The 72,089-nt window shown below is 34.9% G+C and overlaps 1 long non-coding RNA gene across 1 annotated transcript; it reads left to right on the top strand.

Annotated features, from left to right (window-relative positions):
- Positions 1-4,510: 4,510 nt before the first annotated feature.
- On the top strand, positions 4,511-27,250 carry LOC125752863 (uncharacterized). Its single transcript, XR_007403350.1, has 3 exons — positions 4,511-4,570; positions 12,277-12,374; positions 26,743-27,250. It is a non-coding gene; the product is annotated as an uncharacterized LOC125752863 (long non-coding RNA).
- The last annotated feature ends 44,839 nt before the right edge of the window (positions 27,251-72,089 follow it).

Consider the following 72,089-nt stretch of genomic DNA (forward strand, 5'->3'; position numbering starts at 1 on the left):
CAAGTTCAGTATTCACCTTTGACTCTTCAGTGTATAATATAAAGCCTAACCAAAGGAAACAATTAATAAGTCATCATTGAATGAATTAAGGAACAAAACATTTTTCAGAGCCCACGCTAGAGTTTGCACAGTGTTCATCTGAGTCCGGAATATAGGCAAATAGGAATCAGAATTTAGATAATAGTCTTTGTTGTAGCTGAGTCACAGACTACAGTACCCATATGCACTATTGTGAAATGTGAAATGTGTTTAAGATTCAGTGGAAAAATGAAGATGTTTTTAATATTCTCCAGTAGTGCTTTGTCCAAAGCAGAGACAGTTCAACCATTAGTAGAGCTTATTATTGGCCATGGGGATAGAAAAATAAGTAACTTGTGGATAATTCAGCTCAGTTGCTGAGCAATAATTGCAAGATACAAATAAGTAAACAGTTACACATCTTAATAATAGGCAAGTAGAAATTAGTACCTGGACTAGAATAATAATTTAGAAAGTTCCTTACATTAAACAGCATTTGTTTTACCATTTCCAAGGATTTGTAAGTTTTCTAATTTTTATTTTTCATTTAAAAAGTTTCTATCAATATTTTATTTCACAGGAAAATGTTAACTTGTTTTCTTATTGGAATAAGGCTCTTTATAAGTAGCATGGGACAGACCTGATCAGGGAAACTATAGTAAGTAAACTACTTCAGGAAACCAGAATGTACTATTACTTATTAAAGATTATACCTTATAAAATGAAAATATGTAGGCTGTAACTCCTGTCTGAGTATTGGGAAGTCTGTCAATCACTTATTGTGGCTGTGAGAGATTCTTCCAGATGGCAGAATAAATTCTCCAGGGACAAAACAAAGACCAAAATGCCTTAATTATTTAATGTTTTTGGTGATAAATGCCTGTTTTTTTTTTTTAATGATCTGCTTTCCACTCAGTCAAGGAAGAAAAATGGAGTCACCTCTTGACCATCTCTCTCACTTCCCGTATTCATTCAATCTAAAATAAAAACCACAAGACTCTCCAACCTCTTGCTTCCTTAAGATGATTTCTCCTTTATTCTCAGGTAAGGGCAGAAATCTCATTAACATTACCAGGCCAACATTTCAATACCTTCACTACCTCCTCTCTACGGGAAAAAGAGGTGGCTTACTCAATTGGTGAGGTGAGCAGAATCCTAGGCTATAGTATTCTATTGGATGGGTTAATATGTTGAAAAACACTGCTTACACATGGTCCTACCTCATAATGCTTGCTCTTTCTTTCACTTTTCTTGACCTCTTGGGTCTAACTGCACCCAGCTGTGATACTCATTCTCTTCAAGCTTTTCTCTTCAAGAAAAGCCTAGTTCTAGAAGATCTGGTTAAGATTTTTATCTCTTAGTTCTAGCTTCCCTAAATCTGGTTAAATAAGCCATGACAATTCTTATCTATGTCACTGAATGCTTTTATTTAGAGTGAAAAAAAATCAATAATTATCATTTCAACCTCTGATCCTTGTCTAGTCCTCTTATTTTACTTCTTATTGAGTCTTATATTTCATGTAGTAAATCAGATATCTCATTTTGAGCTTCCTATGTTTCTTCATGATTGCCCTTTCTTAGTTAAGAATCAAGGAGGAGGAGGAAGTGGGGGTTATTAGACTATATCAAGCCTCCAAAAATATTTGTCCTACTAACTCTGTGTTTTTAAACATTATCTATCCTTTATTTATTGCCTCCCTTTGAATAATCAGCGTCCCTAGTTTGAAAAAGTATAATAATATTCTCATCAGTCTCCAGCCTTTTCTATCATCCTTCCCTATAGGCATCATATTCTTTATAATATATACCTTCATAGGTCAGCTTCATTAGTCAACATGCCCTGCACTTAAAAAGGCCCTTCACTTGGTTTAAAAATGTTACTGGTCTCTTGAAATTCTTAATTTTATCTCTAAATTTGTATTTTGTAAATGAAGCTTAGGTACAGAAAAAAAATGCATACTTACTGCAAATATGCAGAACTATAGAGTCCAACCAAATATTATAAAATATACTACATAAGACTAATATGGTTTAATTTATTGTATTTGAATATAATTTTTATAGGAAATTCTTGGTATCTTTTTCATGTGTTTCTGCATCTAATAGTTATTAAGCTCATTATAAGTGGTTGGCTAACACAAGGAAGAAAATGCTACTGAAAAAAGATATGATAAAACTCCTTGGTCATTTGTGTTTCGTAGAACTCCATTAATGACCTTCAGTATGTACTCTAAGCTAAGTATGTATTCAATTCTAACTTGTGGTTCAAAAGAAAGCCTGTTCTCTTGGGGCCTTCACTTACTCACTTACTCAGTTATAGAATTAATATACTTACTTTAAACTCACTTTGAATCTCACGGAATTCCTATGCATCATGGATCTGCTGGTAATTTGTATTCATGAGCATCAGTGACAAGGAATATAAATAAAGCAGCAAGGGACAGAGGGCACATATATTGCATGTGTCTTTTCTGCTTCCATGGATGATCTAAGGATTTAGCTTAAGTTAAGAAACTTATATAAGTTGAGGCACTTGGGTGGCTCAGTTGGTTAAGTGTCAGACACATTTTGGCTCGGGTCATGATCTCATGGGTTGTGAGATCAAGTTCTTCACTCAGCTCCCTGCTCAGCTGAGTATCCACTTGAGATTCTCTCCATCTTCCTCTGCCCCTCCCCCTACTTGCAGTCTTTCTCCCCAAAGTAAATAAATACATCTTTAAAAGAAAAAAGAAACTCATAGAAGTCATGTTTAAACTAAAGACATGAACCAATAGGAGACATGTATTTTATATATAAGAGATTTATTGCAAGAGATTGGTGTACACACTCATGGTGGTAGGATAGATAAGCCTGAAATCCATAGGGCAGAACAGCAGGAACCATGTTATGTAGGTACTCTTGGGCATAAATTGAAGATCCTACTCCTATCTTGAAAGAAGTCTCAGTCCTTCTCTTAATGGTTTTGAACTAATTGAATCATGCGCCCACCTGGATTGTCTAGAATAAACTTCCTCACAGAAAGAAAACTAATTATACACTTCAATCATGTTTACAAAATATATTCATAAGATCAGTGTTTGATTAACTGGGGACTGTAGACTAGGTAAACTTACACATAAAACTTTCTTCATTTTTTTTTTTCACTGTTTTACTTTTTGCTCCTCTGACTAGATAATTTCCAAAGATCTCTCTTGGAGTGTGCTCATTCTTTCTCCAGCCTGATCAAGTCTGTTTTTGAAATCCTCTAGTGAATTTTTCGATCATGTTATTGTATTGTTCAGCTCCAAAACTTCTGTTTGGTTCTTTTATGTTTTTTCTTTATTTTTGTTGATATTGTCATTTTTTTCTTTTTATGTACCATTTTCCTGAGCTATTGAGCATGTTTGTGATGATTATTTTGAATTCTTTGTCAGATGATTCATATAATTCCATTTCTATGGGGTTGGTTTCTGGAGATTAAATTTGTTCCTTTGATTAGGTCATCTTTTCTTCTCTGTTCATGTGCTTTGTCACTTTTGTGTTGGGGTCAGCAAATCTATCAGTTTTTATGAATTGGCTTCATATAGGGAAAGGCTTTCACTAATCAGTACAATTAGAAGTCCTTCAGGCCTCTTGAATTTTTCCTGTTAATGCATTTTCTCTGGACTAGTGCCTATAAATTCCCAGTTAGTAGGCTTTTCTGGGTTCTTTCCTCAGGAGCTCATAATCTCTTGCTCCCTCTTGTGTCTGTATGCAGTTCTGCAGGTTCTCTCAAGCTGCCAGAGACCACCCAGCTGTCTATTGTTCTCAATAGTATTCAGACCTCAAGATATCCTGGGTCCAATCAGTGCATCCAGTCAAGAGAGACAAAAATTCATCCCTCAAGCAGCATCCCTTGTAAATCTAGATTGTTGGTCAGATGCTCCACTTTTCTCTTTCTACCCGGAGGGGGATGCCACTTGGCTGTACCACAAGTCCTCTGGAGCACTAGCAAGCTACCCAGATTTTTTTGTTCTCAATTGCACCCTGGGCATCTAGAGTATGCAGGACCTTTCAGTGCTCCCATAAAGGTGAGAAAAAAACCAATTTTTTGGGTAGAAAATGTAGGATGCAGTCAAGAGTTTGGGATTTTCTCCCACTCATTTCTACTGCCCTGGGGAGAGGAACTACGGCAAGTAACGGTGTATTATAACCAGTCACCACCTTTGTTCTCAGTTACCTCCAACTCAGCATTTTTTTAGGGGGGTGGTGCAGTTCTTGGACTCATGGTCCATGTAGTATGGTTGGACTGGTGTCTTCATGGGAAGAAGTGGTCTGGGGCTTATTACTCTGCCATCTTGCTGTGTCACCCTCCTATCACTAATTTTTAAAGAGATTTTATTTATTTATTTGAGAGAGAGAGAGAGAGAGCACAAGCAGGGAGGGCATCAGAGGGACAGGGAGAAACAGAATGCCTGCCAAACAGGAAGCCCGACATGGAGCTCGATCTTAGAACCCTGAGATCGTGACATGATCTGAAGGCAGATACAACCAACTGAACCACCCAGGCGCCTCTCCTATTAGTAATTTTAAGGTAAATTTTTAGAACATCCTCTCTAAATCTGGAATAAGGAAGATAAGGATAAGATTTTCATGGCTTTTCATCAACATTTTATTTGATTAGAAAGAATAAGAATAATTTATTATTTGGAGATGAAAGAATTGTCTATGTAGAACCCCCCCCCCCATATATAAACACAAAATATTAGAAGTTTGGAAAAGTGGGCATATATACAATTAATACATGAGAATTATTTTTATTTCAATATATGATCAACCACTGTTAGAACACATAAACAAATATGATATTTAGGCTGCCTAACAATCCTAAAATTTAGTGGCACAAAACAACAACAATCATTTTTTTGTTGTTGTTTATAAATCTAGTTTGGGCAGAATTTTCTGGAGAGAGCTTGTATTTTCTCCAAGTGGCATCTGTTGGGACAACTTCATTGGGAGATGGAGGCTTCACTTTAAAGGTGACCAATTGGTGCTGACTGTTCAAGCTACATTATATAATGTGAATCTAATTTCCTCTAATACATGGCCCACTCTGGAAGGCCTGCTTGGAGTTCTTCATGACATGATGGCTGGCCTCTGAAGAGGGAGCATCCAAAGAACACAAGGAAGAGAAGAATTGCATTTTGTGAAAACTTCATATGTTATTTAGCATCATTTTGTCAAACTTTATGGTTTAAGGCAGCCATCTCTGTTTCAAAGACAAGGGATGTGGCATTTCTATACACTAACAATGAGACCGAAAAAAGAGAAATTAAGGAGTCAATCCCATTTACAATCTCATCCAAAAGCATAAGATACTGTAGAAACTACAGAACACTTCTGAAAGAAATTGAGGAAGATGGAAAAAATATTCAAAGAGAATAGAAAAGAGATGGAAAGATGTTCCATGCTCATGGGTTGGAAAAATTAATATTGTGAAAATATCTATGCTACCCAAGGCAATTTATACATTTAATGCAATCCCTATCGAAATACCATGGACTTTCTTCAGAGAGTTGGAACAAATCATCTTAAGATTTGTGTGGAATCAGAAAAGACCCCGAATACCCAGGGGAATATTGAAAAAGAAAGCCAGAGCCGGGGGCAGCACAATGCCAGATTTCAGGTTGTACTACAAAGCTGTGATCGTCAAGACAGTGTGGTACTGGCACAAAAACAGACACATAAATCAACGGAACATAACAGAGAATCCAGAAATGGGCCCTCAACTCTATGGTCAACTTATATTAGACAAAGCGAGAGAGACTATCCACTGGAAAAAGGACAGTCTCTTCAATGAATGGTGCTGGGAAAATTGGACATCTGCATGCAGAAGAATGAAACTGGAGCATTCTCTTATACCATACACAAAGATAAACTCAAAATGGATGAGAGATCTAAATGTAGGACAAGAATCCATCAAAATCCTAGAGGAGAACACAAGCAACACCCTTTTTGAACTTGGCCACAGCAACTTCTTGCAAGATACATCTATGAAGGCAAGAGAAACAAAAGCAAAAATGAACTATTGGGACTTCATCAAGATAAAAAGCTTCTGCACAGCAAAAGAAACAGTCAACAAAACTAAAAGACAACCTACAGAATGGGAGAAGATATTTGCAAATGACCTATCAGATAAAGGGCTAGTATCCAAGATCTATAAAGAACTTATTAAAGTCAACAGCAAAGAAACAAACAATCCAATCATGAAACGGGCAAAAGACATGAACAGAAACTTCACAGAGGAAGACATAGACATGGCCAACACACACATGAGAAAATGTTCCTCATCACTTGCCACCAGGGAAATACAAATCAAACCCACAATGAGATACCACCTCCTACCAGTGAGAATGGGGAAATTAACAAGACAGGAAACAACAAATGTTGGAGAGGATGTGGAGAGAGGGGAACCCTCTTGCACTGTTGGAGGGAATGTGAACTGGTGCAGCCACTCTGGAAAACTGTGTAGAGGTTCCTCAAAGAGTTAAAAATAGAGCAACCCTCTGACCCAGCAACTGCACTGCTGGGGATTTACCCCAAAGATACAGATGCAGTGAAACGGCAAGACACCTGCACCTCAATGTTTATAGAAGCAATGTCCATGGTGGCCAAACTGCAGAAGAAGAAGAAGAAGATGTGATATATATAGACTCCTAATTCTGGGAATCGAACAAAGGGTAGTGGAACGGGATTTGGGCAGGGGGTAGGGTGACTGGGTATGGGCACTGATGGGATGAGCACTGGGTCTTCTACTATATGTGGGCAAATTGAATTCCAATAAAAAATATACAAAAAAAAACCAATATGCATACCAAATTATGTATGTTTAAACAAACCAATTGAAGAAATTTTAAGAAAAGGAAAGTAGTTTTTAATGCAGGGAAAATGGATACTTTTATGATGTTTAATCTCCTTATTTATAAGCATGGTGTATACCTTTTCATTTTTGTTCCTATTTACAATGATATCTTTTATTAGGCAGACTTTCCTTTCCAAAAATGACCACTTCATTTTCTTACAATGTTATACTACTCCTTTGACACTCTCTCCAGCATGATATGGATTTACACCTCTTGTCTTTTTGGTTTTGTTTTTTTTTTTTTGAATTTTTTTAATTAAAAAAAAAACTTGTTCGTTTCCCAGAATTAGGGGTTTCTCATGTTCTGTCACCCTCTCTGATAATTCCCACTCATTTTCTCTCCTTTCCCCTATAATCCCTTTCATTATTTTTTATATTCCCCATATGAATGAAACCATATAATGTTTGTCTTTCTCTGATTGACTTACTTCACTCACATAATACCCTCCAGTTCTATCCATGTCAAAGCAAACGGTGGGTATTCATCGTTTCTAATGGCTGAGTAGCATTCCATTGTGTGAGTGTATGTATGTGTATACATATATATGTATGTGTGTGTGTATATATATATATATATATACACACAAATGCACATCTTCTTTATCCATTCATCTTTCGATGGACCCCAAGGCTCCTTCCACAGTTTGGCCCCAATAGACATTGCTGCTATAAACATTGAGGTGCAGGTGTCTTGCCGTTTCACTGCATCTGTATCTTTGGGGTAAATCCCCAGCAGTGCAGTTGCTGGGTCAGAGGGTTGCTCTATTTTTAACTCTTTGAGGAACCTCTACACAGTTTTCCAGAGTGGCTGCACCAGTTCACATTCCCTCCAACAGTGCAAGAGGGTTCCCCTCTCTCCACATCCTCTCCAACATTTGTTGTTTCCTGTCTTGTTAATTTCCCCATTCTCACTGGTAGGAGGTGGTATCTCATTGTGGGTTTGATTTGTATTTCCCTGGTGGCAAGTGATGAGGAACATTTTCTCATGTGTGTGTTGGCCATGTCTATGTCTTCCTCTGTGAAGTTTCTGTTCATGTCTTTTGCCCGTTTCATGATTGGATTGTTTGTTTCTTTGCTGTTGACTTTAATAAGTTCTTTATAGATCTTGGATACTAGCCCTTTATCTGATAGGTCATTTGCAAATATCTTCTCCCATTCTGTAGGTTGTCTTTTAGTTTTGTTGACTGTTTCTTTTGCTGTGCAGAAGCTTTTTATCTTGATGAAGTCCCAATAGTTCATTTTTGCTTTTGTTTCTCTTGCCTTCATAGATGTATCTTGCAAGAAGTTGCTGTGGCCAAGTTCAAAAAGGGTGTTGCTTGTGTTCTCCTCTAGGATTTTGATGGATTCTTGTCCTACATTTAGATCTCTCATCCATTTTGAGTTTATCTTTGTGTATGGTATAAGAGAATGCTCCAGTTTCATTCTTCTGCATGCAGATGTCCAATTTTCCCAGCACCATTCATTGAAGAGACTGTCCTTTTTCCAGTGGATAGTCTCTCTCGCTTTGTCTAATATAAGTTGACCATAGAGTTGAGGGCCCATTTCTGGATTCTCTGTTATGTTCCGTTGATTTATGTGTCTGTTTTTGTGCCAGTACCACACTGTCTTGACGATCACAGCTTTGTAGTACAACCTGAAATCTGGCATTGTGCTGCCCCCGGCTCTGGCTTTCTTTTTCAATATTCCCCTGGGTATTCGGGGTCTTTTCTGATTCCACACAAATCTTAAGATGATTTGTTCCAACTCTCTGAAGAAAGTCCATGGTATTTCGATAGGGATTGCATTAAATGTATAAATTGCCTTGGGTAGCATAGATATTTTCACAATATTAATTTTTCCAACCCATGAGCATGGAACATCTTTCCATCTCTTTTCTATTCTCTTTGAATATTTTTTCCATCTTCCTCAATTTCTTTCAGAAGTGTTCTGTAGTTTCTACAGTATCTTATGCTTTTGGATGAGATTGTAAATGGGATTGACTCCTTAATTTCTCTTTTTTCGGTCTCATTGTTAGTGTATAGAAATGCCACTGATTTCTGGGCAGGATACAGTGATTTTTGTATCCTGCCACACTGCCAAATTGCTGTATGAGTCCTAGCAATCTTGGGGTGGAGTCTTTTGGGTTTTCTAGGTAGAGTATCATGTCATCTGCAAAGAGGGAGAGTTTGACTTCTTCTTTCCAATTTGAATGCCTTTTGTTTCTTTGTGTTGTCTGATTGCTGAGGCTAGGCCTTCCAGTACTATGTTGAATAGCAGTGGTGAGAGTGGACATCCCTGTCTTGTTCCTGATCTTAGGGGAAAGGCTCCCAGTGCTTCCCCATTGAGAATGATATTTCCTGTGGGCTTTTCGTAGATGGCTTTTAAGATGCTGAGGAATGTTCTCTCTATTCCTATGCTTTGAAGAGTTTTGATCAGGAACGGATGCTGTATTTTGTCAAATGCTTTCTCTGCATCTATTGAGAGGATCATATGGTTCTTGTTTTTTCTCTTGTTGATATAATCTATAACGTTGTTTTATGAGTGTTGAACCAGCATGCCGGGGAAAAATCCCACTTGGTCATGGTGAATAATCTTCTTATGTACTGTTGGATCCTATTGGCTAGTATTTTGTTGAGAATTTTTGCATTTGTGTTCATCAGGGATGTTGGTCTATAATTCTCCTTTTTGGTTGGGTGTTTGGTTTTGGTATTAAGGTGATGCTGGCCTCATAAAACGAGTTTGGAAGTATTCTGTCCCTTTCTATTTTTCGGGACAGCTTTAGTAGAGTAGGTACTGTTTCTCCTTTAAACATTTGATAGAATTCCCCTGGGAAGCAATCTGGCCCTGGACCTTTGTGTCTTGGGAGGTTTTGGATGACTGCTTCAATTTCCTCTTGGTTATTGGCCTTGTTCAGGTTTTCTATTTCTTCCTGTTCCAGTTTTGGTAGTTTGTGGTTTTCCAGAAATGCATCCATTTCTTCTAAATTGCCTAATTTATTGGCATATAGCTGCTCATAATATGTTTTTAAAATAATTTGCATTTCCTTGGTATTGGTTGATCTCTCCTTTTTCATTCATGATTTTATTAATTTTAGTCTTTTCTCTTTTCTGTAATGTTATATATCTTATTAATTCTTTCAAAGAACTAACTCCTGGTTTTGTTGATCTTTTCTACAGTTTCTCTGGTCTCTATCCCATTGAATTCTGCTCAAATCTTTATTAACTCTCTTCTTCTGCTGGTTGCAGGTTTTATTTGCTGTTCTTTCTCCAGTTCTTTTGGTGTGAGGTTAGCTTGTGTATTTGACTTTTTTCCAGTTTTTAAAGGGCTGCCTTTTTTTGGGTGTATTTTCCTCTTAGGTCTGATTTTATTGTATCCCAAAGATTTTGAATGGTTGTATCTTCATTTTCATTTGTTTCCATAAATCTTTTTAATTCTTCTCTAATTTCCTGATTGACCTATTCACATTTTGTAGGATGCTCTTTAATCTCCACGTGTTTGAGTTTCTTCCAAATTTCTTCTAGTGATTCAGTTGTAGTTTTAAGCATTGTTATCTGAAAATATGCAATGGACAATCCCAATCTTTTGGTATTGGTTGATATATGATTTGTGACCCAGTATGTCATCTACTCTGGAGAAAGTTCCATGTGCACTTGAGCAGAATGTGTATTCAGTTGCATTCAGGTGAAAAGTTCTGTATATATCTGTGAAATCCATCTGATCCAGTGTATCATTTAAAGCCCTTGTTTCTTTTTTTTCTTAGAATATCTGTCATTTGCAGATAGTACCATGTTTAATTCTCCTACTATTAGTGTATTACTATCTAAGAATGTCTTTACTTTGGTTTTTAATTGATTGATATACTTGGCCACTTCCACATTAGGGACATAAATTTTCATGATTCTTAGGTCTTCTTGTTGGATAGACACTTTATGCATGATGTAATGTCCTCATCTCTTACTACAGTCTTTGGGGTAATCTTTAATTTACTTGATATGAGGATTGCTACTTCAGCTTTTTTTAGAGGCCCATTTGAATGGTAAATGATTCTCCAACATTTCATTTTCAGGCTGTAGGTGTTCTTAGGCCTAAAATGAGTCTCTTGTTGGCAACACATAGATGGGTCTTGCTTTTTGATCCAGTCTGAAACCCTGCGTCTTTTGATGGGATCGTTTAGCCCATTCTAATTCAGAGTCAGTATTGAAAGATATGAATTTAGTGTCATCGCAATACTTATTGAGTCCCTGTTTTTGTGGATTATTTTTTGGGCTTCCTCTTTCTTTTACAGGGCACCCCTTAATATTTCTTGCAGAGCTGTTTTGGTGGTCACATATTCTTTTAGTTTCTGCATATCTTGGAAGCTCTTTATCTCTCCTTTATTCTGAGTGAAAGCCTTGCTGAATAAAATATTCTTGGCTGCAGTTTCTTTTCATTCAGGACCCTGAATGTATCCTGCCAGCCCTTTCTGGCCTGCCAGGTCTCTGTGGAGAGGTCTGCTGTTAATCTAATATGTCTCCCCATAAAAGTTAAGAATCTCTTGTCTTTCACTGCTTTAAGGATTTTCTCTTTATCTTTGGAATTTGCAAGTTTCTCTATTAAATGTCGAGGTGCTGAATGGTTTTTATTGATTTAGGGGAGACACTTCTCTATATCCTGGATCTGAATCCTTTCTCCCTCCACAAATTAGGGAAGTTATCAGCTGTGATTTGTTCAAATATGCTTTCTATCCCTCTATCCCTCTTGGCACTTTCTGGAACCCCTATGATACATAGATTCTTCCTTCTGAGGCTATCATTATTTCTCTTAACCTTTCCCTGTTGTCTTTTAATTGTTTTCTCTTTTTTCCTCAGCTTCTTTCCTTGCCATCAACTTGTCTTCTATGTTGCTCACTTTTTCTTCTACCTCATTAACCCCCGTTGTTCATGAATAGAACTGGAGGGTATTATGCTGAGTGAAGTAAATCAATCAGAGAAGGACAAACATTATATGGTTTCATTCATGTATCTACATTCAATGAATGTAGAAATATGAAAGTCAAAACGGAATATAAAAAATAGTGAAAGGGGAAAGGAGAGAAATGAGTGGGAAATATCAGAGAAGGTGACAGAACAAGAGAGACTCCTAACTCTGTGAAATGAACAAGGGGTAGTGGAAGGGGTGGTGGGCGGGGGGACGGGGTGCCTGGGTCACAGGCATTGAGTGGGGCACTTGACCGGATGAGACCTGGGTGTTATACTATATGTTGGCAAATTGAACTCCAATTAAAAAAAAAAAAAACCCGCCCTCATTTTTAGGACCTCCAGTTTGTATTGTAGCTCATTTAATCTATTTTTAATTTCAGCCTGATTAGATCTAAATTCTGCAGTCATAAAGTCTTTTGAATCCTTTATGCTTTTTTCCAGAGTCACCAGTAGCTTCTGAATTGGCTTTTTGACATCGAATTATAATCTAAATTCTGTAACTCTGTGGCAGAGTACTGTTTCTGATTCTGTCTTTTGTGGTGAGTTCTTATTTCTAGTCATTTTGCTCAGTGCAGAGTAGCTGTATGAGTGGGCTGAGTCAAGAATATCAACCACGACCTAAGTAAATTTCACCCTAGATGATTCTGCCGAGATCAGAGACCAGAAATTGAAAACAAAGATCAGAACGAAATAAAACAGGACCACTAAAGTGAAAAATAAATTTTAAAACAAAGTAGTAAAAAATAAAAGGCCAAGAATCCCAAAGAAGAGAACAAAGAAAAAAGAAAAAAAAAGGAGAATAAAAAAAAGGTGGGGTACTGGGAGACGGTGGTGGTGAGGAAGTTGTAGCAGAGGGAGAATGTCGTCTACCTGAGGGGTTCTAGAGGATGATCTTCTTGGTTCTCAGTGTATTAAGTTCTATATACTGGAAGATGCTCAGTCCCAAATTTATATAAACCAGCAATACTTGTAGAAAGCCCCACCAATGACCACCAAAACATAAATGAGATAAGAGGGGGGCAGAATGGGAATGAAGAGAGAACATAATCTCAGAATGAACCAGCACGGTATACTACTTGGTTCTGGGTGCATGCTGGTCATGTTTTATAAGGTATTAACTTCCACCATTGTAACACAAGATGAGGGAGAGAAAACACAAAACACAAAACAAAAAACATATCTCGTATATGTCCCAAAATTGAATTGTATGATGAAGGGAATCTAGAAGTGGAAAATACATCTAAGACATGTAATTGTAGAAATATGAAAGTCAAAAAGGAAAAAAACTCAAAAATGAAGAGCTGTCAGAATATTGTAGTTAAGGTGGGAAAAGAGAAAAAAATATTGGAAAGTTTTAGTCTGCTATAAAAATGAGTTGTACTGAAAAACGGGGGAAAAAAGGGAGAGGTACCCTTTTTTGGTCAAGAGTAAATCCCTTGACTTCCCATGGAGCTTTCTTTTGCTGCTTGGTCAAGAACTTGCCCTTCCCCTGTTCTTCCAGCTGGTCTTCTGAGGGAGGGGGCTGCTGTGCTGATTCTCAGGTGTCTATGCCTGCGAGGAGATGCCCTGCCCCTTGCCAGGTGCCGGGCTCAGTGGGAGCCATTTATCCTGTGAAGCCTTTGTTCCCTGGCAGGAGAACAAAGATTCTTGAATTTAATAGATAGACAAATACATAATTAAATGCAGAAATAAGAGAAATCCTAGAAGACTACCTTCAGTGTGACATCATATATATATATATATATCACAAAACAATGAAAGCTCAACTGTGTGTTCTTTAGAGATAAATTGACAAACTTAGGTAAGCTCAATTTTTAAAAGTATGTGAATGATACATAAAAATGCAAAACAATAATTACTTCTGTAATGAGGTGGTATGTTGATATTGGGAAGAAGTATGCAAGTGGCTTCCCCAAATTGACAATATTTTTTAAATGATCTGTATAATTGGTTTACAAACATATTACATAGAGTATATGTATGTGTGTGTGTGTTTCTGTAACAAATAAAAATTCTAGATTTTTGGAATTCTTCCAAACATTTGAATAGATAAATAAAACTTCCTAGTTCTCCTATACTGTATGCATGACTTCATATCTGACAAGACTTATGGAAGCATGTAGCTAAGTAGAAGTGAATTACTTGGTTTACTGTGAACTTTTATGCATTTGATCATATTCACAGAGGTATAGGAGTCAAGAGACCACACAGGGCCTAATGGCCCAGAAACTGAATTTCTTAATAGCCTAGCTTTATAATAACAATCTTATCCTGTTTTATAGACAAAATGCACAGTTCCCATACATTGAACAGAGTATTTTATTCATTATTGAAAAACTTCTAATGAAATAAAAGAGCATTTGTCCAGGGCGTGATCCTGGAGTACCAGGATGGAGTCCCACGTCAGGCTCCCTGCATGGAGCCTGCTTCTCCCTCTCCCTCTCCCTCTCCCTCTCCCTCTCCCTCTGCCTGTGCAGTGTGTCTCTCTCTGTCTCTGTCTCTGTCTCTGTCTCTGTCTCTCTCTCTCTCTCTTATTCTGTCTCTCGTGAATAGATAAATAAAATCTTAAAAAAAAAAAAGCATTTGTCCTCAGATAACTTACAGTTAGTTCAAATGAAGATAAATACTCTCCCAGGTATCTACCCTATTACTGGAGCTAAGTGCAGAATCAGCAGGGGACATCTTTTTACTTCAGGATTTTCTGCAATTTTCAAAGCCAATCAACCCTTTCAGAAAAACATAGTGTGTGCCCAAGGGCAAGATTCTAGAACAATATGAAAGTTGTTAATTATTGGAGTACTTTTTGTTGTTTTTGTGCTTCTTAGGTTTCTGCATGAATATGCTGCTGGAAATTGAGTAGAGTTCACAATACAGTTCTTCACAGTAATAAAATTCTACGTTGGGATCCATAATTCTTTAAGTCTCATAAATCAGACAAGATCAAATTTACACAAATATTTGAAAATTACTCCAAAGCAATATAGTAACAGCTTAGGTAAGATACTAGTAAAAAATAAGAGTAATATTTTATCCAAAATGTAAGTAGGATCCCAGAAAAGGTTGTGACTAGTGTGGAGTAGAATTAATTTTCATATTTTTCTGCAGTGTAGTGTATACCTAATGAGAATAACTACTATTTGCAAGTTACTTAAGAAGATTCAAGGCAAATTAAACACGAATGCTGACTTCCAGAATCTTATGCCTTGGTAAATGTGATGAGGCACCAACATTATCATACAAGAAGTGCTATAGAAGACAATGCCCCACTATGACTATTTCTGTGCCCTAATACTCCAGCCCAACTCATGGGTTTTTAGTAGCCAGTCCCCATGATCTTTATTGAAGGACTTCTCTCCAGCCACTAGAGTGACTTGATCCAGAATGATGGAACTCCATGTTCTGTGGGACCAATGCCTGGGATCTCATTGTCACTTGGCATTCATTTCTCGCTACCTACTCTTCCCACCCTTGGTTCCCAATGGAAGCACTCCTTAATAAATTACTTACACAAGAATCTTCAATTCAGGATATGATCCCAGTAACTCAATCTAAATTGAATATAGGATAAATCTGTAGATCCTGAGAGGGGATCTCACTGAGAAAAAACCCTGCTGTCTAGTTTGTGTGTGTGTGTGTGTGTTTTTAAGATTTATTTATTATTTATTTATTTATTAGAGACAGAGAGAGAGAAAGAGAGAGCAGCAGAGACACAGGCAGAGGGAGAAGCAGGCTCCATGCAGGGAGCCTGACATGGGACTCCATCCTGGGTCTCCAGGATCACACCCTGGGCTGAAGGCGGCCCTAAACTGCTGAGCCACCCAGGCTGCCCCCTGCTGTCTAGTTTTTGTGTGTCATGTGGAGCAACATCATCTAGAATTTCTTGTAATGATTTCACTGTGAGATCTCAGTATTGGTTATTAGTTTACATTACAGAGAGCATATGGTCAATATACCTAATTTTAATTTTTCTAAGATTTTATTTATTTATTTGAGAGGGAGAGAGAGAGAGAGAGAGAAAGGGAGGGCAGAGGGAGAGGGACAAAAAAAAAAAAAAACAGACTCTACTCTGATCCCGGAGCCCAACACGGGGCTCAATCCAACAACCAGATCATGTCCTGAACTGAAATCAAGAGTCAGACGCTCAACTGACTGAGCCACCCAGGCACCCCTCAATGTACCTAATTTTAAACATTTTTTTCCTTTCCTTAAATGCAGTACAATCTCAAATCTATTATAGTTATTATATTCAATTACTAGAGGAATGAATCAAATGGACCAAATGTTTCACATTCACAAAAAAATTGCCATTTTTTTCTACAATGATTATTTAGCTTGTCCATGTAAAATGCAATTCAGGAGTCTTCCAACATTTTGTTACTTTAATTATGGTTTACAAAGTCAAGCTTGATTCACTAATACTAAATTCATGTAAACAACAATGTTAGGTTTGCTACGCTGACAATAAATTTCCACTTATCGAAAAAGGAAATTCATTCTGTCCATTGGAAGGAAGAGGTTTTTTTTTTTTTCTTTTTCCTTTTTCCTCTCTCAAAAAGTATCAATTGACTTAACTCTTAAACACAGTTCAAGAAATTATATCACATGTTTAAATATTTTAAAGACTACAAGAAAAAACTAGTTACCTTCACTTAGGAAATATAAAATTGTTATATTTAAAATCGATGATAGAGTGTTTTTTCTTTTTGTTTTGCTTTTTATGTTTTTGTTGTTATTGTTATTGTTTTAAATGATAAAGGAGAATTTAAGTGAGAACTGGATGAATGTACTCTGTTAGCACAAATTAGCTAGGGGATCTGAAATACGGTTAAAGAGGATAGAGTACACATATTGGGACCAGAAGATCAGTAATAAATCCTTTGAAAAGAACTGTATATCCACTATTCACAAGAATAGCTGATGGCTCCATGAGAAGCTGATTGATCTTCAACTCTGTACTGAAGCTACAACTAAAAACTAGTAATTAAATCTGGGGTGTATATGTTGATAAAGTTTCTGAGAGAGTTAGGCACGTCATTGTTGGCTGCCTACAGCCAAGCTAAATCAGATTAATCAGACGGAAATTTAAAGAATGAAATATGGTTAATCGACCTGATCCACACAAATCAGAATGAAGTCAAGTGGATTAAGTGAATTGCAGCAGATCAGGCCAACGGGGATATTTCTAGATTACATTCCCAGAACTGAAGTGTTTTATGAGGGGAAAGCTGATCCTTTTTAACTTAATAAAACCCTATTGGTAAGCCAAAGTATTGATACATTTCAAAAGGTTTTATATTTATTATCCCACACAGTAAGAAGTTTCTAGTTGCTTTGGATTTGCATTTTATTGTATAACAGAAAGCCTTCCAGTTGTCTCACCAGGGCAAAAGAAGCATGAGGAGAGACATCAGGGTACAATGGGATGATGTGACTTAATGCTGGGTGGGGGTGGGGAAAAATAAGGCTTGTCTCTTTCTTTCTTTCTTTCTTTCTTTCTTTCTTTCTTTCTTTCTTTCTTCTTTCTTTCTTTCTCTCTCTCTCTCTCTCTTTCTCTCTCTCTCCTTTATTTTCATCTTTAAAAAATAGGAAAGTGTACTGAGAAGGAACCAACCCATAAATGGCAGAAGAGGATGATATAAAGCAGTAGAAGTGAAGTGGATAGTATAGAGGAAATATAAAACTAGTAGCCAAGTGTTGGCCAAGACACTAATGGTTTCCTAACTGTGTTTAGGAAATCTCAAACTTTTAATAAATTCAGCATCAAACTTGGTCTTTGCCAGATTCCCACAAATATCACAGAAACCTTTTTAATTCAACCACTTATTTATTTATTCACTCAAAAGGCATCTATCTTCTATGTGCAAAGTTAGCTGTCAGGTGTGTGAGATGTGGGCAAGCAAGACAAAATACATATCTATATGTATTAGATATGATCCTAGTTTTCCAGATACCTATAACCATAGCACAATGCATAGAGGCAATAATTATTTCAAAAAATCAGAATGACAGACATCTATGGATTTGAGTTATCAGTAAAATCTCTACAGTAAGAACTGGCAATCAACTGGATTTCTGAAAGACAGAAATAACTTCTTAAATTAGAAAAACTGTGAATAATTCCTGAGCTCTGAAGACAATAATATTGAGCAACCCTGGTAGAAAAGTTGAGGAGGGAGAAACCAACTTGCCAGGCAATACCAGCACAATAATTCTTTTAAAAAAAATGATAGTAGAAGAATCCATTATTCATATCTGAAAGCCATCTAATTTATAGTAAGTAACCAATAGTTGCATTAGTCACCTCTAACCATTTCCCTAAGAGTGTCTCTTAATTATGTGTTAAATTGAATGCATACTTCTGATGACAGAATAGCATTATTTGGAGCTACTGGATTCATATGTCTTTACTATTGCAAAAGCTTTTGGTTATACTTTTTAATCCTGTGTTTCTGAAGCCCACTTTGTTTGAGAAGAATCCTTCTGTGGGTGGGTCTTTGGAAAGATATTTTGATAAGGTCTCCAGGTGGTTTGATGTCTTTTTCAAATTGAGAGCCATTGTTATAGAGGGAGCCTTCCAGTTCTTGCTTTAGAGTGTAAACACATTTTATCCACCCCATAAGTTTGTTCTTTTTATTTCTCCATTCAGTCTACTTGATTTTTCATCCACAAAATAGCAACAATAACCCTTAAAGTTAACGTGGCATAGCATCTTACCATCATAGGTTTCCATGAAGATGGATTTTCTCTAAGAATAACATTGGTTTCTTTTCACTTCATCATTCATTCTGCTTATAGAGAGTAGAGTGTCTTGGAGAGCCGATTTGGACATGTTTGGCAACACTTTGTTCTTCCTTCACTGGGGAAGATGTCTCCCAAAGAGACTACTTCATAGACTACGTTTTACCAGGGCAGGCTCATTATATGATATATAATAAAATCTGACATATGATACTAATAGCTCATAATATTATCACTTATATGTATTCGTTAGTACATTGTTGTTTGAATTGGCCATGTATAAACTGACCAAAGTAAGTTGCCATTTCTCTCTCATACCTCTATAAGGAGAGCCTACTATCCTATCCACAGGATGTGTGCATTTTCAATTTCTCATTGAGGTATCTAAGTTTTTTTCTCCTTAACAGTCATTATAAGAAAGGAAGAGAACTGGTCATGGGAATGATAAACAAATAAATGATTTGTCCACACTAGAGCAAGTTCACATAATTTGAATCAGTCACAAACTGTATTTAGGAAAATAAAAATTATCTATGCAGCTTTTAATAAAGAGCCTTTGGGGAGGAAAGTCATTTCTCACAGCAGAGGGGTTTTTTGTTTGTTTGTTTGTTTTTGTTTTTTCTTAATACCACATAATAAAGCAATGTTAGCAATATACATGACCAGAGCCCTCTAAAATTTATGCTGGGGCTCCAAATTAAAAATTGCTCCAGTGAAGGTACATGGTATTACCCAGTGTCCTGTTCTTCTGGGAAAAAGCAAGTTTGATAGACATATGGTGTAAAGGCTATTAGATACTGATAAATCCATTTAACAAGAGGAAGAGACATAAGAAAGCCTGATGCAGGAGGGATGCTACGGGGAAACAAATTAGATGGAACCAGTTGCTAGGAAACAGGGCAAGTAAATGCACTGGAGTGGTTAGATAGGGTAACTGAAGGACTAACAGAACTACATATCCAGGCAAAGGCTAAAGCAGGCCAGGTTTGCAGCCTTTGTCAGAGAATAACACAAGCTGTGAAGTTGGGCCTTGTAGGTATAGAGAAAATCTCAGTATAGAGAAAATCTCATTATACACACCTAAACCCAAAAAAATTAAAAAATAAAAAACCTTATTATCCCACATCTATAGTATACTACCAAAGTAGATTTGAATGTGGTCCAACTTTATTTCAAAGTAATATATTTTCTCACAAGCTCCTTATAAACAGATTAATGTGTAGGAATACCTTATACCGAGAGCATGAATAGAAGGAAACCTGAATCATGGTTTAAGGGATAGGAAGTATTTTGGGGTCATGAACTAATATACTGAATTTTCAGTTTTTATAGGAGATTGTCTAGAAAAAAAAATCTATGCCTCCTCCTTGGATTTCATCTTTAGTGTCTCTTCCTCATTAGTGCTGAGCATTCTCATGTTCTGTTAAATGCATTTTGGGCATGTAATTAAAATACGACCTTGTGGAGAGAGGCAAACCAAGAAATAGACTCTTAAACTATAGACAACAAACTGATGGTTACTAGAGGGGAAGTGGGCAAAGGGATGAGTTAAATAAGTGATGGAGATTAAGGAGTGAACACCAGTTTTAGTATGGAACTGTTGAACCACTAAATGGTACAACCTAAAACTAATATTACACTATATGTTAACTAACTGAATTCTGAACAAAAACTTTAAAAAATATAAAACAAAATAAAATATGAGCTCCTAAAGGTCAGTTTCCTCTTCATTTACTTATGTGCATGACATCCAGATTGGACCGTGGGTGACAGTAACTGCCCAATAAATATTTGTTCAATATTTGAAAGAATAACTGAATATCTATTTTATCATTCGTGCTTTCTTTCATTTCTTTATATATATGTTCTGACTTCCTGAAAATATTTGAGCCCTTTAAGTATACATAATATTATTTATCTCCTCCAATCAAAGAAATAGGTCAATATGAAAAAAATAGATATTCAAAGGGTATTTATTATATTAAGCTAAGTATCTATAGTCAGGTGATTCATTTGGAGGAAAGGTAGAGCTATGCTAGCAGGACATGAAATAGATTTTGAGAACAGTTTAAATTTGTTATAGATTATTGTGATTCAAAATAGTGACAGCTACAATAACAAAAACAAGCACAGTAATAATAAATATTCATTAACTACCTGGGCAACATTCTAAGGATGACCAGGAATATAGAAATAAACAAAACATACAAGAACCTCTGCCTTCATTGAGTTTACAAGCTAGTCAGGGGAGGTAGACAATAAATAATCAAATATATGGTGTTGGGTGATGATAATTGCTCTAGAGAAAAATAAAGCAGAAAGAGGGAATAGAGAGCATTGGGATGTTGCAATCTTCAATAGCATAATCAGGTGAGATGGTAACATTTCAGTAGAGACCTACACTAGATAAGGAAGGGAAGAATTAGGCAGAGGAACCAATGATGTCCTGAAATAGATTGTAGCTTCTGTTTGAGAAGCAGCAAGGAGGACAATATGGCTCTTACTGAGTGAACCAAAGGAGAACTAATATGAGAATTAACAAGAGACAGATGTCCTATGGAGCGTTGATTATCAAAGTAATGCTTTTGGCTTTTTCTTTCAGTGAGGTGGTGAGTAATAGAAAGGTATTGAGAACAATCATGTAATGCAGTGACTTCATTTTAATAGAATAACTCTGGCTCTTACAAAAAAAAAAAAAAAAAAAACAACAAAACAACAACAACAACAACAAAAAAAAACAAGCCCTAAAGGAAGACAAGGACAGTAGCAGCTAGACCAATAAAGGGGCTGCAGCAAGAAACTGGATCTCACTTGGATCAGAGTGTCATCATGGAACAGATGGGAAGTGGTTAGATCCTGGATATATTCTATAGGTAGAAAAACTTGATTTTTTGATGGTGTGACTGTAGGAATGATGGCATCATCTTTGACTGAGAAAGGGACTTGTTGTACATGTTTAGTGGTGGAGCTGTTGGAGCTCCTTGAGGGAAGAATTGGGATGTTGGCTGTGGATACTTAAAGACTGCAAGTTTATTAGACAAGTTAATGGACATGCTCAGTAGGCAGTTGGATATGCAGGTCTGAAGTTTTAGGAAGAGGTCTTGGCTCTAGATATAAATTTGAGAAAAAGAAAAGAATCGATGGAATTATGTCCTTGTTTATGTAAGAGGTGATGAGATCTATTAAGTAAGTGAAATTGTTTGCCTTTATTAACTGCACAGGGAATTTATGTTATTAAGTGAAGAAAAGTCAGGGTATATGGGAACAGACTTATTTAAGTGGACAGATATGGTAAGCTGATTTTGTGGAAGTTCTCTTTTATCTACTTTTATTTTCTCAATGAAATAGGAATAAAGTTAATAACTAAGAGTGATGATGAAGGATGGAGCTAGGGTTGTTAGATGTCTTCTATATACCGAACATGTCCCATATCCATGAGACATAGAGTTGTTAGATGTCCTGTATTGACTTTGTTAGGGTATCCTAAATGTCCTACAGCCAGGTTTTTTTCAATAAATAACAAAAGTTTGGCTGTTAGAGCTATTTTTCTACCATCCTAATTGGCAGTTTACAACACTTACATGACAATGCTAGCTGAAAGTCAGACCTACACAAAGAAAAATCTGGATAATGCCTATGGTCCTCCATGCAGGTTTGGCTGAGAGAAGGCCAAAAGAGACAACTGAGAATTAAAAGTACTTATTTTTCATATTCAGGAAAGGACAAGATTGTTCTTTGGACAAAGTTCCAACTTGTGAATAAGTAAACACCATTAGAGATAACTTCAGATTTTTGAAAGTCAGCGGATCAACAGCATCCCTACTCAAGTAATTATGACTTCTGAAAGTCAGCCAATCAATAATAAAACTCCAGTCTTGAAAGGCAGCCAATCAGTGACAATTCTACACTTCTAAACATTAGCCAATCAGAAAGTGCCTCAGTCACTTTCTGAGTTTCTGAAAGGCAACAGGTCAATATCAGCCTTATTACAGTGATCACACGAACACTATTGAAAGTCCTATTATCCTCTAAACATAGAGACTCTCTGAAAGTCTGCCAATCTCTGAAAACAAGGCTTCCTAAAACTGTATATAACATCATCCCTGGCTTCACTTACAGAGATAATGTCCTACAAGTACCCTCTTACTTGCAAACAAACCAAAAGTTCACTTTTTTTTTTTCTTTTTTTGCATCAGGTAGTTCAAATTACTGTTTATAAGTTTACAGCACCTTCAACAGTTTAAGACCTGTTTATGGTTACTTCTAACTTGAGACTTGTGGATGGTGAAAGCAATAAGACTGCTGTGAGATTATCAAATTCAATTTTTTCCATTTTTTGTGGTGATTTCTAGTATGTACTTTTTAAATGTAGCCTCAAAATGTCAAATCACAGATCTAATAATTGTGAAAAATTTTCTTAATAGTGAGTATTCACTAAATAAGTAAATAGTCCTTTTAGAGGTCTTTGTGTACAATGCAATTATTCATTAAATATTTGAAGTGGTGGAAAGTCAGGTATGAACAAGCATATTGACATAAGAGATGTATGATTTTCTCAACTAGTACCAAAATAATGATAAAATAACAAAATTTTTGTTTTAAGTGAAATTCATATGAAGAAAAAATAATTGTAGTAGTTATTATAATGGCCTTCCACATCAAATATCATCAGCCAGCTCAAATGTCTTTTGAATGTACAGCTACCAAAAGTATTTTATGATTTTAAAATTGTGACCAAATTTTCAAGTTCCAGAACTAAATCTACCACAAGTTTTAAAATGGCTATATCCACTATTACAAAGATTATCAAAGACCTAATTGCTTCATCATATTACATAATAACCATGGTGTAAATAATCACAATGCAGAAAAAAATTCTTTTTTAATATTTTATTTATTTATTCATGGTAGAGACAGAGAGAGAGGCAGAGACACAAGAAGAGAGAGAAGCAGACTCCATGCAAGGAGCCTGATGTGGGACTCGATCCCAGGACTTCAGGATCATGCCCCGGGCTAAAGGCAGGCGCTCAACCACTGAGCCACCCAGGCAACCCCACAGAAAATAATTTCTTTTGCTTATGTAATACTTTTCTTATAAAGATGTCTTCCTTATATGAGGCTCTGGAGAACAAAATTCATTTGAGACTTCAAAAACTATAAATTTTTGCAGAGACTCTCTTTTTGAGTTACAGCGTAATGAGAAAAAATGTACTTCTCTTGATAGAATAAAAATACAAATTTTGGTAAATGTCTTTGTAAAGTGCAAATGATATTTATTCAAAGTTGAAGCCAAGCACAAATAATTCTTTGGAAAGTGTGAACTCTTCTGCCCATGTACTACACGGTGTTGCTCAAAGAGCATGCCATATCCTTTATGATAACAATAAAGTGGTTCCATAAAATTATTCTCTAATTTCAGTATTCCCTGTCAAACTGAGTAAAGGATTTTTAAAATTTTGTTGCAATTCAGTATCCTTCAGTTCTCCTACATTCAAAAGCCCATTGACTTTCTTTAACAAATACAGTTGAGATCTCCAATTTATTTGAAGCACTGAAATTAAACTTTAATTCTATAGAAGAGGCCCCCAAAATTCTTGTTGACTTTTTAAATAACCCATTGAGTGGTTTCTACTTATTTCTTGTTCATCATTTTCAATATATCTTTAGCAATAGGATTATACAAATTGAAAGAAGAGCAAATAGGGTTATTGGACTACTTCATTACTTAAAGAAAACTGTGGAATGTGTTAAAGAGAGAACTAATGAAAAATTTATCCCTGTGTGTCAAGCTGTTTTTTAAAAGGAGAATATTACCATGAATGGAACAGGAACTCCATCTTTAAATGTATACTTATGATGGCATTTTCCATTATTACCTTTTGAAATGTACTTCATACCTTGAAGAATTTGATTCTTTTACATGAATATTACATGGGAAAAAGTGAAAACATATGCAGTGTTGAAAAATAAGAGGATGAAAATTGAAGAAATACTCTTTCTATTTAGGGTCCAGGATTTAAAAAGTCATTCATCAAGAGATACTACTTAATCCTAAAGAATGGTTAAGCAAGTCATGCCAGGAAAGATGGTACTATGTATTCCAATAAATCAAATTTGAAGGGCAATTCTGAGACTTGGTAACTTTATGCCAGTACATGATTGTATACTGGCTTATATTGCTAATGATGAATGTATTTTTTCATGAATATGCTTTCAGTGAACAAAAAGACAAAATAAGTTGGATGGGATCACTGTAGAAGCTATTTTACAATGTAATGGAATATGGACTGCAAGGGATTTTATAAACAAATTCTGTGAGCAAAGAACTGTTTAGAAGAGCCAAATCATCAGGAAAAATATTCTTTAAAAGCAGAGTTATATTTCAGATAAGCAACAAGTAATTCTCTAGTAAAACTATGACCAAGGCAGCCCGGGTGGCTCAGTGGTTTAGCACTGCCTTCCACCCAGAGTGTGATCCTGGAGACCCGGGATGGAGTCCCACGTCGGGCTCCCTGCATGGAGCCTGCTTCTCCCTCTGCCTGTGTTTCTGCCTCTCTCTCTCTCTCTTTCTCTCTCTCTCTCTCTCATGAATAAATAAATAAAATATTAAAAAAAAAACTATGACCAGTGCTTCTATTATCTCAAAGTACATTTGGATAGTGCTTAGAAATTATTCAAATTTACCTGGGCATCTTGTTCCATTTGTTAAATCAGGCAAGCTTAATAGAGATGGAGATTTTGAGGAGAGATGGAAAGACATGAATCACCTTGGGCAGTGCCTGAATGAATGAGCCAGGAAAATGTAGTGTGACAATCATGCAGCATTTTAGGATGCAAAGAAGTTTAGTCACAATTTCTAAGTAAGTAGTCAGAATGGGTATGTGTTTATTTCCAATCACCTTCAGCTGTGTAAGCATAGACAGCGAATGGATGGAGAGATGTATTTAATTAGAGTTATAATTTTATGTATAACATTATTCTAATAAAAGTATTTCCATTAAAAATCATTGCTATGTGATTCTAGTCTTTACTCTTGACCATTAGGCTAAACTTCCTCTCAGGGAGAAGTGATTACTTAAGATTAAAATCTTGTTTCCCTATAAAATCTGAAATAAAAAACAAAGAAAAGGGCAGCCTGGGTGGCTCAGCGGTTTAGCACTGCCTTCAGCCAACAGTGTGATCTTGGAGACCCGGATTCGAGTCCCATGTCGGGCTCCCTGCATGGAGTGTGTCTCTGCCTCTCTCTCTCTCTCTCTCTCTCTCTGTCTGTCTCTCATGAATAAATAAATAAAATTTAAAAAAAGAAAAGTTAAATTGTATTTAAATAAAACAATTAGTAAACCAAGTATATGTAAATTATAATCTCCAACATTGAAAGATGGCTCTCACCTCTTAGTCTGCTTCTAGCTTTGCTCTTGCTATCTTCTAAAGAATGTAAGGAAGGTCACACTTGTTAGGATATAGCAAAGAACAAGAAAACTGAATGATCTTCACAAAAGTCAGAAATGCCATATAGCTTGAAGTAAATATTTAGAAAATATAGGCGTTAATTTTGATCCATTCACCAAATCAATACCACAGACATATTTCTGTGACCTCAACTGCAACTGTGGTATCATTCTCCGAATAATATACCAATGCCAAAGAGATACATTCAATCTTACCTAACACACTTTGAACTTTTCTGAAGATGAAACAAAGCACCTACAAGTAGAAAGAATCATTGGGCCAAAAGTGTTCCCCCAGCACACTATCTAGGATTGTCCCTTTTTTAATTCTTACATTAATAAGGTTGGAAGCTTTTGCTATTCTTTATTTTTTTTCTTATATATTTGAGTTTGTATTTCCCAAAGGATTTTGACTATAAGCAATATATATTTCCCATCTAAAATGCCTCTGTTGTATTGCAGAGACAGAAAATATTCTCTATTTTTCTACTCGTCCCGTAACACAAATGCTTTTAGACATTCAATGATCTATTTCTTTAGTAAGTCTCTTTCTATTTCAGTGTTTATGCATGAGATTGATCTAATGCCCAGAAGAGAAATATCATCGTCAGCTTTTACAACATTTTCAGAAAGGCACATATGCATTTTGCTTCTGTTTTATGAAGCTCTTTTTACTGCTTTCTCTTAAGAACATATTATGAAAAATCCAATTTCCCTGCAGATATGTCGGACCGTGCTGTTTCTTGAAAGCTGGAACAAAATCTGCTTTCCAGATGACTTATGCAATTTGGAACCAAATAGGTGGGTGTTCAGCTTGAGAAATTTTCATAGAATTATCATTTGCAATATTTCCACAGTCTGGAACAGGAACTCATTGATTGTTTTTAATCTGATGTACATCCAGTAATGAGGAGCCAGGCACCACTCTGAGCATAGATTTGAATAATCTCATGAATTGTTTTGTACTAACTGGCTCAGTGAGCCAAAGAGAAATCTGAAGTAAATATGGCTCTAGAATGCAGATGTGGAAGAGGAAGGAAGAAGAGGATAGTCAAGGAGTAAAGGGAAGTTTCCAAAGAAAAAACAACTGCCATCTTTCTCCTCAACTACCATTTGTTTGTATGGTTGTATATTTACTTGTTTTTAATGTAATAGTATTTGATATGTGGAAAAGAATTAATGTAACATAACTGTGAAAACTAAAACACAATCATAAAGTGAAACTCCATGAACCCACTATCCAACTTAAGAAGTAAAGTCTTACAACACCATGCTACCTGTGTGCTCCTCCTTACCCACTCCTGCACAAAAGTGACTACAATATAAGTGTTACTTATACCCTTCTTAGTGTATCTTTACATTTTTCACTACTTATGTATTGATTCAGAAACACTATCAGCTTCCTTTCTTTCAGACCTTTGTAAACATAACATCCTACTGTAAGTAGATTTCTTAGATTGCTTATTTATGCATATTGTGACATATAGGTTTATTTCATCCATTTCCATTTGCAAAATATCTGAGTAGGTGAATAAATCATTCTATTTATCTATTTTTCTGTATATTTGAAGTCTTTCTTTCTTCCTCTTTCCCTTCATCTGTCTTTTCTTTCTTTTCTACCTCTCTCCCCCATCCTTCCATTCTTACAATCCCCTTCTCTTTACTTTCTCCTACCCTTACTTTCTTCCCCATCTCCTCCTTCCTTCCTTCCTTCTTTCCTTCTTCCTTTCATTTTCTTATTTTCTATTACATTAGTTTTGCCACAGATGTTTTAAGAATTTATTTTTTAAAGCAGTTTTGGGTTTACAGCAGAATTGAGAGGAAAGTACAGAGATTTCCCTATATACTCCCTTCCCCTACACATGCATACCTTCCCCTAGTATCAACATCTCCCACCTCAGGGTACATTTGTTACCATCAGAGAACCTACACTGACATATCATATTACCCAAAGTCCACAGTTTACATTAGGGTTCATTCTTGGTGTTATACATTCTATGAATTTGGACACATGTATAATGATACGTAACTTTCATTATGGTATTCTGCAGAGTGTTTTTACTGACTGAAAAATCCTCCATGTTCTGCCAATTCATCTCACCCCACACCCCCTCAATCACATTTCCATAGCTATCTCTTGGCACTTGACCAAAGAAAGCATCTAACATGTTTACATGGAAGTGAAATTGTTAGATCATAGCTTACGGAAATGTTCAACCTCTTAAAATAATGTTAGCGTGTGCCTTATATTTATACTTATACCAGAAATTGGTTGATTCATTTCCTCTCTAATACCCAGATTTGTCTGACTTCTTAATTGTTGTGAGAATTAATATCTATGGGAATAAAATCATGTCAATGGGTTTAAAATGGTAATTTGTATTTCCCTTATTGCTAATGAGGTTAAACATTTTTTCATGTGTTTGTTCTCTCATCATGTTTCGTCCTCTCTGAGATGCCTGTTTGTGTCTTTTACCTAATTTTCTATTGAGCTTTGTCCTTTTCTAATTGATTTGGAAGTGTTAATCCCTTGTAAATTGCATGTACTGTAAACATTTCTCAGTTTGTGTCTTGCCTTTTCACTATCTCTAGGCTGTCTTTTGTTGAAGTTTTCAGTTAACAAACAGTGGAATTTATACATTTCTTAATGTTTAGTCTGTATCTTAATTTAAGGTACCTTTCCCTAGATCAAATTTGGAACAAAAATAAATATTATTCCTTATTTTCTTCTAAGGCCTCAGAGATTCTCCTTGAATTTTTAAGTCCTCGGCTCATCTGGAATTGACTTTTGTGTATGGTGGAAAGTAAGAATTCAATTTAAGGATCCGATTTTTTTTGTGGGCAATTAATTGCTCAATCACTTTTATTGATAGTCCCTCCATCCCACAATGATCTTCAATCCCACTTTTGTAATATATCAAGTTGTAAAATACAAGTCTATTTCCCAGATCTTCATTTTGTTCCTTTAGTCAATATTTTTCAATTCCTGTGCCAGTTTCATATTGACTTTATCATTATAGCCTTATGATATGCCTTGATATCTGGCAGGGCTGGCAGGGCACATGCACATCCCTTACTCTTCTTCCTCAGAAATGTTTTAGCCTTTTTTTTTTTTTTTTTTTTTTGCCTCTTCACATATATTTTAGAATTAGTTTGTCAAGATTCATGAAAAGGCCCATTGGGATTTTGGTTGAAATTGCACTGAATTCAGATAAATTGCAGGAAAATTGATATTTATACATGATTTTGAGCTTCCTATCTGTAAGAATAATATCACTCTTCATTTATTTAAGTCTTTCAGAAAAAGTTGATTGGACTTGGAGTTTCATCTTCTCTCTCAATTTTGCAGCTTAGCAAAATGCTGGCTTAGCTGGTCTGAATTTGACGAAGTTCCAGATCAGCACTAAATTCTCCAATAGATATGTAATGCAAGCCACACGTGTAACTCAAAATTTTCTAGTAGCTGCATTAAAAAAAAAAAACAGTAAAAAGACACAGGTGAAGTTAATTTTAATATATATTTAAGATATTATCTTTTTGACATGAAAGCAATATGAAAGTTGGTAATATTTTACACTTTTTCTCCTGTCTTCAAAATCTAGTGTATATTTTATCTCCAAAACACAACTCAGTCAGGACTAACCTCATTTTAAGTGCTCAATAGCCATATGTGACTAGTGTCTACTGTACTGGACACCGTGGCTGTAGTTACCCCATTTCTTTGATCAGGAAGTGTTATTGAATACATAATTACATAGACATTTCTTGGCCCTTCTTTTAGCTACAAATACATAAAGCAGCAGTAGGAAAGAGTCTTCCACCAACACCTTTTTCCTGAAGTACTCACTCCAGTGATCTCTGTGCTTGAAAGAATGTTCATTTTCCAATTGTTGGATGTCGAGATCTACATATGTTTATTTAATCAAGCTTATTAATTACATTGTTCATAATACATATATTTATGAATATTGTATCTGCCTGATCTATTAATAATTGGGAGAAATGAGCTAAAATATTAACACTATGACAGGTAAGCTATCCTGAAAGAGTTTCAGGATTTTTGTGCTGCTATAAGCATTTTCCTACAGAACCACCCTATTTGTTCATTTTGTCTCAATTCAAAGCATTCAACATCAGTTTCAATCCTTTCTTGTTTTTATTTTTGTTTTACCTTTTTAGGAAATTTATTGGTATAGGAAATGGGGTATTCTGTGTTTGAGATTTCCCTTATTTCAGCAACCCAGTTGGTACTCTATTAAAACAATGCTTTATTCCTGCTACAAAACAAATAGCAGGAGTTTCCTTGAGTGTTAGATACCTTTCCAGGAGTAAAACCCCTTTATTGGTATTTATAAAAGCATTTTTCCTTACATTAATTTTTATACTACCTAAAAATCCTGTAGGAAATTAATGTCTGTATATTAATATAAAAATTATTTTCCACATTGTCTTTTGAATTTTTTAATTGATATTTTTCTGTGTTTTACAAAAGTTTTAAATGTTTAGGTTTTCAAAGCTACTTGCTATAACTTCGTGTTTTCTGGCTTTTTATTTTTTAAAGATTTTATTTATTTATTCATGATGGACAGAAACAGAGAGAGAGACAGAGACAAATGCAGAGGGAGAAACAGGCTCCCCACAGGGAGTCCTATGTGGGACTGGATCCCAGGACTCCAGGATCATGCCCTGAGCCAAATGCAGAGGCTCAACCCCTGAGCCACCCAGGAATCCCATGTTTTCTGACTTTGTTTCCATATTTACAAATATCTACTCCAATAAAGATTCCATAAATAATTATCAATATTCTTCTAATATGTTCATAGCTTTTTATTAATACTGCCTTTCGTTTATCTAAAGTTTATTTTAGAGAAAAGATTGTGTAGGAATCTCATCTAACTTTTACTTCACTGATTATCCAATTTTCCTGGAATCATTAATGAATATAATCCATTCTTTTTCTGATTACTTGAAATGCTACTTTTATCATAGAGTAGATTATCTTCATTTCTTGAACATTTTCCTGGTTCTGCTATTCCAATAATCTATCTAATAGGTTTAAGTGTTTTAATTTTAATTAATACTGGTTTATAGCAAAGCATAACGTGTATTATCATAAATACGTCTTTATTGCTTTATTTGTGGATTTTTTCACATATTTATTATTTTCTGTTTTAAACTTTAAACATTTAATACTTTAAACATCCTTGGATGAAAAGACTTGCTAAGATTATAATTGTTACATCCTTTTTTAAAAAGATTTTTTACTTATTTATTTGAGAGTGAGAACATGAGCATGAGGGAAAGCATTAACATGGTGGGCAGAAAGAGAAGGAGAAGCAGGCTCCCCACTGAGCAGGGAGCCCAATGCTGGGCTTCATCCCAAAACCCTAAGATCATGACTTAAGCCAAAGGCAGACTCTTAAATGACTGAGCCACCCAGGCGCCCTTATAATTGTTAAATCTTTTATATTAATTTTCAGATATTTTTTATTAACATTCTCATTCTAGCAAAGTTGTTTTTATTTCTCAATTTATTCAACTTGTTAGTGTCCATTACTGGAATTCTAAACTTCTCTTCACCTGGGTCCTATAAAAGCTTATTTCTAGGGATCCCTGGGTGGCAGAGCGGTTTGGCACCCGCCTTTGGCCCAGAGCGCGATCCTGGAGACCCGGGATTGAATCCCACGTCGGGCTCCCGGTGCATGGAGCCTGCTTCTCCTTCTGCCTGTGTCTCTCCCTCTCTCACTCTCTCTCTCTGTGACTATCATAAATAAATAAAAATTAAAAAAAATTAAAAAAGCTTATTTCTAAGACAAGTAATTTTTTTTCTAAAACTTTTTTTATTAGAAAAAACAGCAAACATAATCAAAAGTAGAGAGAATAGTAAAATGAATGCCTGTTTATTTATTACCTGGAATCAGCAGTTATCAACTAATGGCTACTTTTGTTTCATTTGTGCCCTCATCTAGGTCCAAATCACCCATTTTATTTTGAAGCAAATTCCAGAAATCATATTATTTTATATATGCCAATATTTTGGTATTAGTAAAAGGACTCATTGTTTTACATAATCACATTACTATTATCACAGCTCAAAAATTAAATATAATTCCAAATAAATAATTCCAACTAAACCTTATATGTTGCAATTTCCTCGTCTGGAAAATGGAGGAAATAGTACTATATCGTAAGTAAAAAACAAAACAAAACTAATGTTATTATTAATAATTTAAAAGATCATATTCATTTTTCTTTTGGTCTACTCTGTGACATTTATTGAGGTATTTTTTATGTTGAGTTGTCATGCATTTCTAGAATGAAGGCTCTTTGGTACTTATATATTGATATTTTAGTATATTTTTAGAATTGAGTGCTGAGCATCTTACTTTGTAATTTTGCATCTATCTTGAAATATTACTTTTTAGACTTTAATTAATTTTTTTCTGCTGTTTGAAACTTGTTTATGGAAGCATTTGGTCTTGATATTTAGGGAGGTCATTCTTTTTCAGTTTCTTTACCTGGCTTTATCCTTTATCTTTCTTAAAGTCTGAGTCTAGGTTGCATAGCCCTTTTCTAATCTCCTAAAGAATATTATTATATTGTACTTGTTTTATAATTTTTCTGCATAGTCTTTCTCTCCCATAGAGTGTGAGCCTTTCAATGGTAAGAACCATTCCTAAGGGACACCTGGGTGGCTCAGCGGTTGAGTGTCTGCCTTTGGCTCAGGGCGTGATCCTGGTCATGGGATCGAGTCCCACATTGGGCTCCCTGTGAAGAGCCTACTTCTCCCTCTGTCGGTGTCTCTGCCTCTCTCTCTCTGTCTCTCATGAATAAATAAATAAAAATCTTAAAAAAAAATAAAAGAACCATTCTTGATAATAGATACTCAACAACTGTTGGCCAAATAAATGAGTGAATTAATTAATATATTTGTATAGCACTGAATACACTGATTGACATAGACATCAGTTGCTCTTTTTCATTTAGCAAAAATTTAAAAAATAATAATCATGGATTGGGGGGAATGAAGATGATAATCCCATTATGTTCTAAAAATCACTCCGTCCTTTTGAAGCCTTTATGTAAAATAATGGGTATTGAGGCAACTACTCTTCCGAAAGTGCCCAGGATACATGAATTGCTCATCTTTGGTTTTCTTTTTTCACAACCTCCACTCCCTGTTCAATGCTTCCTAAGAAATCTAAATGGATGAAGAATACCATGTGCTGAGAATAAAAGAGACAAAATATCTGAAAGGATAAGTGAGAAACAAACTTTCTCAAAATCATAAATTATATGGTAATGCCATCAAGCATTCTTCACGCAGATAGAAAAAGGATAAACTCAGCAGGTGATGATGATAAAGGCTGTAAACATTCATTTTTGGTCTGCAGGAGACTTGCTGTCATCCCTTAGGGAAACCGTTTAATATGTGTGAGGTTCAGTGTTTTTATCTCTTACAATGATAACTTGTTTTACAGGAATTTAACCCAAGAACTTAATAATAATTAAAACTCCAAAAGGAAAATGAAAAACAATTAAGAATCATTAAAATAATTGTAGATATTAGATAACAATAATGTGAGAAATTTAAATAATCTAAAAGCTATGTTTAAAAGAAAGTATTTAGAGTTGATCATGAAATAATGGAATGTTTCAGATTTGTTTTAAATCTGAAAATGAATTTGTATACACCAGGAGTTTTGTCAGCTTTATTGTTCTGTGTAAAAGTTAATCTTGGACAGAAAGGGCTGTTCCTCAATTTCGACTGTCCCGGAAAGGAAACAAGTCATTTTTTTACAATGAATTATACACATTTTGCTTCCAATCAATGTCAAATGCTAGTTCATATCCTATACATTTGAAACATGCACTTGCTTCGATTATGTTCTGGGTATTTCTCTCATATTTTGTTAGGTTTCATTGTGTTTAATGTTTTTGTTTGGCTTTTCACAAAATATATATTTTGAAATTTTGTGCTTTAATGGATTTTGTTGTTTTTTTTTTTCCTGTCCCAATTTTGAGGGAGTTGGTAGAAAGGCTGTAGCCTGTCATGTATATGGAACAACTATTATAATATTTCAGAAAAAAATTTAAGTTTCCGGGCACTTACTGAAAGCTATTTTATTTTTAATGAAGATTCTAAATTGTATGTTTAATTTGTCCCATTCACTTTTTCAGGAGGCTTTCTGTCTTTAAACAGCAGTCCCTCCCTGCTCTCACACTCCCACCCATCCACACATACAATGTGCATATATGAATCTAACACCTTTTGACCTTTTGGACATGTTAGAGAGATCCCTGGGAGCCTGATTGCAGAGATTCAGTTCAGCTCATCAAACTGTAATCATCTAGTGTGCACATCTGTTCATGTCAATATAATAGATACTCTGCAGAACAAATAAAACAAAATCTACTCTGCTCACGGTAGTGCTAGAGAACAGTGGGACTCTAACATAGCAACCAGTATCATATCTCCATTAGACTAGTTTTGTATTTCACTATGAAAGTTTGATAACACAAAACCCTCTTCCGCATCACCCGATTCATCCATTTTAACCCCCTCCATTTCATTTTTTTCCTTCACAAAGCATTTACATCTTGAGCCTAATAATGCAAAATATAACACTATATTTTTATAATGCTAATTTCCACAAATCCTGCCTTCATCCATGCACAGCACTGTGAGGTGTGGATGTCCCTCCTTTATGGGGATAAACAGTTTTCGTCTTGCCAGTTCCCAACAGTTTTCCTGATTTAAAATATAAATACACAGTTGGAGTTTCTTTGGTTACCTCCTAGGGAAGGAGAGATAAAGCTAAAGCAGATACCATATATGTCTAAACTAGGATTTTTAAAAGGAACTTCTCACTTATAATTAGCCTCTTTTCCATTATTGTTATTCCATCAGTAGTCCTTGCTTTGAGATTTTTTAGTATCAGGAGATATTTAATTTATAAAACTAGTTGTTGATTCACAGATAGAACCAGAACTGGACAAGCTCACTTTTGATAGAATTATTAGCATAACTGAAAATGTGTCTGAAGATCTCAATATAGTTATTCCTCTTTTTAAATCATATTTAACTTCACCAATAAGATTATAGTATTATCAAAATTGCCCAAAGACCAATTACAAGATTCAATAGTTAAATACCATAATTATAAAGGAATTAACTATTGAAAGCATGTTAATCCTTAATACTAATTTTGCAGGGCCATTATTAACTTTTGAGGAAAGATCAGCATTCTCAACTAAATCTCTAAAGTCTAGTGTTTTTAGATATCAGAACATAATAGCTCTGCATGTGTGTGTATGTATGTATAATCTATGTTGCCATCTAAGAGCTATTGAAAGAAGCATGTGTAATGACACATCAGGGGAGTATTTGTTTATTTGTTTTTGTTTTTGTTTTTCCAAAACCTCTATAAAATAAGTTTTTTTAAAAAACCTCCAACTGAACAATCTATCACAATACTCCCACTTGGGTACACCCAGAAAGAGTCACATCTGGAAATCAGTGAGGAAATTATCAGTAAACCAGACAAGAAAAAAATAATGACTTGAATTAAGGAAATAGTAATAAGGGATGAAGAAAAGGGAAAATTAAGAGAAATTAAGGTGTTAAAATTGAAAGGGTCGGACATTTTTAAAGATCTGGAGCGTTTGGGGCAGCCCAGGTGGTTCAGCGGTTTAGCATCGCCTTCAACCCAGGGTCTGATCCTGGAGACCTGGGATCGAGTCCCACGTTGGGCTCCCTGCATGGAACCTGCTTCTCCCTCTGCCTGTGTCTCTGCCTTTATCTCTCTGTGTCTCTCTCATGAATAAATAAATAAAATCTTATAAATAAATAAATAAATAAATAAATAAATAAATAATAAATAAATAAACAACAAATAAAAGATCTGGAGTGTGTTGTGAGGAAGAAACCGATATCCACAATGACGCCCATGATTCTGTCTTGAGCAGTAGAGAAATATGCTTGAATATATCATTATAGCCTTTGCAACAGAAGTTCTAGTATGAAAGAATGGAAAAATGTTATTAAAACACTATTATAAAAGGACAATCAAATTTCATGCAATTTCTGGGATCACAACAGAAGGGAATTCCAAATTGTAATTGGGCAATTTAGAATATTCCAGGGACCTAGATCAGTGATGCCAAGCCCAAATACTGTTTGAATGCTGGAGTAGTCACATGTTATCTAATGAGTTTCAATATAGTTAAATTTGGCAAAATATCCTTTTTGCTTCCATGGTCTGCAGGGTCTTCCTAGTTTGAGGACTCTTTAAAGAATTAGCTAAGGCCTTTGCTGTGACTACATTGTATTTCAATTTCATCCTCTGCCCAATCGTTTTTCCTTCTCTCTCTCCACAGGTGTTAATTCTGAAAGCACTCCATAATAAAGTTCTTTCAGACAAATCTGCATCTCAAAGTCTTCTTCCTGGAGAAACCAACCTGTATAGAATTTCAGCAAGTCCTAATTTTCCATCCTTTCAATTTGAGATACAGGCAATATTTTTCAAGCATATATTTATGGTTATATAGGTATATAGATTTCATATATATGACATATATAATATAAAATAAGTCGATCATAGCAAGATTTCAAGAATACAGTAAGATACTTTGCCAGAAGGTTCATTGTTGTACCAACTACCATTATGAACCAGACACAAGCCACAGTACAAAGGATCCTGAGGCATATGTCATTTCAGGGATGTGAATCATTGAACGCAGTATCACTCATAGTCACTGCTAGAACTTAGAACAATCTTAAGTTGACTGATCTTAAATTGGTGGAGATACTTTCTTTGACTCTGTTACAAAAATCCAGGGGGGAAAGAGTCCAAAATAGAAAGGTATACTAGAATTCTATAGCTAAATCTAGAATTGTCTAGCATGTAGTGATTCTACAACCTACGCCAGATTATTTCTCTACCCTTATTTCCCTCCTTGGTGTTCCATCTGCAATGTGTTTTCTGATGTCGAGTATCTACCAATGCAGAGAATAAAGCCCTTTTTTTTTTCCTTTTGATAGAGTATTGCTAAATTCTTTCCACTCAGAGGTCAAATTATTTTATTCTATCAGGTTTTTTTTAATATTTCAAGTTTTTGCTTAAATTTTAGTAAGCAGCATATAGTATAATATGAGTTTTAGAGGTAGAATTTGGTGATTCCTCACTTACATACAACACCCGATGCTCATCACAAGTGCCTTCCTTAATATCCATCACTCATTTAGCCCATCTCTCTGCTTGCCTCCCCTCCAACCACCCTCAGTTTGTTCTCTGCAGTTAAGAGTCTCTTATGACTTGCCTCCTTCCTTTTTTTTCACTTTCCTTATGTTCATCTGTTCTGTTTCTTAAATTTCATATATGAGTGCAATTATATGGTATTTGTCTTTCTCTGACTGGCTTATTTTGCTTACCATAATATATTGTGGCTCCATCTACATCATGCAAATGGCCAAATTTCATACTTTGTTATGGGTGAGTACCTATCAGTTTAGAAATACAATGGTTTTCTTAATACATCCCACCTAGATTAAAATAAAACTGGAATTGTTTATCAGGAGGTATCTAGAAGTACTGACTTCTAATATATTCTCTATCACTAAAAATGATGATACGAATGATGCAGTTTATTTTCATTATGTGTGCTGTTATAGTTTCCATGCTTAGCAATTTTGAGTAATCCTCAAAAATCATAACCCTGTAATGTATATTACTATGTCCAATTTATTGATGAGGAACTCAAGTACAGCAAGTCTGGGCAGCTTAACCATAGCCACTCAGCTGGAAAGTAGTGAAGGCCAAATATGAATCTGGGCAACATAGCTCTAAAATAAGGGCTCTGAACTTTGACACTCCGCTGCCTCCTGCTAAAAGTACCGCCATCCTCCTAGATCTTTAAATATAAAACAGTGGATTACAATAAATTAGGCCAAAACCCTACCTCTAAACCAAACCTTAAGCCAAACACTAATCCTCATTCTTGATATAAATGTTTCCTTTTCAAACAAATCTGCCAGCAGCTCTTAACATTTCTCTTTTAAATCACCAGGAACAATCTATTCCTACCCTTGCCATTTCGCCTGAGGGCACCAGTCGCTATACATCCACATGTTAACATCTACACAAATGAATGTCTGACAACATGCCAACCTTGGTCTCCATGGCATTTGTTTCCACAATTTTTTAAAACACCTCTCATGCAGGTTCAGCAGCATGTTCAGCATCATTTAAACCACAAAGCAGAAAAACTTATGCAAATGCACACAGCCAATATGAAAAGTCCATTGATTTCCTGGGGTTAAATATAATGAATTCTCATAAATTTTGTGTTTATGAACTAATGGAAAAGGACTAATAGTAGTAACCAGGGGGAGAGACTATACTTGGGAGAATTGTATACAGAAGGTTATATCACAGCACCACAATAATGCAATCAAGGAACCACAATCATTCATTCAAAGTATTGCTTTAAAATAGCACTTAGGGGCTGCGCCTGGACGGCTCAGTTGGTTAAGCATCTGCCTTTAGCTCAGGTCCTGATCCCAGGATCCTGGGATGGAGCCCCCCCCCCCAGTCGGCTTTCTGCTCAGCGGGGAGCCAGATTTTCCCCCTCCTTCTTGCTTATGCTCTCTCTCACTATTTCTATCTCTCATAAATAAATAAATAAATAAATAAATAAATAAATAAATAAAATCTTTAAAAATATAAATAAATAAAACAGCACAGTCTAGATCATATATGCTTGGAAGGAAAATGAACTTTATGCCTATTATTCTACAAAAAACATATGAATAGGAAAAGGAGACTGGGCATTAAGAAAGCATAACTCAGAAAGTAAACAAGATTTTAAAATTATTAGTAAAATTGATTACTGTCCTGTTCTGGTGTCCAGTTTCATCAAATGGAAATGTGGCAAGAAGTGTGGGGAAAGTATTCAATCACAGTATGGGCAGGAGTATATGATTATTATCCAGAAAATCTCAGTTTGATTTCCAGCTACTTCATTGCTGCATGTAAAACTTTAATCAAGTTGTAGAAATGCTCTATATGTCGGTAGTCAGAGAAACATGTTACTTATGTATTTATATTGTCTAATATGTTAGATAATCTAAACAGAAGTACTTAATTCCAGAACAAGAAAGTAGGAAACTTTAGGTCAGTGCTAACTGAATGTGACCTCCTTTGGTTCTTAAGGGCATTGGAAAAAAGTCATTCTATAATAAAAAAAATAAATTTAACACATCTTATATATTTGTAGAGCCCTCACTATTAATTGTATTTTCTATTCAAGATAATTAAAGTATGGGAGATGTTATGGAGTGGAAATGTGCTTAAATACCATAGTGTTCAGGGTCAAATCAGGAGACAGAAACTGTAGAGTAATTTGAACAATGAATGCTTAATATAAATGATTATTAACTTGTAACAAGGGACTAGCTACCAAGGGGATAAAGAGAAATTGAAAGAACACAGGAGCAGAAGATATAGAGATGAGGGAGAGCACCAAAGAAGGAGCAACTTGAGAGAAAGACCCTCACTTCCAAAGGTATGATTCAGACCTCATGATAGAGGGAATGGCTGTAGCCTACAGGTCTATAATGTAGTTCACTAAAGTGCCATAGGCTAAGATTTGCACACAGGAAACTAACCACTACAGTGCTGAAAACCCTCACCTGTCAGCTGCCCGAGGAAATGCTATTGAACTTGACTACTGTACTGTCTACTAACACCAGAAGTATTCATTAGGAAGCTGCCTACATAAAGACCCTCAGCTGGGATATTAGCTGGAGTGTCCGTGGAACTCCCCAGGAAGTTGTTCATGGTGAAAATACTGAAACACTTGGGGAGTAAGTACCACTAAATGTCTGTCACTATGTGTCCCACATGCCAACCAAATGCTGAAATAGGGAGAAGAAACAAAGAAACACCAGGACAAGGAAGAGAAGCCCCTTACTCCTACAGTGTACCTCAATGCCCTGTACCGACAAAAATGAACATAATTAAATAAAGGAGAAATGTTTACAAGGTCTAGTTTAAGTATCACAAGCAGAGTAATAAAGGGTAGAGTTGGAACTGAGAGGCACTAATTGTACACATATGCATACTCATCTCTACAATGTACACATATCCATCCCTTGGGAAAATATTATTTACTGTGTGTTAGCTCTTTTAATTCAGTATCAGAAGGCTGATATTCATTTAGGAAACAGAATACCACTATCTATCCTTAGACATCAAGTCATTTATTATTTAGAGAATAGGAACAGTTGTCCAGCTACTACCACTTTGCCTTCAGAAGCAATTCCAGAGAGCATTGCCGGAGACTACTGTTTCCTTTCTATAAGGCAAATCTGTAGTGAGTGGTTAGCTTTTGCCAAATGTGTTTGTCTCTATGTAGATGAAGGGCTATAAATCCCCAAGAGTGGAGGGAGAGAAATACAATGGCATTCATCTGGTTTCCAGAGGAGTGAATGACAGAACAGAAGGAGACTGGGAACTAACACATGAACCTGTTTCTTTGGTCAAAAAGTGTTGTCAGTGATGTGGATCAGGGAAACTCTTTCATCCTCTAGGTGGATGCCTAGCCAATTTGAAGACCAACTAAAAATATATGGCAAAAATGAAGATGTATACATCCTATTGTTGGTTTAAATCTCAAAGAAAATTTTACGTTTTTTAAAAGATAAAGTACATGAAAGTACATAAAAGCATTGTTATAGCAAAAACAAAATTGGTAACAATATCAATGTTTATCAGTAGAAAAATGGATAATTTGCTGTATTCTCATACAGTGAAAGACTCCAGAGCAGCAGGAACAAATTAACTAGAGCTATTCATGTCAGTGTAGATGAATGTCATAATTATCTTTAAACAAAAACTGCAAGTTGTAAAATAATGCATATAATATTTATATAAAGCTCAAAGTAAAAATATATACACACATCTATAGTTTAGGACTACATGAATTGGTAATAAATATATAATAACACATAAATGATACACACAAATTTCAACATAATGGTTGCCTCTGGGAGTGAATAGAGAGGAATGGTATCAAGAAAGGATTCACAGGGAGCGTTAACTATTCATGTAGTATTTTATGTCCTAAGGTAGGGGTAAAAATGATTCTTTTACTGATGTGATGTCTTTGAAAATTTTAATACTATATTTTCTTATTGGAGAAAGGTTTGACACAAGTGTATGGCCATACTGATATTGACTACTAGAGATGATTTAGAAGATCATGATGGAAGAACCCTTTTATTCATAGCTTCTAAGATAAAGTCCTTGGAAACCACTTACATAGGGAGGAAGTTAAGGTGTTAGAGCTTGAGGAAGTAAGTAATTCCTATTTCAGAATAGAGAAAAAATTTTCCTATGACACATAAAAAAAATGGGATCACAAATAAAAAGGAGTATAGAACCTAATTCCCAGTGAACAAAAAAAAGCACTTTAGAAATTAGACTAATAGTCCACCACTTATATTCTTCCAGATCTCTTTCATAGCACAATGGTAAGTTCTCAGTACTCTCATTGAAGGAATTTAATGAACAAGCAGATTTTATTACAATGAATTACATCAGTTGAGGAATTCTAGGTAGATCTTACAATATCTTTAGTCATGAGTCTGATACTCAGCAACTGTAAACTCAAAAATTTCATGAATATATGTATAGACAGATGAGTGGATGGTTTGGCATGTGAATGAAAATGTGACATTAGATATGATGTAGCTCAGAATCTTGAGAGAGAGTAAATCTTATATATAATTAATTTTCTTATAGTTTAGTTATTAAACACTAAGGTGCAAGCTTCAGAAAATATATCCTCTTAAAACTGTTATTTCACTTACTCTTTGCTTTGAAACATCTGTGTAGGACTGCAAATATTTTACTCATCTGATCTGACAAAGTACCATTTAGCCTGCCAAATCTGTATTTGCTTACTAACATTATGAATGCCAAATGTGGCTGGTGAGCATTACAAACTCCCTTCACTGCTTCCCCAATGGCCAGGATTAGTATATAAGAATCTGTTTAGAAAGCTAGAACTGGAAGCCATGTTCTGATATTAATTTCCATGAAATTCAAAGCTACACATGATAATGGTTAGGATACTGACATATTCTTTTCTTTGGACTTTTAAAAATATATTTACTATTATATATGTACTACTTAGGGATCCCTGGGTGGCGCAGCGGTTTAGCGCCGGCCTTTGGCCCAGGGCGCGATCCTGGAGACCCAAGATCGAATCCCACGTCGGGCTCCCGGTGCACGGAGCCTGCTTCTCCCTCTGCCTCTCTCTCTCTCTCTCTCTCTCTCTCTGTGTGACTATCATAAATAAGTTAAAAAATTTTTTTTTCAGTCTTCTTTTTTCCCTACTTATAACTAAATTTAAGTTTTGAGTACCTACTTAGTAAATCAAAACACTTGTGGTCAATCAAGAAGTAAAATTGTTAGTAAGCAAGACAAACCTAGTTATATACAAGGTATATAACACACCAAAATAAAAATCTAATTTATCCTCTGTCCATACAAGGTATATAACACACCAAATAAAATCATTATCCTCTGTCCAAGATTCATGCAAACTTGACTTTAGAGCAGAAAGAGAATTCATTCCCGAAATGAATGTTGTACCCTTAAGATATTAAATTCATGGCCTAGAGATAAAATACAACAATTCTATTTCTGTGTACTCAGAGGAAGAAAGAAAATCTTGGGCCGCTTTCCTAATGGTACCAAGAGTGGGGAAAAAAAGCACAAAGGAAGCTGGGAGGACTATATTCATTATATAGGGACACTCAAGGGCTTCAGCTACCAATCTCCCCCTCCTCCTTTCTTCCCACCCCCTTTTAGCCTTATGATCAAGTAGTTAAGCAATGTGAAGAGAAGAAATTCTGTGCCAGTGGGTAGCAGATTTGGGTGGGACAAGTGTTGGGCATGTTGCTGGCAAAACAAATTTGTTATTCCCATTACATGTGATATTAGCATATTACTTTTGAACAAATTGAATTCTAAATATTCTCTACTAATTCAATATTTATTGAGCTACAAAGGCTCATGTTATTCATTCTTCAAACTACTTACTAAGACATATGCAAATGTACTGAGCATTATGGAGGAGTCTGTTTTTACTAGTGGCCTCTAACAATACGTGGAAGTTTGGAACAAACTGCTATAAATGAAATATGTCAATGAAGATAACTTAAACTTTGAAAACAATTACAATCAAGATACTTTAGCCAAGTTTCCATTTTATGGGTTCTTGTCTCACCTCTCTCCTTTGCCCTGAATTTTTCATTCCATCCATTACCTCTCACTAATCTTTCCTACACAATAAAAAAGTAGAGGTTGCATTAAAAAACATTGGTTATTGTGCAAAACATTCAAAGATTTGAAAGATTTTTGGTAATCACTAAACCATTGACCTTGTCTAAGAAATAAAGTACACAACCCAAGAAGGAAAGGGATGTGAGTTATTCAGAAGGCAGTAGAGGAGGGATAACAAATAATACCCTGAGGTTCAGTGAACTGAATGGGAGACGAGGACTATTAGGATAAATAACCTGTTCATGGGTTTGTACACCAACCTAATCAATTACCAGCAAAACTCACACATTTGAACTTTTAGAACTAAATCATTTCTGCAGTCTCTATTATACTAAATCAATTCAGCTACCCTCAATTTCCTTAATAATTTGAAAATGGAGCTATTGGTGCCCAGTTATTATAAATGATTATAATAGAAATATTATCCTACTCTCACTTTAAAAAATTTTAATAACTAAAAATTTTACAAATCTTTATGTTAGAATATCAAAAATCCACGTGCTTGCTTCAAATTCTATTATGGCTTTGAATGAGACATCCAGTTTCAAATCTTCCAAGAATAAATTGTTTCTCTAAAATTATCTGTGACTGTGGTGCCTACAGTATAGACGTGTGTTGAGCAATACATTTGATCAATACATATATGACTATTAGCATCTATCAGTGGCCAGTCTAAATTGAGACATGCTACAAGTATAAAATAAATTTCAAAAAAGTAGTATGAAAAGAAATTTCACTTTAATAAATCTCTATGTGATTATATGTTGAAATAATATTTTGGATATATTGGGTTCAATAAAATATATTATTACAATGAATTTTACTTCCTTTAACACAGCTACCAGAAAACACAAAATCACATATATGGCTCATATTTGTGGCTTGCATTATTTCTCTATTGGACAGCTTCAGAACTGAGAACTATAAAGATCATAGGATAGGCATTTTCTTTTGTTTCGTTCATTGTTGTGTCCCATGCAAACATAACTGTGTCTGTTACATAGAATGCATTAAACAGTTGTAGAATGAATGACAAGAGTGGGGCTGTTTTGCGCCACCCCCTCCCCAACTATTTGACCTTGTAAAGATTTTAAATGCACTACCGAGAATGTTGGTAAAGAATTAGGGATCCCTGGGTGGCGCAGCGGTTTAGCGCCTGCCTTTGGCCCAGGGCGTGATCCTGGAGACCCAGGATCGAATCCCACGTCAGGCTCCCGGTGCATGGAGCCTGCTTCTCCCTCTGCCTGTGTCTCTGCCTCTCTCTCTCTCTCACTGTGTGCCTATCATAAATAAATAAAAAAAATTAAAAAAAAAAAGAATTAAGTTAATCTAATGGATATTATTGCAGAAAATACTTCACAAAAAAGGGTAGTTATGTTCTGTTTACTTCAAATTTTCATATACACAAAATTCCTCCATATCAAAATACTATGGCCAAAAAAACTCTGTGATCAGAAAAGTAACCCATAATATTTTGTATTTCAACACTATGATTATTTTAACAATGAATATTTCATTCAACTGTTAAATTATGCTTAGATTAACAAATAAAACATATACTGACTTCTGAGATTTAATTGAAAACACATCAGAAATCTAAAAACTAGAACTTATCTGATACATTTAAAATGAATACAAAAATAACTTGATTTCTGATGGCAAAAGAAAATAAACAGATCACACTTTGTATAGTCTGGAATAAGATTCTGTAGTATCAAAGGGCAGATCTGTCATAATAAAATAGTTTATCTCAAATTATGCATAGTTTAAAATTCTTTTCTAAATGATGTATTATAAAAATTATTATGAAAAAGTTTAACCAAATACTAGACAATGCCAAATTTCTTTGCTATGTAATAATATAATGTAATTAAGGTTCATTTTCTATTAGATTCACATTTTTTTTAATATAGCAGGCAAAGACTTGCAGGTTCAAGCATTAAGTATTTATGTGCTTATAAAACACACACACACACTGTGAGGTCTAAGTGAAAAAAATAACATAATGCAGCACTCAAACGCTTATAGCAGGCATCAAACAAAGGTAAATATTCAGCTTAAGTGCTACTTTGTGCATTATGTTTATTGACACAGAAAAACACAGAAAATCTAGAATTGTCCCCTGAATAGAGATTTAAGAATTGAAAGAATACATTAAGTGCCCTCTCTCTTCAAAAAGTGGGCATGAAAAACACACAAGAAAAATATGGCATATGGACACAGAAGTCAATGGAAAGAGTTACCAAGTGGCCAAAACTGGAATAATTTGAGCAATGAAATAAATTTAGTATGGGATTATAAACCAAAGTCTGAAATACATTTCATGAGTCCACACTAATATAAGCACGTGATTAAAGGAGGGAGGGAGGGAGGGAGGAAGGAAGGAAGGAAGGAAGGAAGGAAGGAAGGAAGGAAGGAAGGAAGGAAGAGGGTGGGAGGGAAGATAGAACAAATCCCTATTTGTGTATTTACTCCCTGAAAGGAGATAGAGCATAATCTCAACTTCTTAACTGCAGACTACACATGGTGACTTAATTCCAAAATGTATAGCAAGGAAAGTAGGAAAAAGAGTAGCTTTAGAGAAGAGAAGTCTGACAAAAACTACCTTAGCGAAGTGATCAAAGCCCACATGAACAGTGATAAATCATGTTGACAGTATATACCCTTGATATCATGTAGTGAGAATGGCACTTCACCTCTTTGATATTCTTTCCAAAAATCCATAACCCCAGTATAATCTGAAAAAAAAATCAACAAAACTCAAAAGACATTCTACAAGCTACAAAATACCTGACAAGTATCACCTGAACACTTGTCAAGGTCACAAAAAATAAAGACTGAGAAACTATCATAGTTTAGAAGAGTCTAAGAAAATATGCTGACTAAATGTAATATGTAATCTTGCATGAGATCCTAAAACATAAAAGGAATATTAGGAAAAAATTAAAGAAATCTGAATAATCAATGAAATAATGCATCAATATGATTCATTAAATATGACAATTGTCCTACAGTAACATCGGGTGTTAACAGTAAAGGAAACTGGATGTGGGATATATGAGAAGTTTCTATGCTATCTTCACAACTTTTCTGTAAACCTAAAATCAGTCTAAAATTAAAAATCTACTTTTAGAAATGAGAATATGGTTGCCTATCCTTCATCATCACTTGGCAAGTAGTGAAAGCAGGAAGTAAAAGAAACAACCTGAGTGTTAAGTTTGTGTACACATCAATTATTACTTGAGTGCATTTGTAAAATGACTTTCTTCATAGGTCTGTAAAACTGAATTATTTGGTTTGGTTAAAACCAAACATGTTTTTCACACCATGGTTAAAAGACCAAAAATTGCCATTATATAGAATGGGTTCAAAATTGTTACTACCAATATTAGTAGTAATAGTAGTAGTAGTAGTAGTAGTATTACCACTTTTCCACAAGAACCAAAAAAAGAAAACTGGCATTTGCTACAATATCCAAAGTAAATTTTGTATAAGAATATAATATTAGAATCATGGCTTATCAGCTGATAACAAAATGAAGGGCTTCTGAGCAAAGGTAGAAGGCTCTTTAAAGTCTGAGGTAGATGGGTTTAGTAGAAGACACGATTATCTGATTAAAGAGCATTTGAAACTTAAAAATAAGGTAAAGATAGAGGAAAATATATGTAAAACTATAAAACTCTGAACTTCACAGCATATGAAACATAAGGAAATGACAGAGTTCAATTCAATGTAGTAATCATTTGTTGAGCTTATTGAGTCCCCAATATATTCCTCCAAACTCTGAAGGATACCTAAAGCTGATTGTGAAGACATGGTCATCCCACAAAGAGACTGCTGCTGCTGCTGCTTTGGTAATCCATGATCTCAACTGTCCAGCATTATAAAATTCAAAAAACATATAATATCTAACACCTCTGGTCAATTATATACCTTTGGAAAACTAAAGGATTAGAAAATTCTGTTTCCAGGGCAGCCCCGGTGGCTCAGCGGTTTAGCGCCTTTAGCCTGGGGTGTGATCCTGGAGACCAGGGATCAAGTCCCACGTCGGGCTCCCTGCATGGAGTCTGCTTCTCCCTCTGCCTCTCTGCCTCTGCCTCTGCCTCTCTCTCTCTCCTCTCTCTCTGCGTGTGTGTCTCTCATGAATAAATGAATAAAATCAAAAAAAAGAGAAAAGAAAATTCTGTTTCTAAGAATTTTAGTTTGAATGACTTATGTTTAGACTTTGTCAATGCAATGTACCTCTGTCCACAGTAAAGCTGTGTGTACCTTAATCTGTTTACCTCTGCATCATTTTTTGTCCTTCTTTTTTTTCTTCCTCATTTTTTTAAAGATGCATTCATTTATTTATTCATGAGAGAGAAAGAGAGAGAGGCAGAGGGAGAAGCAGTAAAATAATCAAGTTTGTAAAGTAAGAAGGGGGAAGGAGGAGTTGATCCCTAATCTTGGAATTTTAGGTCTACAGCTAAATCTCAGATGTATTAAGAAAGAAGAAAGGGCAGCCTGGGTGGCTCAGCGGTTTAGCACCGCCTTCAGCCCCGGGCCTGATCCTGAAGACCTGGGATCGAGTCCCGTGTCTGGCTCCCTGCGTGGAGCCTGCTTCTGCCCCTTATTTTTTTATTTTTATTAATTTTTTTACTGAGATACTATTGATATTTAACATTGTGTAGGTTTAAGGCAAACAATGTGTTGATTGGATACTTTTATGTGTTGCAATATGACTACCACTACAGTTTAGCTAACATATACTTCAAAATTGCTAAGAAAGTAGACCTTAAAGATTTATACCACAAAAAAGAAATTATAATTATATGACATGATAGAGGTGTTAACTAATGACCTCTTAACAATCAAACCAACAACTTCTTTTCAGACTATAATCTTCTTGATCTATAATTCAGTTTTTGATTCACTTGATAGCAGACTTCTGATGAAATTTTTCTCCTCCATGATATTTTGATCTCTAATTGTTCTCTAACTCTCTGATCATGACCTGTCTGGCATCTCTCTATTCTCACTTTCTGAACAAGTGCATTCCATTGTCAGCTATCCTCTTCCTTTCACTTTTTGCCCTGAGCAACCTCCCAGACTACATACTTTCACTACCATTCCCCATACAACTTTCAAAACTCAGCATTTGCTGAACCCAAACTAGACTCTCTCCTGAGACATATGCTAAGCCTTTAAATCTCTATTCTCCTACTCTTTGTATTCCTCTTTCTTTGCATTCTACAAGCCCACTTCCATTTCACCTTCTCTCCTTATCTAAAACTTTCTCATTATCTTAAGAAGAAATATCTACTTCCTCTGATATTCCACAGTACTTTATCTTCAACTCCATCTTCCATTATTGTAAGCATGTATGCAGTGTATCTACCACAACAACTTGCACATTGTAATACCTCAATTGGACAAAAGTAAAGTTGAATACTCTCATATATACTTCATTTTCCAAGGAAAAAGGGCTGGAAAGTAATACTAATAATACTAATATCTAAAAGTAGCATTGGACAAGTAGAAAATACCTCCATTGTTTACCAAGATATGAAGGAAGTAACAGGAAGTCCTCCATTTGATAGAATTTTTTAGGGAAATGTATGAAGAGGACAAGGAAGTTGTAATTTGTTGGGAACAGTAGTGAAGATTCAAGGCAAGGAAGGAATAAGACAGTATGATTTGGAAATGGTGGAAACTGCCAGAATGGTAGAAGACTGTTCAATGGGAAACCATGGAATAGGGCTATATGAATGGGAGGAAGCAAAGAATGAAATTATACTGAAAGATGAGAAAGGGGTGCTAAACAGAAATAGAATACTGAGAGAAAAATCCCAAGACAGTGATGAAAATCCCTTGCTCGGTGATGAGGAAGCAGAAGGAAAAGTGAAGAGGATGGTATTTCTAATTAATGATACTATTTCAGTGCTCAAACCAGCTTAGCCAGTTTTCCCTTTTCTTTTCGTGTGGGTTTCAGCTGTTGTTTTCAGCAGTGTTATGCCTCCTCAGGGAAAGTTTCCAGATAAGTTTCTCCTGATGGGCTGCCAATGGGTCAGGCTTACCTTATCTTTAGCAGAACAGATAATACCTTTTGAAAAGTGAAAAATATTTTCCTTTTGCTAAGGGGAGTTGTAGCTTTCCCAGCTGGAGACATAGCTATGAGCAAGAGCCAGAGAATTCTTGGGTACAACACAGATCTAAGTCCATGCAGGAAGGAGATGGATGGAACGTGCCCTTGTTTCCATACCTGAAAGGTTTTAATTGCCAGTATCCTTTCACCTATAACCAGAATTGAACTTCATTCCATTATCTGGAATGAGGTACAGCAAATGATAGCTTAAGAAAAAATAGTTTTTTATATAATGAGTAAAAAAATTCTATGATGAACATATTAGACATGTTTATTACTATGAAGCAGAGACAAATATGCAAGTTCCTCTTAGAGTGATGTTTACCATTATCAAAGGGATACCAGAATCATTATATTGTGCCAGTGTACCTCTGTCAGTATATGGTGTGTGGTTGTCAGTGTACCTCTGTCAGTGTGGGTGTGTCAGTCTATGTAGTATTGGTGGGAGATAGTTGTAATTTGACAAGAAATTTCCCCAAAGAGTCTACTATTTATAAACACACTTGAAAACCACCCTCTTAGAGGTATGGATTATTTTCAGAGTCCAGGGAGGACAGCATTTATCTTTGCCCTGTGCCCTACCTGCCCATTTTTGCATTAATAAGAAAGTTTATTAAATCTTTTTAGAAGGGTTATATTTTACAAATCATGTAAATCCCTCTGAAGAAAATCCTCTTCAAATATCTCTTCTGGGAATACCAGTTCCTTTTGGCCTATTTTTCAAATCTGCTGTATCTGTGAGTCATCAGAACTTCTACTCTATAGAGATCTATTAACTCCATCTTGATATCCCCTTTATGTTCAGAGCAATTTAGTTATCTCTCTACTTCATTCATTTTTTTATCCTGACTTATTATTCAGTGATTCAAATCTTTTCTAATAAGATGTCAAGGTAAGAGACATTATAATATACAAAATATATATAAAATATTAACTATTATATTAAAGTATAAATATTAAATATATATTTTTGTGTGAAAGGGGGGATCCGTGTCAGAGTCTTTCTTATTTTCCAACTCATCTGTTTCTGGACTTAAACAAGGCATGTCTTCTGTTTTTTTCAGGACTGTTCACTTTCCAAGATTACTCCTAATCTTGGACTCAAGCCCTAGGCTTAGCATCAACTCCATATTTACTTACTGAAATATAACCATTCTGGTTATTCAGACTTTTTGAGACCCAGAGTTTCTGGTAGCCCAAGATGTTGCAAGGTTTTCTGTTATAATTCTTGCTTTGTGCTCTCTTGCTTCAGCTTCTGATCTCCTTATCCACTGGACTCTCTATTGCTGCCCTGTCTGGACTGCAAGATCTTGATTTTATCTTTCTCTCATATGCATTGTTCTTGGTATCAACCATATTCATCTTACCTCTTTGTTTCCCAATGTTGTCTTCTGTTGGCTTGCCTCGTGCTGCTGTTGTGAAGTTAATTCTGATACTTCTCTCCATTTGGCATTGATCTCCTAATCCCTCAGGAATATAGTCATTGACTAGGTTTTTTTATCCTAGTGTGACTTTAACTTCAAATTTTTTACTTTTAAGTTGGAAAAGAACTTAATGATAATACAACCCATCTCTTTTGTTCAAGAGGTTAGAAACCTGATGTATAAAAAAAATGTTTGTCATAACTAGAAATAAAACTGGAGCTTTCTAATTTCCAAGCTAGTGCTCTTGCCACTAAGTCATGCTTCTCCTTGTCTAAGACACTTTTCCTCTTATGGCTTTAGTTTTTTTTTTTTCAATTAATTTATTATTTATTTATAGATTTTATTTACTTATTTGAGAGAGAAAGAAAGCATGAGAACAAGCATGAGCAGGAAGAAGGAGAGAGGCAGAGGGAGAAGCAGAGTCCCCACTCAGCAAAACCTGATGAGTGGCTCAATGTGGGGCTTGATGCAGGGCTTGATGCGGGGGTCGATCCCAGGATCTTTGGAATCATGACCTGAGCTGAAGCAGAGGTTTAACAATTAAGCCACCCAGGCACCCCTCTTGTGGCCTTAGTTATTCATCTTTATAGTAGAAATAGCTTCTAAGGTCTCTCTTGAATCAGATTTTGTGATTAATTACTGTATCAATATCACAACTCATTTTTACTTCCAAATATATAGAGAATGATTCTGTGAATGAATGGTGTTTTTAATACTACAAAGAATTATTTGCATATTTATTTCAAATATTTTGCAAAAAATGTTTAAGATAAAACAAGTGTAATAATTTTATTCTGGTGTTGGAGAGCATTAGATGGAATTTTAGCATCTCTATATGAATATTTTAGGACTATGCATATTTATCAATGAATATAGGTATCTAATAAAGTAAATTAAATTGTTTCTAATAGCAAACCCTTTTTAGTGATGAATTACCCTATCACTCTAAAATTTCAAATAATTTCAATTTTATCAGCAGAATTGAAAATATCAAAGTAGCATAAGCTAATGAACAAGGCTCTGCTAAATGCTATATAGAGTACTGTAGATGAAGTTCTTGTCCTCTGAGGGTTTAAAATTTAAAATGGTCATATAAAAACTGACATGACCATAAGTAAAAGGCGAAAGATTTATTCGATCTGAAGAGAAACCAGAGTATTGACATGACCATAAGTAAATGACATAAAGAAAGCAGGGCATAATCAAGTCAATTCCCATTACACTAAATAGCATTACTATAAAGATCCTTGCACGAATACTTTCTATGTCATAAATAATAGCTTATTTATTTCAACTAGTATTTAGTAATAAAGTTTTATTTATCCAAGAAAGGAGGGGTCATATACGTGCTAAAGCTAATTGCTACAGTTTCTACTGCTCCTACCTAGTTAGCAGAAGTCACCATTGGCAGGGAAGAAACAGCACGGAGGTTTCAGAATCTCCTCAGACACTACTGCATGAAAGGAGCATGATAATATGAAAATATTTGCAGAAAGACACAGAAAATTATCAGAGATGACTGCAAAGAAATGAGAAATAGGAAGAATAAAGACCAGGAATAATACTGCAATGCCCTTCGTATTATGTTCGTCCTCATCTCTGATAGGAACACTAATAATATATGGTGTAAATTAAGCTGGTCTTTCAGAATAAAAAGCTAAAAACCTGAGGAATGTTTCTGTCTATTTTAACTATACCCCAACTGACCTCCACCATTAAGTGTCCAGATTTCAAATATCATCTCCCAAGGATATGGTCAGGGAAGTAGATTTATTAAATTCATTATTTCAGAAGTGTGGTAATGCTGGTTGACAATAATATTCAGGATGAATCTATAGGAATGGGTGGTTCAGAATGAACTGCCATATAGGTCACTGCAGGTAAGAATGTATTCTTCACTAGACGTGTATGAAATAGTTCAATGCCAATATACAGAAATAAAAGAAAACAAAGCCAAGAAATAACCCTGTGTCTATCAGTTAAAGATTTGGCAGTTGGCATGCCTCCAGAATCTAAGGTTACAGTGTTTTTTGTGGCATTCTCTTAGCAGCATTGCCTATCAAAACACTTAAACTTTTACAGTTGTTTCTTTATATGTCTGATTTCCTGCTAGGTTATAAACAGGTGGAGTTCTAGTGTCTTTTCTTCACAGTACAGTTCCCAAAAGATAGCAGCTCATCAATGACCTTGTTGGTTCAAATTTATCTCCAATGTCAATGCTTTGGTGATATGCTTCAGTCACATCATCTCTTGCCTACACTACATAACCTATGGTCTCATTCCTCTCAAAATCTTGCTCTCTTCTTCAACAAGAGTCCTTTTTCTAGGGCAAACATTATTACTTCACTCCTCCACTTGAAACCCTAGAGAGCTCCCCTTTTTCTACAAGAAAAATTCCAAGTTCCTTAGAGTGGAATTAAAAGCTCTGCATGTCAACTCTCAAAAGTATTAAATCCTGCCTCTTCCTTCCCTTTCATGTTGTGCTATTTCAATCATCATTCTCCCACCTCACAGCCATTTTCACTTGACAAATGCCTAATCATTCTTCAAGATATTTTTTACACTGTCCTCTAATGTAATACCTCCTCTGTTTTTATAATATTTTTAAAAATACTATCTCCACCACTTTTGGCCCTTTATTTGTAATTGTTAATATGACAGATGTTATTAGTGAACAGTTATATCATGGACCTACTTCTTCCTCATTCATTTGAAAGTAAGCAGGCATGTGACATGCAGTGGACAATGACCTATGTGAGGAAGTGACCTAAGTGAAGAATTTAATTACTAATGATTAACTCTCTATTTCTCTCTTTCCTGCTGAGGCGATAATAAAAGCACATTTTGATAAGGTATTGCAATAAGTGAGCCATCTCATGGAGAACAGTTTTCCCAGAGCATATGTTAACTAGACTTTCAGCAGACTGTATTTAAGCCCCTCAAAGCTGGGAGTCAATTTATTATTATTATTATTATTATTATTATTATTATTATTGAGCTATCAGTTTACATTCCTTCTTCCATACTAGACTGAAGTTCTTGAGAGCTATTACTGTACTCAGTGTGTTTTATAAAATGAAAAAGGAAAAAGAGAGAGATTAATTGAATGATGTGGCAGCCTGAGTATGATTGATCGGTATTTATCCCTTGTTTTTTTTATCAGCTATCAAGCCTCTTTTAGTTGTTTTATTCTTCTCTGTCCACGCTTGTTCCTGATGATGTGAAGTCAGTCTGACCAATACCAAGGTAAAACATGCAGTTCTTTATTCCCTAAGTTGCTACTTTAGGATATTATGTAATTATGAAATTAGGTATGTGAGGAACCAATTTCACAAGACTGTAGCAATATGTATGCATTATAAAAGAGTAATCAAGGTAAAATTGAGTTCATTTTCCATGAAAATTTCATGCACAGCTACTAAAAAAAATCATTTTTGAAGAAGTATTTTAAGGGCAAAAAGTTGTAGATGCAAATAATCCAAATGGTAAATGTATTTGCTCTCTCATCTTGAAGGTAAATTTCATGTTTTCAGCACTAAAAATTAGTACTATATTTTCCCTCTTCCTTAGCTCCAGTGGACACCAGCAAACCTTTGCATAAAATTTTGAAGTATCCCAAAGCAAATACATCTTTGTATTGACTCTCTTCCAATTCTGCTTGGTTCAAGATTTTTCGTAGAGGAGTTTGGGATTTCCCTCTCAAACTATTTTCAGGACTAGAATTCATTTACTAAAGATGCTAACTGAGGCCTCTGTGCTCTCTGCTCCATTTTAACCCTGAAGTCTCAACCATGAATCCACACCTCATTAAGAGGCTTTGTCTATTGTATTTGGCAATTTGTCAAAAATTTAATGCATAGTAAAAATTTCTACATCTGAAAATAAGTAAAGACAGTCCTGAATTAAGTTGTCAATCTTAAAGTACATTCTAATTTTCTCTGGAACCTTAATAAACATCTTACAGTTTACTTTTCTTCATCTGTAAAAAAAAAAAAAAAAAAAAAAAAAAAATCTGTTCCTAATAGGATAGACATACCAAAATTTATAGTAGTCATTATTCCTTTAATGTGATGAAAATCATACTATCTACTGTTATAACCTAATAAGTTTCCTGTTAAGAACACTATTAAGTAGGGATGCCTGGGTGGCTCAGTGACTGAGCATCTGCCTTTGGCTCAGGGCATGATCTCAGGGTCCTAGGATTTGAGTACTGCATTGGGAACCCCATAGGGAGACTACTTCTCCCTCTGCCTATGTCTCTGCCTCTCTCTGTCTGTGTCTCTCATGAATAAATAAATAAATTCTTTTAAAAAAATTTCTTAAACAAATTTTTTTAAAATTAAAAAAAAAACATATTAATAAACCAAAACTAAATGTTGGGATGTCCTTATATACCTTGTAATGACTATGTTTTAAAGATAGTGACTGTAATTTTCATTTTCAATACACACATTAAAATAGCATTATAGGTGAAAAAAATCAAATTTTACCAGTTATAATATATTAGACTGGTATATATACACTAGAATGTGATATTCTATGATTTAATAATGGTTATATCTAGGGTCGCCTGGGTGTCTCAGTTGGTTAAGTGTCAAACTTGATTTTTGCTCAGCTCGTGATTTTAGGGTCATGAGATCCAGTATCAGGTCAAGATCTGTGCTCAATACAGAGTCTGCTTGAGATTCTCTCTCTCCCCTCTTCCTCTGCCCCTCCCCTTGCTTGCACTCTCTCTCTCTCTAAGAAATAAATAAAATCTTTAAAAATGGTTGTGTTTATTTAGACTTGTGATGAGACTATTTGAAATATGTTTTAAATCTTTAGTTCACTTAAATTTCAGCATTATACAGTTGCGATAGAGGGAATGTAATGTGGCTCCTTTAACCATCAAAGTTTATAAGAAGTGAATTGAATTGAATTGTAAAACAAGCCTCTGGACAGGTACAACTTCAGATTAGTTCTAGGGATTATACTTGGATTTCAAATACTTTGATATCTTTCAGGAAAGAGTAGGTTTTCTTTTTTCTCAAGGTAGAATGAAAAGTATACTTTTAAAATGTGGAAAATAAAATCAAGTTGCTTTAAGTGACTTTATTTCTTGCTTTAAATCCTATTAAATATACATATTCTTTTATGTTGCATCTATAGTGAAATAAGAGTCAGAGAAATAGCAAAATTAATTTGCTCTTCAAAAGAACAGAGGCCCCAACTAAGTCCATCCTTTTAGTTTTTCTAAAATTCTAGATATGTGAAAGAACTGATTGTAGCTGCATGAAAAAAGACTGCTACCATAGGAAATACTTTGGGCTATCTAAACCTGTGCTATCCATCTTGCATGGTATGTTATTTCAAGGGAAGATACAAGTAAGTTACAAACTTCCTTCGTTAAGTCAAAGGATTAAGCCAGCCATAAACAAATTATATTTAAAAAACATTTTATAAGTTATATGTGAAAAGTATAGAGAGAACCCAATTTTATTTGGATGTTTATTCATTTATAGATAATATTCTGCAGGAATTTTTAAACTAGCATTTGGTAATCTTTATAAAGGCATCTACTTTGATTAGCCCTTTCTATAACTGATTTGGAAAACCTAAGCATTCTTCTTAGTTATGTTTAGCTATCTGTGGTTAATGACTGGCACAGTTAACTAAATGACAAATGAATATTAGCTATGGATGTCAGTTGTAGTGATTGTAGCCTTACTTCTACTAAGATATCTAAACCTCTTAAAATAAGAGTCATTTGGTGATAAAAACTTATATGCACAGAATTAAGTTTTAAATGGGTTCTGTATTGTAGATTTCTACTCTGGACTAGAGGAAGCAAGGTCTGATTTAGCAAATGTGAACTAATAAAGGAGCAGAAATAAGTGATGATGGAAATCCTCTAGAGAATAGGACTCTGGTCCCTTGGAAGGTTGCCTCTTTGTGGGTATGTGTTGGACAAAAGGGAAAAATCCTAAATTTAAGATGTAAACAAGGGTCAGTAGATTGAATTTGAGCAGAAGTTAGATTATATTATTCTGTATGTTAGTAAATTGAACACCAATAAAAAAAAATATTAAAAAAAAACAAAACAAAACAGGTTATTATGACAATTAGATAATTAATTTCTATAATCCTTAGGAATTCAGAGAAAGGTGGTATATTGAACAAAATTTGGGTCATAATATTTTGCAACTCAACTCACCAAGAGATGAAGTCTATTTTTCCAAACCTTTGATGTGGCCTTGGCCCTGTGACTTTCTTTGTCCAATAGGAAATTAGCGTAAAACCAGAAAAAGGCTGAAAATTGCTTGCTACTGGGTCTTTCCCTCCCATACTTCTTGGAAACTTGAGACCATCATATATGGAAGGATGGCCTAGGGGAGGAGGAGAGATACATATAGTAGAGGTAAGCTGCCCCAACTGAGACCCACTAAACAACAACCCTGCCAATCACCAGATGTGTGAAGAGGGTCATCCTAAACTATCTATCCCTAGCTGAGCTACCAACTGATTATAAGCTGGCCTATACCAGATACAATGTCAGACTAGAATTAAGGCATGGTTGACCAACAGAACAGAATCATAAGCAAATAATATGATGGTTGTTCCATGCTACTAAGTTTGGAGTGGTTTCTTATGTAGGAAAAGAGAAATTTAATTTTTTCTATTGCCTTTGTTTCCTACAGTAGATATAAAAAAATGAAATTTGATCTCTTCCTAAGATTAAGTTTTGGACCTACCTTAGAAAATCCTATTGCTTCAGAGAAGGTTTGTAAGGAAAGGTTAATGAGCACATGACATGGCACACCTCTACTAGAAATTGGCAAGTAATTTCCATCTTACGTATAATTTCAGATAAATTGGAAGTGGATTCTAGTATTGCTGGTCTAAGAAGGGCTTAATAATCAACACAAAGGAATACCATGATTGATTAGTATTGTCAGTCGAGGAATATTCTATTAAATCAGGAAGGAAGGGTTACTGATGCGCTGGAGTTTGGTGTCAAAAAGAGACTAAGGGGTGGTCTTCCTGCTTTGTTAATGCAATAGTTCTTAATCCCAACAACCACTGTACTGTTTACAGTAGATGTTTTGCAAATCCTCCCTTACTATCTGAAGTTAAATTCAGAGGAAATACAATCTCCCCACATGTATAATTAAAAAGCTGTCAATAATTAACTTACATATAAGCAGGAGATAAAAGAAGTTAATTTACAATAAAAATCAGTTAGATATTTTATCATTGATGAATGCTCCAGTAACATAATACAGAAAGTATTCTTGCAGCTAAAAATAGAAACTTATCTATACATGCTATATTTGTAAACATAAAGCCACAAAGAGTACTGCCATCTCTTGATTTGCATAGTAGTTTCATTCCCAGCAAATTCAGCACTTATTAAAATCAAGCAAACAACACTTTTTTATGTATAAAACAGAGCTAAATCCTAGTCTCAAAAATATAGATTTTTGTTTCATCTATACAAATATTCATCAAGTTATTTGCATGTAGGATATTTGAGACATATCAGTGTTCAGTGTCTATTATTGGGTCTCTAAGTATTGTTCATTTCTGAACATCTTACAGAATACCTTTTGTTCTGTAATTAATTTTTCCCTAAAAGTAATTATAGTTTCATTTTATTTGTTTATTTTATCATTTGTTTGGTTTTCTCTTCACATCCTAATCAATTTTCCAACCTCCTCTAACAGTTCCATGAAAGCCCATTGACAATTTATCAATTTTATATTTATTCTTTTTCCTAGAGATATCTGATTAAGTGCTCTCTTTTTGGTTCCTGGATACAATTCCAACGTGTGTGTGTGTGTGTGTGTGTGTGTGTGTGTGTGTGTATGTGTGGACTTCTCCACACTAATAAGCAATACTTGGATACCAATACGGTGTTCAAGAATTCAAATCAATTTGATACTATCAGAAGAGTCCACAGGTAGAGGTCTCAGTTCCACAACACTCCACTGCCACTTCAGACACTAGTAGCAAGTCCAGGTTACCATCTGAGCTTCTGATCAATTGGCTATAAATCAGAGGTTCCCATGACCCTTTCCTTGGGTTTGATTAATTTGCTAGATAGATTTACAGAACTTAAAAAACTCATTTACTCATTAGATTACTGATTCATTAAAAAAGGATATTAAAGGATATGAATTAACAGCCAAAGGAAGAGATATATATATAGGGCAAGTCCCAAATGAAGGAGCTTCTGCCTTCTGGAGCTTGGTACTTGGCACTCTGACATGTGGAAGTATTCTGGTTCCCTAACCTGGAAGGTCTCAAACTCTATCCTATTGGGGTTTAGAGGTTTCATTTTATAGGCATTATTGCTTAATTCATTGACCATTGTTTATCAGCTCAACCTGTAGGCCATCTTATTGGGCTAGAAATCAGAGGGTAGGAATGAAAATTCCAACCCTCTATTCGTGATTGACTCAAGATTGATTCCCAGGCAAACTGTTCCCACCCTTCTGTACATTCAAAAAGTCACCTCATTAACAAAAATCCAATTGTGTTGGAAGAGGCTTATAGTGAATAATAAGACTACCTTTTTAGCTTGATGGCTCTGAACCATTTTCAGGAAATGAGGACAACCAAATATTATATAAAAAAAGATCCTTCCGTTGCTCTTATCACTCAGGAAATTCTAGGAGTTTGAGGAGCTGTGAGCCAGGAACTACTGTAGGTGAAGACCAGATGCATCTGAGAAATATATTTTGGTCATCTGAATAATCAAACTCATATATTGTTTAAAAAAAAAATGTCACAGGCCCAAAACAGTGTCATTTAGACTAAGTCAACAAACAGGTTTCATACCTACCTAAGTATAGTTTCAATCTCCCCCCAGAAAGGTAGTTTTAACTGGTCAGCTGGAAATGGGAGATTTTCTAAGTACTGGTGAAATAATCTGTCACCTGTGCCCTCCTTACCCGCCAAAAGAGTATGAGATAGTATGCATGAAAAGACCTCCTACCTTTCCTCCTATAGGAAGGTGACCTTGGAAACAATCCTTTCTTTTCTTTTGCTAATATCTCCTTGCCTCAGCCTCCTTCCTATAGAAACCTTCCATTTTGTAAAACTCCTAAAAGCAACTTTCTTTGGGATGAAATACTACTCCATTCATGAATTTCTTAATAAAACCATTTAGATCTTTAAATTTACTCAGCTTTATTTCGATTGTTTAACAATGTATTTCTCATAAGTCATATCACACCCTTCAACTCTGCTTCTCCCACTTGGATTGCTTACTCTCTTGGCTTTTAGCCCAAGTATCACTATGAGTTTTCCCTTTCCTATCATAGGGGAGATTTCTTCACCCCTTCTCTGCATTGATCTCCCAATTTTCTGTTTCTTCTTGATTTACTGCCTCATTTTAATACAGAGATCTTACACTAGTTCCCTGAAAAAAATAATGAAAAGGGGTAAAATTTTAGAGACTTAGCTCTTGAATCTTGGTTGAAATTCATATTCACTCAGAATTTTGACATTGCTTCTAATTCTGCTATGAAGAATCCACTGATATTTTTATTTCATATACTTTTATAAGTGGTTTTTCAAGTAAATACATCCATGTGCTTTTTTTTTCTGGAAGCTTTTAGGAGTTTCTCTATACTCCTGATGTTCTAAAATTTTCTATTATGTGTCTTAATATGGATATTCATTCATTTTGCTGAACCTTAGGTGGACATTTGATTTTTCTAGAGGCATGTATGTCAGCATTGATAAACTTTCTTAAATATTTCTTAGATATTTTCCTCTCTTGCTTTTCCCCATTTCTCTATTCTTCTTTCACAAATCTTGTATTTCTATGACAACTCTCAGCACATTTATTTTATTTTTGGACATCTATCCATTCCTTATCTCCATTTCCTTTGTATTCCTTTCTCTTTTTATTTGTTTTCTGCTATCCATGGTGCAAGTTTTCTCCAAATTTCTGATGGTCTTTGTTCATGCACATTTAAGAGTAAGGCACTACAAACTGCCTAATACATGACACTGTGTATTCCATGGAGCTTCTTCCAGTGACAGGGGTGTGCTAGCAAGACTTTCCATTTCAACACATTTACACAGAAGGATATTGTCTCTGAAACATTCAGTTTATCATAAGAGACTAACAATCTCTTCTTTAGAGATGGCTTGTAGTGAAGTAGACTAGAAACTCATTCTTCAGCATAAAAATGTTTATAATGATATCTCTTTCCCATCTCTTTGGCCAAGATGTCTTAGAATCAGAAATCTCTTTGATACAATTTTTCCTGGGAAAAGACTTCTCATCTCCTGCAAAGTGTAGAGAATGGATATTCATCTGATTACGTAAGGTGGAGGTGGAGACCTGGGGTTTTAACTGCTTCAAACCATATGTGTACTTCCAAATGTCCTTTCTGTTTTTAGCCCTCTTCTTTTCATGATACATGCTGCCTTGATTTCTGAGTAATTTCAGGATTCTTCTGTGCAAACAGACTTTCTTCTAAATATGATACTTTCTAGTGCAGCCTCATAGATTTTGTGCTTCTTCTCTGCTACGTCATTTACCATCCTTAAATTCCCTTTTTATCTTCCCATATTCTGTCTGGTACAGAGACACAGATGTCTCTCATTTCATCAAATAAGCAACTTTATGGGAACTATTTAGGTATACAATAGTTTCTTTCCAAGGTACCTTCTTTTAGGTTTGAGTGATTCTGGACACAAAGATATGAGCGTGGAAATTGAGATGTGATTATATGTAACTATATATATATATATACTTTAAAAGGGGTTACAACTATATTAGAATAAACTGAGGACTGAGGATTGGGATCCCTGGGTGGCACAGCGGTTTGGCGCCTGCCTTTGGCCCAGGGCGCGATCCTGGAGACCCGGGATCGAATCCCACGTCGGGCTCCTGGTGCATGGAGCCTGCTTCTCCCTCTGCCTGTGTCTCTGCCTCTCTCTCTGTGACTATCATAAATAAATAAAAAATTTTAAAAATTAAAAAAAAACATTAAAAACTGAGGATTTATACTTACAATGAGATAATAGCCAAATATTCATTTTTCCCCTAAGAGAATAGAAATGATTTATTTGATACAAAAGAGAAAACAAACAAAAAATGAAATAAGAACTGTGATTGAGACACCTGGGTGGCTCAGTCGGTTAAGCGTTGGGTTTGACTCAGGTCATGATCCTAAGGTGCAGGGATCAAGCCCCACATTGGGCTCCCTGCTCAGTGGAGACCCTGCTTCTTCCTCTCCCTCTGCTATTCTCCCTAGCTCATGCTCTGTCTCTCTTGCTCTGCTGTCTCTGTCTCTCTCTCCCTCAAATAAATAAATAAAATCTTCAAAATAAAGAACTGTGATTAAGTACTTGAAAAAAGAATAAATGAACAGTTTTTTCTTTAGTATTTTTACCACTTATCCTCAGGAAATAGAAGCAAGAAACTGACAGAGCAAACAAGAACTAGTTGGAGTTTCTTGAAAGCAATGTTTTCTATAAAGTGAGATGATGTTAAGATTGCTAGTTTTTAAACTTGTTCAGGTAGCAAAACGCCTAGATATTATATTCTTTGACGAAATATGTGAAACATTAATCAATTTCACCTTATGAAATGATGTGATTTTTTAAAAAAAACACAGTTACCTTTAGGGTGACTGGGTGGCCCAGTCCATTAAGTGTCCGACTCTTGATTTCAGCTAAGGTCATGATCTCAGGTTGTGAGATAGAGCCCCTTGTCCTTGGGCTCTGTGCTCGGCATAGAGCCTACTTAAGATTCACTCTCACTCTTCTTCTATTCCCTTCCTAAAAAAAAAAATCAGTAACCTTTTCTAGTTTGCTAAAGGTTTTATTATGAATGAGTGTTAATTTTTCAAAATATTTTGTGCAGCTATTGAAATGATTATAAGACTTTTTTCCTTTAGTTTGTTAATTTGGTGGATTGTATTATTAAGGTTTTTAAAGTTAAAATCCTTTAATTTCTAAAATGAAACAAACTTTTACATGATATAACCTTTTTAATATATTGCTCTAGATTTTAGCTTGCAAATATATATGTAGGTGTGTGTGTGTGTGTACGTGTGTGTTCAGAAAGAGAGAGAAAGAGTGGGGGTGGGGTCATGTGAGAGAGCATCTTAAGCTGAGTTCATACTCATTGCAGAGACTGAAGCAGGACTTAATCTCATGACCCTGAGATCATGACCTGAGCTGAACTCAAGAGTTGGACGCTTAACAAACTGAGCCACCCAGACACCCCAATTTGCATACATTTTGTGTTATATCGATAAGCTTGAATATAATTAATCTGTAGTTTCCCTTTTTGTACAGAATTTATATTTGTTATAAGTGGAACAATCTCACTATGTCCTTCTTTTTTTCCTATAATAGAATTTAAGTTTCTTAAATTACTGATACCTTTCATTAGTGAAGCTGAAGTAAATTGGTGGGAATATTTTTGACCATTGATTAAGTTTCTTTAATATTATTTATGCATATTTTTTACTGGGCAGGCTTTCACATTGTATCTTCTGAGTAATGTCTCTATTTCATATATATTTCTAGATATAGTGGCATAAAATTATTCTTAAAAACTCTCTTCTTAATGTGTAATATCTATTCTGGTTTTCCCTTGTTTTATTCCTAACCTTGTAATTTGAGATTTATCCTTTTCTTGATTTCTACCACTGAAAATCAAGCAATTTTCTTTTCAAAGGATTAATCTTTCTTTCAATTCCTTATTTGATATCTATCTTATTAATGTATACTCATATCGTTTTTATTGTCTTCTATATATTTTCCTTGGGTTTGTCTTTTTTTATCTTAACATTATTTTTTGTTTTTATTGAAGTTCGATTTGCCAACATATAGTATAACACCCAGTGCTCATCCCATCAAGTGCCCTCCTCAGTGCTTATCACCCAGTTACCCCACCCCCCACCCACCTCCCCTTCCACAACCCTTTGTTCATTTCTCAGAGTTAGGAGTCTCTCATGGCTTGTCTCCCTCTCTAATTTTTCCCACTGCGTTCTCCTACTTTCCCTTCTGGTCCCTTTCACTATTTCTTATATTCCCCGTATAAATGAAACCATATGATGATTGTCCTCCAATTGACTTATTTCACTCAGAATAATACCCTCCAGTTCCATCCACGTTGAAGCAAATGGTAGGTATTCGTCCTTTCTGTGGCTGAGTAATATTACATTGTATATATAGACCACATCTTCTTTATCCATTCATCTGTAAAGGACTTTGTGGCTCCTTCCACAGTTTGGCTATTGTGGACATTGCTGCTATAAACATTGGGGTGCAGGTGTCCCGGCATTTCACTACATCTGTATCTTTGGGGTAAATCCCCAGTAGTGCAATTGCTGGGTTGTAGGGTAGCTCTATTTTTAACTCTTTGAGGAATCTCACACGGTTTTCCAGAATGGCTTACCAGTTCACATTCCCACCAACAGTGCAAGAGAGTTCGCCCTTCTCCACATCCTCTCCAATATTTGTTATTTTCTGTCTTGTTAACTTTCCCCATTCTCACTGGTGTGAGGTGGTATCTCATTGTGGTTTTGATTTGTATTTCCCTGATGGCAAGTGATGCGGAGCATTTTCTCATGTGCTTGTTGTTCATGGCTAGGTCTTCTTTGGAGAAATGTCTGTTCATGTCTTCTGCCCATTTCATGATTGGATTGTTCATTTCTTGGGGGTTGAGTTTAATAAGTTCTTTATAGATCTTGGATACTACCCTTTATCTGATAAATCATTTGCAAATATCTTCTCCCATTCTGTAGGTTGTCTTTTAGTTTTGCTGACTGTTTCTTTTGCTGTGCAGAAGCTTCCTTGGGTTTGTCTTTGTGTGTATGCAATATGCAATATGAAATACACGTAATAGCTGCTGTACTGATTTTTTAGCCTTTCTACTTTTTTCTGATATACTCACTTACAGTTATATGTTTTTATCTATGTATTATTTTAATAGTATTCCAAAAATTTTAAAACATGGCATTTTTCATCATTTAGATCAATAATTTTAATATCTGTTATGAGTCTATGTTTTATTTACCTGTTGTGAGTACTGAATTTATTTCTTGACATGCAGTATTTTTAAAAATTATATCTTAACTGTGAATTTGTAGCCTTATTATACTATGATAACAGAAAGTAATTTGTTTTATTTCTATCTGTGAAATTTCTTGAGACTTTGTAGCCAGTTTATGATCAGTTTTGGAAATATTTTTATATGCTGAAAAAATATATTCTGTACATGTATGTCAGAAAAAGTTTGTTAATGATATTAAGACCTTTATACCATTACCTTGTTATTATTAACTAAAGTCCATATTTTGCTCAAATTTTCTTATTTTTTACATAATGCCAGATTTTTTTTTCCTATTCCAGAACCCCATTCAGTACCCACATTACATTTAGTCATCATGTTTCCTTAGGTTCCTTTTGGCTGTGACAGTTTCACACACTTTGTTTTAATAATCTTGACAAGTTTTAATAAGTACTGACCAGATATTTTGTAGCATGCACATCAACTGGGATTCGCCTAATGGTTTTCTCATGATTAGACTTCCTGCTATTGTCAAATGTTGGTGTTCCCCGCCCACCCCAACCATCCCTCCAAATTCATATGTTGAAAGCCCAAGGTACGGATACTAGGAGATGAGACCATTAGGAGGTGTTAAGGTGATGAAGGTGGAGCTCTCGTGAATGGGACTAATACCTTTATAAAAAAGAGGCCTGAGATATCCCTCATCTCTTCTATCATGTTAAGATGCAGCATAAAGTCAACAGTTTGCAAAATGGAAGAACCAGAACCATGCTGGCAGCCAGATCTTCAACTTCCAGCCTACAGAATTGTGAGAAATAAACATACATTATTTATAAGCCATACATTTAGCAGCCTGAATGAACTAAAACACTTGATATATGTGCTATTGGTGGCTTTGATGAAGCTAGATCTTAAATTTAGTGAAGTCTAATTTACCAAGGCAATGCTTTTAGTATCCTTCATGAGAAAGCATAGCCTACTCTAAGGGCATAAAGATGGTCTCCTATGGTTTACTTTGATAGCTTTATTATTTTACCTTTCAAAATTAGGTCTATGATCCACTGGAAGTGATTTTTCTATACCATGTAACAAAGCCAAGATTCATTTTTTTAAATCTCAAATAGCCAATCGATTTAGTTAGCATCATTTATTAAACAGGATATTCTTTTACTGCTGTGTCACTGTCATTTGTCATAAGCCACTTAATTACAAAAGTTCTAATTTGTTTCTGAACTCTTTATTTTGTTTTATTGATCTTTTTGTCTATGCTTATACTAATAAAACACTTTCTTAATTATTTGGTCCCTATAATAAAACGATATATAATAGTGCAAGCCTGCCAAATTTTAACCTCTTTAAAATTTTTTTTTTCAATATTGTTTTGGCTATTCTTGGCCCTTTATATTTCTGTGTGAACTTTATAATTAATTTGAATGAACTTGTCAGTTTCTACAATAAAATATATTCTCACTTTTATTGGAATTGCATCTGTATATTGGAATCCACAGATAAATTTGGTAAAATTGAGAAGCATACTATAATGAGTCTTCCAATCTATGAACATGTGGTATCCCTCCATTTGTATACACTTCTTGACTTTTTTCAAAAGGTTTTTATAGCTTTTTAGTTGTTTGTTGCTGCTATGTAGAAATAGAACTGAATTTGCTATATTGACTAATGTCCAGTGACTCTATACATTTACTTATTGAATCTAATAGATTCTTCATGGACACTTTTAGATTTTTCCTTAATAAAATAAAGTCATGTATATACATAATGAAATTTTAATTTTGTTGTCTTTAATACTTAGAACTGCTTTTTTCCCTTACCTTATTGCATAAGCTGAGACAACTGATAAAATGCTAAAGAAAAGTGCTTATTGTAGACTTCTTCATGTTCTCCCAATTTTGGACTAAATATTCAATATTTTGCCAAGTACAATGCTTAATGCAGATTTTATAGATAATTGTATCAGAATAAAAAAGTTTTTTTATATTCCTGCTTTGTTGAGTTTTATCATAAATCAATACTGGATTTTGAATGTTATCACATACCTTTTCTGAATCTATAAAAATAAAGGTATGTTTTCCTTCTTTATTCTGTGTAATAACTAATACCAAATAATTTTAAAACTTTATGCCAATCTATCTTTCCTGGATAAACTCCATCTGGTCATGCAATATATATCCTTTTTGAATATTGCTAAATTGATTTGCTAATATTTTTAGACTTTTTCTATTTCCATATCTATTTTCCTGAAAAGAACTGACCTATAATTCTAATTTCCTTTCTTCTGATATCTTTGTTATATCTTAGTAACAAGGTTATGAAAGCCCTTTATAATGATCGTAAATGTTTCCTATTTTCTTTGTTTTGGAAAGTTTTGCATGAAACTAGTGTTTGGGAAAGTTCACCATAAAAATATATGAGCTCAAATTTCCATGAACTTACTATAATACTGTGATTAAAAAAACAAAAAAAAAAACACAAAAAAAAAAACCACTGGGCATCCTGGGTGATGCAGCGGTTTAGCACTGCCTTAGGCCCAGGGTTTGATCCAGGAGACCTGGGATCGAGTCTCACGTCAGGTTCCCAGCATGGAGTCTGCTTCTCTCTCTGGCTGTGTCTCTGCCTCTCTCTCTCTCTCTCTGTCTCTCATGAATAAATAAATAAAATCTTTAAAAAGATTAAAAAAAAACTTCTTTGATTAAGTATATCTTACATTTTTTAGGGATATTATCAATTCCATAAAGAGTTTCAAACTGGTAAAATATGATTTATCATATACTCTTATTTTCAATATCTGTAGGATCTTTATTGATACTCTTTTTCTTTCACTGCAAATAATGCTAATTTGGGTGCATGTGTCTCTTTCTTTTGGTCAGCCTTACCATGGGTATGTCAATTTTATACATTTTCAAATATCATTACTTTTTATTAATTTTTTATTAAGCAATTATTTTTAATTTTATAATTCTGCTTTTTAAAATATTTTATTCCTTCTACTTTCCTTGAATTTAATTTTCTCTTTTTTTTATTTACTAGAGTGAATATTTAAATATAATGGATACTTATAAACATTATGGAATATATTAATTTTATAATTTGAATATTTCTTTAAGCACAGATTTAATCATATCCAACAAACTTTGATATGCGGAATTCCTATTATTAATTAGTTTCTAACTTTCTTATTTCCTAATTTTTAAAATATTTTCTAACTTTTATTAATGTTTCCTTATTGGCTTGTGGATTTTCTTGAACTCCATTTCTTAATCTCTAAATAATAACTGAATACATAAATATTATACATCCACATGAAATAGTTTCCAAATTGAGTACACTTATGTTCTATATGCACTTGAAAATATGTATTCTGTTGTGTTTTCTCTAATTTTTGGTGGCAGTGATCTATGCATGTCAACTATGGCAATTATGCTTACTGCAGTGTTTATATTCTCTGTATACTTCTGATTTTTACAAATCTGCATACACTACCAATTATTGGGAGAGGTCTGTGATTTTAGATTTGTCATTTTTAATGTAATTCTGTATTCCTTATCTTATATATTTTGAATTCCTACTGTGAAGTTCATATAAATATAACAGTTATATCTTTCTAGTATACTGACCCTTTCATCATTTTGAAGTTTTCCTAATTATCTCGTTATATTTCTTGCTGTTGTGTCTACTTTGTTTTTATTACTGACATACTAGCTTTCTTTTTGCCTGCTAGATCTTTTCCTAACCTCTTATTTTTAACCTTTCTGTGTCACTACGTTTAAAGTAGTGACAGTAAATTTGAGTATTTTTAAAAATCTAGTCTTACAGTCCTATTTTAAGTGGAGCATTGTGTCCACTTATACTAAATGTATTGCTTGACATATTTGATTTTATATTTAGCTTTTACTATTTCTTTCTATTTTTCCACCCATTTTATGTTCTTTTGTCTCCTCTTCTTGGGAATTAATTCTTTCATTATTGATTCATTCTCTTTTAATTAGTTTATCCATTATATATTCTTTTTTTTATTATATATTCTTTACAATGATCTTAGTGGTTACAGTATGTAACTTTAATTTATTAAAGCCAGAAATAAATTAATACCTTTTAGCTGAAAATACAATGACTTTAGAACACATTTAATCTAGTTACTCTCTCCGTCTTATTGTTATTTTGTCATGTACCTTAACCCTTATATATTTTATGCATCGCAATACATTATTGTTTTGTATAAATGATATCAACCCTTATACTTAGTTTTTCTAGAGCTTTCATTCTCTCATGTATTTCTTAGTTCCCAAATGTGATCAATCACTTATCTAAGGAATTCCCTTTTAGTGTGTGTATGTGTGTGTATGTTTAAGTGTGGATTTGCTGGCAATAATTTCTTTAGTTTTTCTTAGAATGAGAATAAATTTATGTCATCTTTATTTTGAAAGGGTATTTTCACTTGTGATGAATTTTTTTTAAGATTTTATTTATTTATTTGACAGAGAGAGAGAGCACAAGGAGGGGGACACCCAGGTATCCCACTTGCAATGAATTCTATTGAATCAGCTATTTTCTTTCATTTCTTTAGAGATGTCATTCCATTGTATTGCCATACTTTGGTTTCTGCTTAAAAGCCAGATCTCAGTCTTAATATTCCTGTACCTCTCTGCTTCCAAAACTTTTTCCTTTATCTCCAGTTTCCAAGTTTCACTGGGATATTCTTAGGTATGCATTTCTTTATACTTAATTTGTTCTGGATTCATAATACTTCTTTGAGTTTTTGTAAGGTAGGGGAATTCTCAGTCATTATCTCTTAAAATATTGCTTCTGCCTCTATCTTCTCTTCCCTTCTGTGACACTAATTATATGTGTATTAGTTGTCTTAGATGTGTCTTGCATGTCTCTTACACTTTATTCTACAATCTCCATATATGTTTTTCTCCTTCTTCATCCCAGATTAATTTTACTCAACTATTATTTTATTCATCATTATATTAATCACCTATTAATTTTGTTTAAACAGTAGATAACTCCATGTGTTGAGTCATTAGTTTCTATTATTGCTTTCTTAGCTCAAAAGTTTCCACTTGTTTCTTTGACACCAGATAACAATTATCTGATGAAATTCTTCCTGTTGTTGTCTATGTTCTTGGACATAATAAGTTGTAAGTCTAGTCTCACAACTACAACACCTGGATCCTGTGCTCTGTTGTCATTGTTGGTTTTCCTGTTCCTTTCCTTTTTTTTTTTTTTTGTATGCCTAGTTTAGTCTTGCCTTTTATTTTTTAATTAAATTCTGAACAGCATACATGAAACGTTTAAAGCCATTAAATAATATTCTCTTTTTTTTTTTCAGATAGAATTGAGACTATCCTTTCTTAGGCAGGCTATGGGGGAACAGATCTTTTATTTAACTGAGGAGTGAACTGATTCAAGGAAGTGGTGCAGTTTGGGAGAAGCTTTATGTACTTATGTTTTGCCCATAGCTTCTGACTTCAGCTCTTAGAGATCTCAGCCAAGAGCCTGTTAGTGTTTATCAAAGGTCCTCCTTCTTTGCTGGTCAAGAACTCCCTTATCTCCTTTTCACCAAGAGATTTGATAATTGTATGAATTTTCTAATATTCTTTTAGTTTCTTAGTCTTTTTCTCCAAGCACCTTAAGAATTCAATAAATGTTATAAGGGGAGAAAGAAAAAGAGGACTTGGCTCACTTCTCAGCACCTCCCTTCTCTCTTCGATGTTGGCTCCTTAAATCCTGCCTGCCCTGAAAATCTTGTATGTTAACACTGTCTGACTGCTAAAGCCCTGCTTGCTTCTCTGGTTCTTGGCAGCTTGCTATCCTCAGCCTTGTTCTTCAGCTTCTCACTCAGCATAAAGATTTGGCAAATTCCTTATGGGATAAACTATGACAGATAATTGGGCTCTTCTCTCTATAACTTCCACTTCTCCAGAATCTTGATCTCTTAATGTTGTTACCTCAATAGCTGTGGATGACTTCAAACAGATTTTAAAGTATGTTTTACCTACATTTCCCCATTGTTTTTGGTGGCAATTTTGGTCTGCCCTAGGCTAATCATAGCTTTCTTCTATGTTCTTAAGAAAATATTTGTTATTTTTCAGAGCTATCTAAATTGTCTTTAACCCATGAGTTGACCCAAATACTCTATAGCCTGTTCTGTTTATTCTAGTGCATTTTTTTTTTTATTTATGATAGTCACACACAGAGAGAGAGAGAGAGAGAGGCAGAGACACAGGCTCCATGCACCGGGAGCCCGATGTGGGATTCGATCCCGGGTCTCCAGGATCGCGCCCTGGGCCAAAGGCAGGCGCCAAACCGCTGCGCCACCCAGGGATCCCTATTCTAGTTTATTTCTATGCACACATAAGTTATTATGTGCCAGTTGCAATACAAAATGGAAAAGTTTCAGATATTCTGAGTTGCATATCTTATATAGTAAGTGGCAGAATTTACTGTAAAGAAAATCGGTTTTATCTGACACCAAGTCTTAATAGTACAATAAACTCATAAACACTCATGATTATCAAAACACTCATGAAGTAGAATTATGAATTATTGGCTATTCCAATTTTGTTAATTAGTATTAATTTGCTATTTTTTCATCACATGGTAATCTCCTAGCACTTACAAGAGGATAAATGACAGCAGATGTCTTCATTTTAAAGTCCAAATAAAAAGAGGAAAAACTATTTATTTATTTTTTAAGATTTTATTTATTTATTCATGAGAAACACACACAGAGAGAGAAGCAGAGACAGAGGCAGAGATAGAGAGAGGGAGATGCAGGCTTCATGCAGGGAGCCCAATATGGGACTAGATCCAGGGACCCCAGGATCACACCCTGAGCTGAAGGCAGATGTTCAACCGCTGAGCCCTCCAGGCACCCCATGAGGAAAAACTTCTAAAGGGAGCAAATTCTACTCATCTATCCTTTCTAGAGAACAGGATTTTCTTTACTTGATGTAATTAATAATATCTGACCAGTTCTTACAACCCAGTGTAGAAATAACTTGATGACCTCTTTTGCTACATTAAAGCAGGAATTTGCATATTTGATTTATTTATTGGTTTATGTATTTATGGAGAATGTGACATCCGGGTAAATTTAATGTTATGTAGCTATATCTG

The sequence above is a fragment of the Canis lupus genome, chromosome 17, assembly GCF_003254725.2.
Source record: "Canis lupus dingo isolate Sandy chromosome 17, ASM325472v2, whole genome shotgun sequence".
Lineage (NCBI taxonomy): Eukaryota > Metazoa > Chordata > Mammalia > Carnivora > Canidae > Canis > Canis lupus.